Source organism: Micropterus salmoides, unplaced genomic scaffold, assembly GCF_014851395.1.
Source record: "Micropterus salmoides isolate LMB-PRFRI ecotype aquatic unplaced genomic scaffold, ASM1485139v1 Ms_hic_scaffold_9, whole genome shotgun sequence".
Lineage (NCBI taxonomy): Eukaryota > Metazoa > Chordata > Actinopteri > Centrarchiformes > Centrarchidae > Micropterus > Micropterus salmoides.
In genome coordinates, this window is record NW_024044681.1 from 33,615,070 (window position 1) to 33,670,346 (window position 55,277).

Below are 55,277 nucleotides of genomic sequence, written 5' to 3' on the forward strand. Positions count from 1 at the left end.
TGTGGTGGTTGATTAACCTAATCATTTACATCCCGCTGGCTGCCATCACATTAGTTATTAACGTCGGCTGCGAACAGGTTACAGGTTTATTGTTGATCATGTAACGTTACAGTTTCATTTATTTATAACATTACACTGGTTTGAGAGTCTGGTGGTGTGTTGACGTACAGTACTTTATAAGATGTCATAAGTTGTAGACGCATTGTACATTAGGCTACATGGCTGTGCTCTCTAAGTGAAAAACAGGTTACAGTTACAGACTCCCTTATAGCAGTGTTCCAAGCAGCCTGGATTAAACGCAGCAGGTAATACAACATTCATTAATCACGAGTGACTTGAGACTTGACTTGGATTCTAGCTCAGAGACTTGTTGTGAGCATCTCTGGTAGGGGTGATCCAAATATTTCAGTTACTGTCAAGGCTAAGAGGCTAATATCAATCATGTATGTTTCAGATTATTAATATTTGTTTAAATGTGATAGGAACCGTTCATTAGTGACTACACTAGTCACCACTACAGGTTCATGTAGAGTACAGTTGTTAGCTCAATTATTTGCTAACAGTTTTCAAAAGATGGTCTAGAGATATGGACCAAGAAAGGAGGGGGGCCCACAGAGACTGCTTATGTATAGGGCCAAGAATTTTGTGCTACGCCTCTGTACAAAACGTCAGACAATTGTCCCAGAGTGGTCCAAAATCCTAAAGATATTCATTTTATTATCATTTTAGAAAACAAAAAGAAGCAAATCCTTACATTTTAAGATTTCTTGATTCAAATGTGGAGATTCATTTTCACTCGAGTAACTGATTGATCGACAAATTGTTTCCGCTCTATTTCACAGTACAAAAGTTTAGATTAAACTGACATTTCTTATGTGACATTCACTCTAAATCTGTAATGGAGTCAACTTTTGAGGATCAGTTGTTTTTGTATTGTTCTTGTGTTTAGCAATTTTGTTAGCAAATCCACGCTGTTCACTGTGAAAATAGCATCAAATCTTTTCAATCCTCCCATTCTGTTGGCAACATTTCTTTTGTAACGACACAAAGAGCCAGGCTTTTCGCACTCTTATTCACCTGATGTGGAATCGGATTTAAGATAAATAAGAGACAGAACTACAAAAAAATGTGTTCTCTGGAGAATTGCGTGGTACGAGTCCAGCTTTCACTCATGAGTCTCTTGAGGAGCCAGACGAGTAGATAAACTGGCACTGCAGTGAGTGGAGATCTGTTTTTGTGCCAGAAAGGGAGGAGGAAGAGACATGCCGTCACTGAGTGCTGTCAGCCACACTCGTCTCTCACTGGTGAGTCAAGGCTTTCTACTGATTCACGTCTGTGAAGAAGCTGAACAAGGGGCTCAAAGTGTAGTCACTCTCCTCCTTTTTCTCACCACAGATATCCTCCTCTTCCTATTATTTTACTCCTCCTCTCCATTCATCTCTTTGTCCGTATTCCCTTTCCTTCCTGCCTGCTAATTGTTGTTGTACCTCACAATTTATTTCTCCACTGAGCCTGCAGTAGTTCTCCCCGGGCCAGATCTTTTCAGCAGCGTCTCGAGGCCCTTGCTGGGAGACCTCCAGGATGTTCAAAAAACTCTCACACACCCTTTTTCACCTGCGGGCCAGTGCAGCCCGACAGGGGATTTCACCGCGCTGATGACGGGGCACAGTCTTCCTTCCTGAGCCCACATAAATCTGTCTGTGGGCTCCGTCCTATAGTCTAATATTAAAGCTGTTTTCCATGACACGCTGCTCAGCAGGGGAGGGAAAGCTGTTGTTGAATAACATGAACTAGTGGGGCTTGGAGAAAAAAAATGTGGATACTCTTCTTGATCTGCACAAAGACCAACTGACCTATAACTAATTAGTGATGATCTCACTTGCTTTTGTTGCAGAGCAGTAGTTTTAACTTCTGTGCAGAAAGTAAAAAGTCCGGAAAGCATATTGTGTAAAATGCAGTACATGCACTTTTCATGTTTCTGCATTGTTTATCGATTTTTAGATTCTCACAGCACAAACACTGTCAGTGCTGTCCTTCTCGCTGTCGGCCCATGCTTTTATTTTGCCGTGTGCAAAAAGCACCTTGACTTTTCTTCTCCAAGAAGAAAAATGACAAGAATGAACTTGTAAGGACATTTATCAACTGAGTGAAGGACCTCTGTCATCTCAGACTCAGAATAGTAGAGGCTACCGACCTTAGGCTATAATCAAACACACACACACCCACAGACATGCATGCACACACATTTGTAAAGCAAAGTGTTAATGCTATATGAAAGTCCTAAGAACCAAGTCTATTACAGCTAAAGATTTTGTAATGAAGAGGCATAACAGGAATCATATCATTTTCACATTTAATTTTGTCATGTACAAACTCTTTACCACTTTACAAACAGCCTTTTTATGTAATACAGAGAATAAATACATTAACAAATGTTGAACTTTGGGTCACATTTCCTTAAGATGCATTTCCTACAACTCAAAAGTGTAAGAACTAGTTACATAACAACGTAGCACATATGAAAGCTGTCCCATCTTTGTTGTTTGTCTACTAATTACTCCTTATATAAGTGTTTATGTTTCCTGTTACTCTCACAGTTTTAGTAATGTAACATTATTTCCAATAATTCAGCTTTTGCAGAAAGCCAAAAGATGACAATTAAACAACTGGAACACAAGTCTATAAGTGAATTAGCTACAGCAGACAGTGAAACATTCTTTAGATTTAACAATTTGAAATCTAAGATCAAAATATATTTCCCGATTTAAACAACATTCTGCAGTCTTGATCCATTGCACTTTTTTTTTTATATCTGTTAATTACATGACGGTGACTCTGCTCTGAAAGTGTTGCTGTCACTGAGTTAAAACGCAAAAACTGTTTTCTCCCTGAGGTCATTCAACAGTCCACTGGCGTCATCAGCTGCTTTCAGGGCTTACAGTGGTGGATGTGCCCTGCTACATTATGTCAGAGCACAGAGACAGGCTGTGCTCCGGCTCCTGCAGGTAGCTCACCTGCCACGGATGCCCCAGAGCTGGAGACGGCTCCACAAAAGTGTCCATGTATCTCTGAGTGCAGGAGGCCCACACCCCGGGCTGGTACCCCAACCCCTCACCCACCTGAGGATATCGCAGAGGACTGGGAGGATGGTCGTGGGGGCTGCCGCAGTGTCCATGTGAGGCATAAAGCTGTCCCTCAGTGGGATAACAAGGGTAGTGTGGCGACGGGGGACATGACGACATAGTGTTATCCATGTAGATGTGTGGCTCCGCGGGCAGCCTGTGCATGTGAGGCCCTTGTTGTGGCTGCATCTGGTGAGAAACAGATGTGTGCCAGGGGACGTAACTCTGATGCTCCGGACAAGGAACCGTTACCCTGGTGTGCTCGAGTCGAGATGCTCCCATCGCAGCTGGCCCCACAGATGACCTGTTGCACTCCCGATGGGTGCAGGACTTGCTGGGGGGGTTGGAGCTCAGGAACACTGAGAGAGCGGAGATGCGGTTGATGGCCCTCTGCAGTGTGGCAATCTTGGAGAGCCTTTTGCCGCTGAGGTCGTGGTTCAGAGCAACACGTAGGGCATTGAAGGCCTGGTTGTAGTCCATGATGCGTTTTCGCTCGCGGACATTGGCAGCCATTCTTCGAGCTTTTGAGCGGACGGGTCGATTGCGCTTCTTGGTCTGGCCTTCCTCTGGGTCACTTGGGCTGCTGCTTGAGCTCTCACTGTCTTGGAAAGATGCCTTGGGACTTCCCTCGTCCTCCTCCTGGCCCAGCATGCCAAGTTCCAGCTCTTCCTCAGAGAACTCTGATCCTGCAACACTGCTACAGCTCATTGTGTCAATAACATGGACACTAGACGAGTCTGAGTAAAATCTTCGTACTTGTTTTGTAGTAGTATTGAAGTATCTGAGTCATTTAAATGTGGTCTGCGTGGAACAGTATGTTTGCAGACTGCTACTGTTACTGGACTTGCTCCCTGAGTGCTCCTTGTCTTGTGGGGCTGCCGGTATTTGCTGCCGTGCCGACAGCCCAGGGATTCTCTTCCTCTGACTCCTCTTGTGCCTTGTGATTACTTGTACCTCAACAAGACAGGTTGGCCTGCTTTTTAAAGCTGTTGAAGTCACATGGTACAGTCACCTGTGAGGAATGGTACACTCTCTCTCCCTCTCCAGGTTTATGGGCGCCCTCGAGGCAAATGGCACTGTCGCCTCCTCCTCCTACTCTGACTCTCCCTCATAACCCTTACAGGATCTTAAAGAAGAGTTTCAACACTTCATGTCAGTGTAAAACATATTCGCAAAACATACTAATTATGTGGAAATAGCAATTAACTCCATACTTCCTTTAACAACTTTATAAGAAGATTCGATTCCATTTTTCACTCCTTACCATATTTGTGTGTTTTTATTTCAGACTTTCCATTATGCAGTAGAGTTATTAAAAGCTAGGTTACTGCTAGTCATTACAATTCCTTTATTTACAAAGAACAACAGTGTACCATGCCTCTCAGACTGAATGTCCAACAAAATGAATATTTCTTTCCGTGCACAGCAACACATGTCCCTCTTACTTCGTAACCTTTGTTAGCAATGAAGGAACATTCGTCTAAATAGATATTCCATGGATATTAGTCTCAGGGACAAAAATTTATGACAAATTGCACATTTATCCAAGTGGCCTAATCTGTTCTACACGTTTCCCCTTTTCTCAGGTCTGGGAAGAGAGGAACCTTCTTATCTACCATAGGTTAGATTTGTCCTTGCAATTAGCGTTCTCTAAATTGGCGATTCTTCCTCTCTCTGTCTCTCTTTCTCTGCTCAGGTTTAAGGGCCATGTAATTTAAAGTAGCCTCCCTGCAACCCATCCCCATAAATCAGGCCAGGGCAGCACCTGAGGACAAGAGCAGAGCGAGCCATAGACTTCAAAGAGAGGGAAAAAACAAGGGCAAATATTTTGCAATTAGAACCTGCAATTGCTGCTGGTTAGGCTATCGATCTTTCAGACATCAGTGAAGAAGTGGTTCCATTTTGATCAAATATAGACTGTTGCAAATCTTAAAAATGTTTTTTTATTTATAACCTTTGATTTGGATGTGATTACATGTCATTTTCTAATCAAAGGAATAGGAGCAGACTCTTTTATTTACACCTCTTCCTCCTCTTGACACAAAACGGCCGTGGACAATAGGACAGACCTGCATCCACATGAAAGATCTATGTGCCTGATATTGTGGTGGACAGTGAAAGGTGATTGCACTGACCTTTTAGCTAGGCTTCTGGACAAGTGCAACGGGTCAGGTAACTAAAGGGAGCCCTCAGACACTGAACTGGGGGTCGTTGAAATGCATTGCTTCCTTCCTGCCCTCTTCTTTTTATTGTATGTGTTGCAGCTCTGAGACACCAACCTTTAAACCAATTACAGCCCAGATTTTCAGCTCTAAAAGCACAACTATAATTGATTTGGAGTGGGAAACTTTAGTCTAGCCTTTTTACTGTCCAGGAGATAATTCACTCATATAAAGTTTTTTTCTATGTATATACCCCTACTTATATAGAAACTGTATGGATACCTCCTGAGGTTTTGCACAATTTTTTATGCTCAATGAACATATTTGAATTATTTCTGGGATCTGTAGGTATGTTCTATTATATTTACAATAAACCAAGGGATTTTTCATTCACAAAGGAGAGCTTGATCTTTTATTTTTTCTGTAAAAATTGAAGACCCTGCCCTAAAGTTTTCTCATTTCAAACCTACACAGTTAGATCCAGATCTCAACAGTCCAAGATGCAATTTTGTGTATCAAATATTTCTCTCTGACAAAATAAAGCCCTGATGACACAAGGTGTGTTCGTACTTCAGTAGTTTCATATGAAAAAAATGAATTATCTTCTTACTTAAATGTATTAGAAAACAGTATGTAGATTGCAGAGAAGATCTTAAAACCAACACAACAAATTGGGAAAAAGATTTAGATATAGTGGTTAAAGCGTCACAGTGCACAAACACTTAAAATACAATGTTCATTCTCTTGTTTTGCATTTAACCGATCCATTCCTGTTTAACCACTTACAATTCAATAAAAATAAATAAATAAACAAACCACTATTCTTACCACGCCTTTTAAATAACCCTGCTGATCTTCTGCGTACTTTTATAGCTAAAACTGTTTAAAATGTTCAGGCAACGCCACTCTGCTCCAAGTGCGTAGGCTTTATCACAAGCTGTGATTTATAGCTTCACAAACATGTCAGATTTACTGCTGTGGTGTCAAGAGCATGAAGACTACAGCCTCGGACTCTCCCCGTCCATTCATTTTTGACAGGTGACAAGACACCAGTAATTATCAGCCGCCGGGAATAAATCACAAGATTTTATCACGCAGCTCGCCATGCCCTTGATGGAATAACCATTTTTAAAGCAAAGGGAACCTGTCCAATGCCGCTGAACCTAAGATTTGTAAATCTACTGCTCAAGCCCCCCGTAATGACTGGTTGTTAGGCGTTTGTTATTAGAGGTCTGTGTGCCAAGCGTTATAGATGTATATTTCCAAAGGGGTAGTTAGGGGTAATAAGCGAGTATGGTCCGGGTTCCCTAACCTTGGCTTTGCAGTGGTATGTTAATGTATGTTTTTGGTGTCTGCCATGGAATTTTCTCACCTCATTAAAAAGCCTCCAGTCCAAAAAATGGTTTGCGGTTATCTCTGCCCCTCCGCTATTTGTCACACCACAACCCTATAGGACAGTTGATGTCTGTAAAAATCAATGTTATCAACTATACACTGCCAATCTGTGGTCATTTCATGACAGTTATTTTATTTACCATACTCTTATCTCTTTTATTGCAAAAACACTGTATTGCTTCCATAGTAAAAGAAGGAATTTACCTTTTGGGGAAGAAAAAAAGAAACGTGATTCCATCAAAACATGATTTTATTTTGAGTGAAAATTATGTATTAATGTACCAGAGATTTCCAATTCTTTGTGAATCATATCCTACTCATGTTTACATGATAAAATATAACGATCGATTTTTGGTGCAAAGTTAATTCATCAACTGCAGTGGCGGAAGAAGTATTTTATATAAATGTAGCAATATCACTCTGTAACAAGTAAAGGTCCTGAATTCAAATGTTTACTTCAGTAATAGTAGAATGTGTTATTGGGAAAAATTAAGTAAAAGTACTTGTTGAGCAGATTGGCCATTTCAGTGTTGTATTATAATGAATATTATATAGAATATTATTACCGATACACTAACATGTACATAGCATTTTAATGTTACAGCTCGTTGAGGTGCAGCTAATTTTAATTAATTAATTTTAACTAAATATTTTCTACACTGTTGGGTACTTAAATTTACAACATGTTTCTTATTTTACAAGTGGATTATATGTTTTGCAAAAAAAGGAAATATTAAATAAGGTACAACCACCTAAAACCACCAAAATTGAACGTAAGTACAATACTTGATTAATTGTACTTAATTTCACTGATGAAATATCAAAATAATCATGTATTCTCCATACAAATGTGTTTTCTGAGGACTGTAGAAATCCAGAATCTAGGATCTGGCTTGGGTGCTTATGGGACAGTGAGCTGTCCAGCAGATCTCTGTCCATCTATCAGTTTTGATCTTTGCTGTCAGCACCGAATGCTGCCTGTCATGGCCTGTTGTGTCAGAGACCCACCAGTGAAGGAGATGATCAGACCTCTCTGAGTCACACTTTCCTCTGTGGTGAGTGAACAGAGTAAGTCTGAAGTCTTTAAGAACCATTTCAACGTTTGCAAAAACTAACCAACAAAAGAACAACATGCCCCCTTGATCTAAGGTAGTCAGTCTCAGTATTAGCTGATATCATCTGTCAGCATGTGGCGCAGAGACATACTTAAGTGAAACATGCTTTGGTGACATGGTGAGAGAGTGTCTCACAGATCTAGTCCAACATGTTAAAAACAAAACGTGAAGAGAGCAAGCCGACTGACACAACAATGGTGAATCATTCTGTCTGAAATTACTGGCAATTACGTGTAGTTGGCTGCTGAAAAATCAGCATGCATGCCAGCTATAAAATCTCAGTTGTCGGGTTGAAACAGTGCCCCGGGTATTTCAGCACGCACAGCTCAACATTGAAAGTGTTATTCACAGAATATCTGTCACAGTGTTAGCTATTAATCATAGAGGTGTGTTGAAGTTTATTCTGCAACATTAGAGATGTTTCCAGTGGTTTACCACTCTGAGAACTTGAAAGTGTTGTGATTTATGGGGGGAAAACTAGTAAAGTAAAATAGTTGTTTGCTTATAAAGCATGTTGTGATCAAGGATAATAAATGTTGTCATCCTTTTTCATCAAGCAGTTAATCATACCAGGGTCAAGTTCACCGGAAAAGACACCACTGAACATCTTTCCTATTTCTTAAGTTAATATTTACTGCCATGTATCCACGCCAAGTATATATCTTATTTAGTTTTAAGTCTTGATGTTGTTGAATGTTAACCCTTTATAGCAACAGTAACCACTTGATCAATGAGACATTTTTGTTTCAGTCAGGTCATAAGGACAAGCTGGTTGCCATGTAGAGAAAAACAGCACAATTTGTGTTTGGGTCACAAAAAATCCTGCACTCTCTAATTTAGCCATAAGCAGAACATTACCATAACCTCCCGTCTTAGTGATTTATACCTTGTAACAAAACCATGCAAATCTGTCAGTACTGATGTCATGACATGTCTAACAGTTTCCTCCACATAGGAATGTCAGTATACATCCTCCCCTGCCCTAAATACTTGAATCATTATATGACGACTTGTTTTTAGAGGATAGTATTTATGGTAGGATCATCAAGTGCAAACTAAAGGTATTGCTAAAAAAGAAGTATTTTGTTTGCACAGGGCAATGGGCAGGCATTAAGCTGTTCACATAAACCATATTTCATTTTGTGCCATTTTCTGCTGCTTTCTGCACATGACAAAAATTGTGCAGCGTAAAAGAAAACCCAAAAGGCAGCGGTGTATCTTTATAGTGCATTCCTTCCAAAGAGAAGTCAGTCATTACGCTGGGTTATCATTACAGGGTCCATTTGGAGTGTTGGAACATGTGGTCAAGGTTAATTGTCTGTAGGCTAGTTCCCACACAACACACAGCAGTTAAAGTGATGCCCTCTGACCGCAGAAGTGGTAACAAGGCATCACAGCAATAATAAGGTTAAATTAGTCTAATAAGTTTACAACACTCTCTTAGATTGGATGTGTGTGAAATGTCTGCTCCCAGAGATACCGGTTGATTGACAGTTGTTAGTGGTTTGTAAGAATGAATAAATGGCTGGCAGAATAAATTACATAGATATCTAAACGAAAATACTTGAACGCTGGCTGGTTGATAATGAACCTATCTGTTAAGGAACAACGGAAAGTTACAATACAACTTTTTGTTTTGTCATTACATGGTCATTGGGAATCGTAGCTTCAGGTCAGTCCTGTGGAGGTCATAACCTGGACTTGCCTCCTGACATTAACTGCTCACTCAGTGGAAAAAGATATCCTATGCAATATAAGTCTAGAGATGAAATCTTAATAGATTTGCTCTTTTTCTAAAAGACAGAAATTTGACTTTGATCTCATGTACACAATAGTCAGGTGCCCATTTGAACACTGAAACAGGTTTTGCTTGCTGTAATCATTCCTCCTGTTCACACTGTACATCAAATGATGATTAGGAAGGGGCTTTTTACATCCAACTGAAATATTTCATCTGCTACAGCATACATATCTTCTAAATCACTTGTTCTGTGTTCTCCTTTGAGAATAAAAATCTGAAACCACATTCAAAATATTTTATTTTATATGTTTGGTTTCATGCTGGCGCCCCCTAGTTTTGCATTAGTTCAACAGAATACCGTTCCATCTGTCTACACAGTCAAATCAAATCTTGCAGAAAGCAGTGACATCAGCAATCTATCACAGGCAGAGCAGACGGACACACCAGCCACACAGCAGGCGGCTACACAAGAGCCACAGACTTTGAACAACAACCAGCTATCCTGCTAAAACCACCTTCTTATCTAACCTGCGAACATGTACATGTCTTGTCCTGCACCTTAGCTTTTTGAATGAGCGACCAAACAAACTCACCAAGGAAAAGTGCTCTGCTAACATCAGCAAGCTACATAGCTAACTCACTGCTCAAATGCAGCACATTAAAGGGTAACTTAAGTATTTTTCAAGATATCTCCTCCTGTTGTGTCTATGTGACTAATTGGGACAACATTTTTTGAAATTGCGTGCTGCAGTCAGAGCAGCAAGACAGACTGCAACGTAATCCTTGAGGGCTACTCTGTGGACAGTATGGATGTTCACAACAACAGTTTGGCCTTCCTGGACTGCGCTGTACACATTGAAGAGGACAGGAGCCTGCAGATTGGTGTTTACAGAAAACCCACGCACACAGACCAATACCTACTGTTCGATTCACACCACCCATTGGAGCACAAGCTAGGGGTCATGAGAACACTGCAACACAGAGCGGAAAACATACCAAAGCGCCCAAGCCAGAGAGAAGGAACAGAACCACCTGAAGGGGGCACTTACAGCCTGTGGATACCCTAAATGGACCTTTGTGATAACAGCCACAAGATCCAAGAAGAACAAAACTACAGGGGAGGAGGAAAAGAAGGTCAAACGCAACAACATTGTGATTCCATACGTGTCTGGAGTATCAGAGAAACTCAGGAGGATTTTCAACAAACACAACATCCCTGTGTTTTTTAAACCCAAGAAGACACTAAAACAGATGCTGGTCCACCCCAAAGACCGCACACCCAAACACAAGAAAAGCAATCTAGTGTATGCGGTCTAATGCAGTGAGGAATGCACAGACCTGTATATTGGGGAGACTAAACAACCACTACACAAACGCATGACTCAACACAGAAGGGCCAACTCCTCAGGTCAAGACTCTGCAGTCTACTTACATCTGAAGGACAGAGGACACTCGTTTGAGGACCACCAGGTGCACATTTTAGACAGAGGATGGTTTGAAAGAGGTGTCAAGGAAGCCATCTACACCCGGGTTGAGAAGCCGTCATTGAACAGGGGAGGGGGTCTACGCCACCACTTATCCCCCACTTACAATGCTGTCCTTTCATCACTTCCCAGGAAACTCAACAAACGTAACCTATTGGCCTCAGGTGAAGATACCAACGATGGTCGTTCAGTCTTGGCCACAGGTAGTCTTAACGACTGTAACGACTGTCGTCACAGCAACAAGGAACACTAACGAATGACCCGGGCCAACGACCCCACTGAGGTTAAATAGCTGAGTTTCCCTGCCAGTCAGTCAGAACTGAAGTAGTCCCTTGGATGAGGGACGAAACGTCTTCCAGTATCTTCAACCAAGTCCAGTTGCCCTTGACTTTAACCTTTGTTGGATAACTATGACCTGGATGACTGAGAATCTTCACAGACATGTGTCCCATCAAGTACTTGTAGTTAAGCGATTGCTTTTGCCACAGACAGGCTCAGATAGCACAATAACACAAACTAAACAATCGAAGAAAGCTGTAGACCAGAGAGGGAGTCTGGTGAGAGTGAAACAGCGACTGTTTCTGGTTAAACAAAAAGATATCTTACCGTATTCTTTAAATAAAGGTAGGTAGGTAGGGATAATTTCCAGAATGTTGTCAGACACCTATAATAACAATCTGAGCCTGTCAGTGGCAAAAAATAACACTTTGCAGCCTTGTCTCACTGCCGCAGACTGTGGCACACTTGCTCAATACTGGACCAGTTTCAAAAAATGTCCCAATTAGTCACATAGAGACAAAACATGGGAAAATAAGGTCCAGGTTGAAAAATACCAAAGGTACCATTAAAACAGCATGTAAACATACCTGCAAATGTCACTTGGGTCCTGATGGATGCTGAGGTGGTCCATACTCTTCAACACCACTAACAACACGCTGTCTGCCCATGACATTTAGGCTTTTTTGTTTACTCAATCCTTCCAGGACAGACTTGAAAAATAATGAACCCTAATACGCTATCATAGAATTCATCTACATTCATCTAAATTCATCTAAATAAAAGATCATCTCAAATGTCTACATGCAGTGAGGAGCAGAAATCTTCATCACTGCAAACTCTCCATCTGGCCTGCAGAGGTGCTCATTTATATTTGATAGAGATTTAGCTGGCAAAGAAAGAAAACCATTGTAAAATGGTTGCCCTCTAGTGGCACAAAGCACACACAACTACTGTGCTCTGTCTTTTACTTTTGGCAAATTATATAGCCTAAATGCAGCTAATTTTTTAGAAAATGAACAAAATGTGGTAATGTCATTTGTATAGGACAGAAACCATACAATTCTTATTTACTGAGCCACAGGTTATTGTGTGAATTTGAAGCATTAATATAGCACCAGCCATGGCTGCTTTTGAAAGAGGTTGTCATCCTTCTTACAACTCCTATTAATTATTATATTTTAGAAAAATAATACTTTTACAATCTGAAAATCAAACAAAGCTGCTTACATTGGTGGCAGTTGCAGACAAGAGGACAGAAAAACTGGCAGCCATATTTCAATAGTGGTCCACTAAACAGTAAGCACTGATAGACAGAATGAAAGAGTTACAAAAGAACGAGCAATATGTGCATTGAAATAAGGTGAGGCTTTGAGACAACTCAGAACATTTGTTTAGCATTGTGTATTAAATTTACATTTATTCATTCACAATTACTATACATGTCAGAGGTCGCACGCCTCTGGAGCAACTAGGGGTTAAGTCTCTTGTCTTGCTCAGGGACACAATGGTGGATGTCTCACAGTGGGAATCGAAGCCAGGTCTCCCACACCAAAGGCAAGCATCTTATCTACGCGCCATCACCACCCCTTATACTTATGCACCCCTGTATAATGTGTGATTTGTTGAGGTAGACCATAATGTTATTCAACATAAATAAATATAATTTTACCAACCAAAATCTGTTGTGTTCAGGCATTTAAAGCAAAAATGTAGTCTTTTAATTCACCTTTGTTCTCCATAAAGGTGTCTAAGATACATCCCAGATGTTGTACAGTTGTTTAGCAAAACACAGTTATTAAGCTATTGAATAGCAGTTATCATCACACATCCCTCTCATATGTAGGGGGCCATTTAAATATATTGTTATATAAGTTGGTCCACCCATCCCAGCTTTTCACCTCAGAACAGCTATAATACTTTTGATGGTCATGGTCAAATAACACATGGGACAAACTAGTTCATTTTCAGCATAACCCCTGCGATAGCATTTGGTTAGCAAAAAATAATATATTTGTGAATCATTATCAGGGTGATTATCATTGCCATTACTTACTGTAATTTGACCCTGTGGTTTGTGTTTTTATTTTTTTGTACTGGTTTTCTGCTCAGCAGTTAGCAGTCTGCTATTGCTTTGAAGTTATCTCACAGTTAGTATTATGTATTAGGATATGCTATAGAGCAGCATTTCTATCCGGGCCATTCTAAGAGAAAGTTAAGTTGAGGTATATGGTTAGAAAGATTTGTTGAGCCTTAGGTGTAGGAGTAATGTCATTGCTTTAAAGTACCATTCATTATGACGTTGGTTCTTTGTAAGAATATACATAACAGAAAAAATGATTTTTTTTAGATATTAGGTTGTTATTAGTGTTGGAGTGGTTGTCCTTAATGTTACAGGGAGGATGTGGAAGAGTGAAAGCAATTATCAGGTTAGGGCTTTGTTGGTTGAAACAGAAACAGTTAACCTGAGGATGTAGTCCATATCCGACCTATTGTTATGCTGACAGGTTTGAAAGACTGATATATTAAGATTATATTACTTTTATACATTTTCAACAGAAATTAAAAATAGAAAATTGACAGAAATTGAAAATTGTTCCCATATGAAACCATTTGGAATTCCATAAATGCAGCTGAAAACCCATGGCAATTATAAGGAACTGTGTAACTAGTGACAAACAGAAAAGGTTGAAAAATCCTGTCCTAGTGCGTGGCCAACTGGTATTGTAAATGTTGACTCTCCCCTGTAGGTGGTGTGAGTAGGCTGCATTTGCTTTCTATTAAGGCGCTAAAACAGATTATTTTAGATTCTCCAGCTGCATGAAGCTGGAATTCATAAATACACTGAAGTTTTTTCTGTTACACGATGGAGGACAACAAATCAGTGGCAGAGCTTACAGCAGCAAATGGTATAGCTAGTGGAATTTAGAGAAAAAAGGATAAGATGCAAAGTAAATAAGCCATGATCAAACAATCCCATGTGCAGAAAGTGTGGTATTATTGTAGATGTGTTTCTGGTTAGTTGAAAATGTGTAAATACATAGTTTTTTGTAGCTGGCAATCAGGAATATTTTGCCCTACTATTTGTGAACCCCAACAGTGGCGCGACTGCTGAGTCCATCTGTCAGTCCTTCCAACATTTTGGTTCCAGAGTATGACACTCAGCAACTACTAACCAGAATCCCATTATATTTGCTACAGAAGTCTGTGGTCTATACAGGATAGATTTTTCATGAATCCCTAACATTTCGTCTGGTGTAACTGTCAGGTCAAACCAACACTTGTCCTTGAAAGCAATTAATTAAACTATAAATGTTTTATATTCATGATTCTCAAAGAATTAATTCATATGTATTTGTGCCCACATCGCGACAAACATGCATCAGTATGTTTGTTGTGTCTGTACTGGCTGCTAATGGGAATTATACTTGTAGGGTAGTTTTTTTTTTAAAATCACTTATAGAAAGTAAAAATTAAATTATAGATTTTAGGACCATACTTTGAGGAAGAGAGATGACCAAGCACTGAGCAACACAGATACACACATCTTCTGAAGAAGAAGCAGGAAAACTAGTGGTGGGGCTGCATTACCGTGTATTTTTGATTTTGCCTTTATCTTTATCTATAATAATCAAGTTCACCACGTGCATGCCTTTGTATATCAACTGGAAATCAAACTGTAGGATTTATGAATGATTTTTTGTGAGTAAGCAGAAAACTGCTCTCAACGCTCTCATCCCACACTGTATCATCATTAGGCTGGTCTCTCACACAGACTCTGCCGGAGTTCCGGTTTAAATTTCTCACAAGCTACATAGTTTCCTTCGTTTGTACCAAAACGCCATTGAATGTAAAAGGTAATAGGGTCATAAATGGAATGAACAGTAAGGGGTTAAGAATATGTTAAGATACGTGAACATGTGCAGAAGTGTTATTAGGCAAAAATCCCCATGGTGTAGATTTGAGAAAGGTGACAGCTGAAAAAGAGAAGCTGTTCCTGAGCCTGCTGGTCCTGGCAAGAGTGTCTAGCTGCAGACCTCTACTGTGGAGTCGCTTCCGGTGCAGGCTCCAGTCTCAGGTCGGCTCCACTGTCAGCACAGGAAGCACACGTAAAAAATACAAAATGAGTCATTCGACAGGAAACGGGAAGCACACACCAAAATGGACACTTGTAGGGGAAGTGATTTTGTAGTCAATTTATATTTAATTGATTATTCAACATTGTAACGTTAAAACACAAATGTTATATATGTAGAGATTTTAGCCTGTTCTGTTTACATAGCACGTAACGTGGGTATCTATGCAAGTTTAGCAACAATGCCTAACATTATTATCGATTCAATAATTCTACTAATATCTTTTTTATACTTGTCAAATAAATAAACTCCGTCCATACAGCCTAGCGACATCAATTCACAGAAAAACATAAAGTTTGTTGATTGAACATGGGGAACATAAGCCTCTCTTCTCGTCTTTTTCAAAAAAACACACACACACACTTTTTTTTGGCATTTACTGCAGTCAGCTAAAATTATATATATATAAAAACTGACAACTGTGGGAACTAGACCACATGGACTATAGCCAGTGGACTACAAAACTGTAAAATCTGTATAAATGAATACACATGTAATACAACCTGTATATCTGTATTCTGTAAATATTACTGTAATAGTTCTTTTACTTTATCCACTGTGTACACACACATTACACAGATAGAAAAGAAGTTGGCCAAAATAGCTACGATAGCTAAGATAGCTACTGCTGTAAGTATTTGTAAATCTAAATTAATGTTTTTAATTGAGTTCTTTCTTGCATGTTGTTTGTTGGATGGTGTGCTTTTTTATGCTGCATGTTCATTGGGGTTTAGTGTTGCTTTGGACTGTTTTGATTTTTGTCTTTGAGTATCTGCCGCAGTTACAAATACAGGTGTGGAAAACTGACAATAACTGGGCAGTGGCGGAGAGCGGGCAGAGAGGATTCTGTGTCTCTGCTACAGGAAACGAATGGATGGTGAAAAACAGTTTTGGAGGACCCCGCTGGGCGACATACAGATTGACCAAATTGACGCTGATACCTACAGGCCAGATTCTACCACACTGGGCCAGGGCTTAGACTCGCTCAGGACTGAATCAGTCTTCCTGCTTTAGAATCAAGTTACAGACAGTCAGGTGGCTGCAATTCCAGAACAGCATGAAGTCAGTGGAGGTTGTTAATAATAATAGGCCACAAGCCCACCTACAGTATACTCGTGCACAATGAAACTGTATGGACTCGCCCTCCTAGACAGCATCTGGCTCCCTGGGATGTTAGTTTAATGGAACTATTAGCAGATAGTACTCGTTTAGACTCATCTTGGCCACACTCGCGCACTCTCGCAATGGTGCAGCAGTGGACAATCACCAGATTCTGAGGAGACAGATTTCTTCAGTTTGTCATGTTTGATGGACCAGGGTCGAAGTGTTGAGAGTCTAAGAAAGGTCCTCCTAGATGTGGACTCCCAGAATCTTAAACCCGGCGACACGTCCCGTTAATACAGTTGGGGATGTGTGTGCCAGAGATGCTCACAAGTCTTTGAGCTAGAGTCCAAGTCAAGTCTCAAGTCTCTCGTGATTATTACCTGCTGCGTTCAATCCAGGTTGCTAATAAAACTGCATAGCTATAGGGAATACTGTAACTGTAACCTGTTTTTCATTTACAGAACACAGCCATGTAATGTGCAATGCAATTATTGACGGCTTATTAAATACTGTAAGTCAACACACTCCCCAGTCTCTTAAATTCAGTGTAATGTTAACTAAATAAAACTGTGACGTTGCTTAATCAACAATAAACCTGTAACCTGTTTTTAACTTACAGAGCACAACCATGCAGCCCAATGTACAATGTATCTACAATTATTGACAGCTTATTAAATACTGTAAGTCAACACACCACCACACTCTCAAACCAGTGTAACGTTATACCTAAATAAAACTGTAAGGTTACATGATCAACAATAAACCTGTAACCTCTTTCTAGCCAGTAATAATTAACGTGATGGCAGCCAGCGGGACGTAATGATTACCTTAATCGACCACCACAAGTTTGGCAAGTAAACAAACGCTCGTTCATCTTTTCATAACGAATGACAGTCGTAGTAAACCTCCCGTAGGTCGTAGCTGAAGCAAGAAGCAAGCTAACGTTAGATGACCAATGCTGAGCTAAACATGTTTACTCACCACAGGTTACTAACCTATTTGCGTTCAGCGCTTCTTTGTTTGGGTCTTGTTGTATGAAGTTTTAAAGCCAAAGTTTATGATGAATGACGCAGCAGCTGCCGGTGTTTGTTGTCCTCTCTCTTAGTGCGTATGGAGGACTGATCCTGACACAGGCAGAAATAAATACAGAAATAAATAAATGCTCAATAAATAAATAAGCATCCAATTAAATACACAAAAAAATAAAGTAAATAAATAAATGTAGGTAGTAATTAAATTATACAAGGAGACATAAATGTATATATTTTAATTAGTGCCTTTACTTATTCACCTTTGTTATAATTACCTTATTTATTTATTCTCCGTTATAATCTTCAACTTTATTTATTAATTACTTATTTTTTAAATGTATTTATTTATGTGTGTTTTATTCTTCCTTTGTATTTTTTTACCTTATTTATTTTCACCCATGGTATTTATTTCTGCCTGTCCTTTTTACATTTCTGTATGCATTTCTGCCTCATTATGCAAAAGAGGAGGTGCTGTGTCTCAAGGGGTCAACTTCGGCCCATTGGTGGACCAGTCACACGGGAGAGCTCTAGGCCTTCTCTGCTTGCACACATCAACGAGCTGCTCTTCACACAGTCAGATGGCTTCCTTCAATGCGCTGAGGTGTTTAGCAACTCTGTTTGAAGACACTACCAGCCATGTCTTCCTTCTCTTTCATGTGGACAATCTGAACTACAGAGTTTTCAATTAGCGACTTATACGTACACAGAACTGCAGGAAAGTGAGCTGTTGTTTCTGAGAGCCACATCAGTTAGCCGCAGCTAAATCTGGAGTGCACTCCTATTCGAGTATTTACGGTAAATGCTCCCACACGGAGCAGCTCCTTGCTCTGCTGTTTTCAGCTGCTGTTTCAACAAAAACGCCATTCAGAACATAACCATATTCTTCAGAGGAAAAGAAGAAGGAGGAGAAGGAGAGCAACAAATAAAGCCCCCAAACAATAAAATAAATTCCTTTTATATTTCCCTGCCTTGTTTATGTGTACATACAGAGGGAGAATGTGAGAACAGCACACATTTCATCGTTACTGTGTGTTAGAGCATGGGAGAACAGTGGATACTTTTAATACAGCCCACACCCCTAATACTGTGTAACTATAACAAGTAGAGAACAGAAGAAAAAGATGTTCTTTCTTTACAACTGTCTGCATAGCTTATTCATATTGTGTAATGAATGAAAATAAATAGGCCTACTAGGCTCCTCTCTACTTTGACATTTAAGATTAGCTTGTTTGATCCACCTTCATACACATGTGACATTACTGTACAACTTGAGAAAGGTGAGTTGTTTTCTGCTCCAGCCTGCCTAAAAGAAAAGCGTTTTGGGGATTAAATGGACTTTATTAGCTGCTGCAGTGCAGGATGAACTCAGAACAGACTCATTTCTCACCTTATTATTCTAAATCATGCAAAGAAGAAGAAGAAATGCATAATAAATCCTGGGGAAAAAATCTGTCCACAAATACTGTACAGCATGTAGTCTAATGAACAAGACTTGTGTTATAGCTGACTTTAATTTTTTTAATTCATGTGGTCATAGTTGTCCACAACTCAAATCAGAATATAAGAAGAAATGTTTTATACCACCTCAAGAAGGCTTCCTATCAGAAAGGTAGGAAGGTATTTCAAATGTACAACTGCAGTACTTAAATCTAAGTAAAGTAATTTCCCTGACATTTTTGTGTTACTTTACTTTTAATAGACGCATGTAACAGGTTTTATACTTCCTGTGAGTATAATCCAATCAATCTTATTTTCATACTGTATATCCGTTGTGTAATTTGATAAATTGTGTTGTATGTCGTGCTCGCATCGTGTACTACTGAGACTTCATTGCCCTCTTCAGAGAAGACTCTGACTGCAACATGCGTCAGCTCGCTCTGCTCTGTTAAAACTGAATTTACCGTACAGAATGGAATACGAGTGCACTCCAGATTTAGCTGCAGCTAGCTGACCGTGTGCTTCTCTCTATACCGCAGTTCTGTGTCCATGCATGCGAACGAACAACGAGACTGGCTGTGTTACCAATGACTTTATCATTTGTGCCCTCATCTTGAAAACATTCATGACTTGCTAACCTTCCCGTTTTTCACTGACCTCCCCCGGGCTCCTCCCGGGTCACAGCAGGGTGTTTAATGTTGGCAAACTGTGATTGTAGATTTGTTTCTGAAACAGTTCTAGCAAACAGTTCTCTCCTTTCTCCTGATTGTAGATTTGTTTCTGAAACAGTTCTAGCAAACAGTTCTCTCCTTTCTCCCTAGTTCATCACTAAATATTCTCTAACATCACTTACAGTAGCAACTTTCTCAGTTGGTCGCACCAGCACATGATTGGTTGCACCCCTTTTTTTTGGTACAGCTATTAATCAATGTCCCCTGTTAAGAAGCGTGGCGGGGCTCAGTGTTTCAGGTGATACAACGACCCCTGCAAGTTTAATATACTGTTAGTATAATATTAATATAATAATTATATAATGTTACTATATTGATTTTAATTTCATATACTAGCCTACTAGCTTACCACTAGTATAATATTAATTCCAGTTACAGCAGTTTCATTTTTGTGGGTAGTTTTTATTAATTTATTCCTTGTGCAAGAAAAATGCTCTATACATGGTCAGAACCATTTACGCAGAAAGAGTTCAACATTTGAAAGTTTGCTGTAGCACGTCAATTTTTTTTAACCGCAGAGCGAACCGCCTACCGGGATTTCTCCCGGGGCTCACGGCGGCCAGTCAGACTATGTTATGAACAATTAGCGGCAGGGAGGGGGGTTACACTAAGTTGCAGTATTAACCAGCACAGTGTGCTCGCACTTTAGGGGATTTTGTGAGTGAAACAGTCGCGATGTAGAGCTGCAAAAGATCACCTTGCACTCGCACGAATGCAACCATGTGAAATTTTAACTCACACACTGAACAAATGGTCACATATGCGACCAAAATGGTCACAGCCTGGAGCACTGATAAGTGATTAATTTCATTAAGAAATACATAAAGCCCCTTTAAAGAGAGGGGTTTTCTGTAGGGGGCTAACCCCAAAAGCTCCAAGTCAGGGACCTGTGGAGACTTTGGTGATCAAGTAATTTACTTTTCATAGCTAGTGACAAAAAACATTTTGTAATTGCTGTCTGTATTTTAGTATAGGGGTGGGAATCTCTAGGCCCCTTAGGATTCGATGCAGTTTAAAAACGATTATCGATGCATCTTGATGCTTCATTTTTTTCTATACGGGAACTAGTTTGCATTCCTAATTTACTTCATTTACCTCAGCTCCATGGTCACCACAACAACCAGTTGTCAGAATCCTCTGAAAACTGAAATAGCCCCTCAAAAAGTAGACTAAGACAAGTAATCTAAATTATTCATATTTTATAATATTGTAAATGTTAACTTCAGTAATGTTCAACACAGGCCTGTATTTTCAATTATGAACAGATGAGATAAAAATTATTTGTAGTCAAACTGGGTCTGATGGTGTGATTAATGATTGGATGATGAAATTCACATTGATAATTTGGTGTTTATGGTAATGTTATATTGATATATTGTATAGTATAATGTCAGCAATTTTAATTATAAATCAAATATGTCGGACATGTTGGTTCAAGAAAATGCAGACAATGAGTTAAATTCTGAACCAAAGACGATAAGAAAAAGAAAATATGCAACCAGCTTGAACAACAAAACTTGGTGGTTTAGGATAGTGCACTTCAGCCTCTACTCATGAAATTTTAATGACCTCTGGATGCTGTGATGATTCAATTTGATAAAAATTGGTATTTTTTAAGAACAGTATATAAATAAAAAACATTCCATGCTGCAGCACCAACGCAGACTAAAAATTAGAACTGAACTAATTTATTGATAAAATAAAACTGTCTTCTTTATCTATAATTCAGATCTGAGGGAGCGGTATTAGCCAGTAAAATGTGTGCACCCCTCTGTACCCAAAGGACATATTTGCAGCAGGAGAATCACATGCAGGTCCCCTTAAAGAGGAAGCGTGAACAGTGATCCGAATCAGTCAGCTGCACTGAGGACCATGTGTGCATGCGTCCTCCTTCCCTCTCATTCAGCTGTTTTAAAATGACACCTCCCCCCTCCATCCCAAATCCTGCTCCCGCTCTGAGTGCAGTCATTTCTAGTGCAGAGAAATGTCCCTGGTGACACTGAGGGATGACGCAGGCTCTCTCTTCTTTTCTCTGTCCCCCCACCACCACCACCACCACCACCACCACCACCAGCTCCACCATATTTTCCCTCTTTTGACTTGCTCTCCCCTTCTTTTTTTGCTCTGGCACTCCCCCTTTCTCCATTTCCTCTTCTTGTCTCCCGCTCTTCTTGCTTTCTCCCCCCTCTCTTCCCTCCTTCTCTCTCTCTCTCTCTCTCTCTCTCTGCTCGGGCACTGCAGTGCTGATTGTGATTGCACACACACTCACATGCAAGCACACGTACACACACACACACACACACACACACACACACAGGAGCGTAGCTGAGAGGCAAGGACTGCAGCAGCATGCACCAACCGCGGCTGAGCTGCTCGGGCACACGAGGAAGGAGAACGGAGGAGAGAAAATAGTGTGCTGTCTCACACCAGCCTGCGTGTGCATCTTTGCAGCGGGGGGAACGATGCATTTCAAGAGCAGATAGCTTATGTTATCCGGACTCCTCTGCACTGCCTCTGCATCCCATTCACCCTGCTCCTCCCACTCCAACTCTTCCTCCTCCTCCCGTCTACAGCATCATTAGACAGGACTACAGATTGACCGGGACTGGCAAGCGGTGGATGGTCAGGTTTGCCCCAGCTGAAACATTTGTCTGTGGCTATGCTACATTTACACCTTCAGTGATGGCTGGATTGTAATCGACATTTGGAGCTAGAAGATAACCGGCAAGGAATCTTGGATGTGTGTGTCATTCTTTACCAGTGTTGTCATTGGCGCATTTCCTCTATTTCGCTGGTTGTTTTTGCTTTCTCTGAGACTGGCTAGCAGGCACTGCAGCATCAGGACCGCAAGACCCATGAAGCGGTAGGGCATGAGGACCCAGGGGCAACCCAAAGGAAGGGCTTGAGTGCTTCCATTGCTACCACTGCTGCTGAGGTGCTTATCTTGATTTTTTTTTTCTCCAGAAAAGGGTGTCTGGTGGGGGTTGGGGTGGGTGGTGACAGCACAGGTACCCAGGCCCCTGCAGAGCAGAGCGGGTGGCTCTTGCGTCGAGGCAGGCAGGACGTCCTGTGGGAAAGGGGGGGAGAAGGGCTGGCTCGAGCGTTGGGCTCCTGATGGTGGCTATTTTTGTCTTCCCTAGCTGAGTGATTGGGACAGCGGGTGGAAGAGAAGATGCTTATGGCCCGAGACACAGCGCGGGATGAGGCTCAAAAGCTACACAGGAAGTGGCTAAAGCACCAGGCCTTTATGGCCGAACTGGCCCGCAATAAAGAATGGCTGGCCAAGATAGAACAGGTGAGTGTTGAAGGGAGGGAGGGCTGGATGGGGAGGTCAGATAGGCAGAGCAGGTGAGCTGGGGAGAGGTTACCATGCCAAAGAGAGCACATGACGTGAAACAGGGTTGATGGTGGGTGTGGTGGCGGTAAAACTGAATAGGTGAAAGTGGGAGAGATGTCATCACACAGCTTTCATTTCATCTCTTGGATTGGGGACATCCTGAATTACATTCTCAAGGTTATATTGTTATAGTGGCTGTATTATTTTCAGGTTCACAGGTGGTATAGTTCCTGTGGTTCTTTGGTGTTTTTGCACAGAGGTTAGACCATCTGAATTTCATTGCTCAGTTATGGAGGTTACAGTGAAACATATAGAGGACACGTGAACCTTTGAAGGCCACACATACAGAGAACATAATGCTTTCATTTTTGTACATTCACAAATGGCCTCTCACACACAGATGATATAAGGTCAGTTCCACTTCATGAAAACATTCACAGCTTCGCTTTTGTGCCCCGCATTCCCATGATGCTTTGCCACCCTGACAGAGCAACATCCCATACACACAGAATGTTCTCCATGCCCTCTGCCTCAGTGATGCTCAGGTGGGCTCTTGAGATGTAAATTAGTCAGTGAGACTCCATTTCTGCTAATGGCACATTGCATTTGGCCAGTTTAAAGTAAGAAATATATTGCTGCTCTCGATGAGCTTAGTTAAGTGAAATTTGCATAAACCATAAATTTTGCTTATAACGTAGAATGTGGATTGTGTACAAATGTGTATGTGTCAGTATCTGTTATCTGTTCAGCGCATCCTTTGATACTTAGGCTATTACTATTTAAACAACTGATTCAGGTATGCACTGTAAATGTGTAATGATGTGTAATAGTAGATTCAGATTGATGAGGGGGATGTGGTTAAACTAGGAAGTGTTATTTTGCATTCACCCCAAGCATCATATGAACATTAGCAAAATGTCAGACTGATACAATTTTTGCAGCTGGAATCCTATAATTCCCCCATTTTTTCTAAATATTTTAATCATTATTTTCTCATTAGGAAATTAAGGCAGGTTAAAGAGCAGATAACCAATTTCCTTCCATTTCAGTGGCTAAATGCTGCACCAAGGCAGACTCTATCAATGCACAATGATTTACTGTGCAAAGTTTGTTCTGTCACCAATAATTTTGATTATTTGATACAAAGCTTTCTTACTTCAACTTGAAACATAGAACCAAATGAATGATTCCAATCAGTCCTGTAGGCAAAGTGTGTGACTAAAATACTTTACAAGTAGCTCTTAGACTCATAAAAATAGAAGCTGAATAATGTAGTTGCAGTGTTGGTGAGGTTTATCAGACGTTGACCTTGCTAAAAATGTATTTACATATCTGACAATACCCTGAGAGGTGTTGTTGACATTTCCAAGCGTTTTAATTATTAATCTTTTATTGAATACATTAAGAAATTCATTAGACTGTATAGATTTTTACACATTATTTTTTGTAGTCTATACAGTACTATTAAATATTCATAAGACAGCAGTGTAACTTATTATAACCATGGCACTTGAAGACAAGCCCTACTACTGAATAGTACCTAATGAGGAAATCCTCATTAGCCGTCTTGGTTGTTCATGTGTGATATGTATTTTAAGGTTTACCATGCTACAGTCTAGAACCCCCCTCCCCTCCCCCATTAAGCCAGCAGACACCTCGACTTAGTTCAGTCACGATGCAAAAGAGCTAAAAGATGATTTCCGCATACCAATCAATGTGTACTTTTAACAGATGACATGTCAATCCTGAAATGATGAGTCAGTTTAAGGATTGGTCTATTGACAGAAAATGTGTGATTAGTGATTAATCATTTTGGTCTAAGTCATTTTTTTTAAGCAAACACAAACCATTCTCTAGTTCCAGCAGTTTTTAAAGTGATCAGCTAGGTTTGTGCATCTCAGTTTATGAATGCTCTGGGTTTAGTTGATGTTGAGAGGTTAAAGGCATTTGAGGAGTAGAAGAATGATATAGCTCTACAGCCAAAAAAAAAAAAGAAAATCAGATGGTGGAACATTGTTTCTATGTTTAAAGAAAACTTGGAAGGTTTGTTGTCCTGATCATATGCGTGTTATCATATTCAACACTGGTAAAACAAAATGAAATGCCTTGGATGGAGAATCGCTCAACAGAAGCTGGACACGAAGAGTGAAAAGCAACATATCTTAGTTGGAGTGTCTGGTCAGCACACATGAGTTTATGATCACAGTTAACTGAGCTTTACACTAGTTAGAATGTGTGGGAATATTTAAAAGCCTTTCACCATCTTCACCATTGCATTATTAAACATAATTTACAACTATATTCAGTGTTATAGTAAATTGATTTGTCAGCTGCACTTTAGGTGCCACAGTAAATAGAAAATACATTTCTTAAGACAAATGTAAATGTATTATTACCTGTTCAGGATGTTCATTAGTGAGGTGTAGCCCATAGTTCTTTTTTGGTATTTTGCCTGTATGGGATAGTTTACAGTAGAGATACAGACAGGAAGCATAGGGAAAGGCAGAGGGTACAAGGGTCCTGGACCAGAATTGAACCACTGACATTGTAGTTATATGGTATGTGTCTTCGACCACTCGGTCCCCATGATACCGACTAACCCATAACCAGATGCCTTTCATGTATGTGCACAATTAAGTTTTAATATTTCAAGTTTAAAAGAATACAGTTAATGTTCTGCCTATCATTTGACTCTACTCAGAAAGACATGGAAAGGTCCTCTGCCTAGAATGACATCTCAGCTTGAAATGAAAACAGACTGAAACAGGATACTGCTTTACTTCTGAATTATCAGCGTATTTGCATAACCTTTCATGCCAAATACCAGATAAATCATCTGAAAGGATTGACACTGAGTGCAGAAGATGGCTGCTCCACTGAGGCTCTCTCGTGCTGACTGGCATGAGTTCCTGTGTACGTAGCCCAGTATGGATGGTTACAGACCCACATGTCTCCATACAGTAGTCCTGCAAACAACACTTAATCTACCCCCATCGCGCTCTGTCGTTACCTGAGAGACAGAAAGAAAAGATGACGGCGCGTCCTGCCATGATCGGAGAACTCTGCGTCCTTTTGGAAGGGTTCCCGTCTCAGCTCCTCACCTCTGTTCTCTCTCAGTACTTACTCAGCACATGAAACCAGGCGCACAGCTTCGGTCCTGCTTGTGTAGGTGGAGGATCTGTCGGTGCATCTCTGTTACAGTGAGATTCACAGCTGACCTTGATCCAAGCCTTACCATTGGCTCAGGGGTCAATGCTTTGTAAACACTAGGCTGAGTGCACCATTATCTGTATCTGTTAAAACAGCTAAGTTATCTGTATCCATATCTGTCCCCAGAATGGGCAGGGTTTTAACCCGACATGGGCAGGACTAACTGGAAGTTGACCTCAGGCCTGAAATTGACGTGGTTTGATCAGAAGTTGCAATATTCATTAGAAAAATATTAACAGAACAGCTTCAGAGCTGAGCTTCAGAGTAATGTTTTTGATCACAATAGTAAGAAGACTAATTACCCAAGTTTTTATTTTCTTAAGTTTTTTTAAAAGTAAAGTATATTTGTTTATTAGAAAACGGATATTGACACACTTTACCTTGATGATACTTGGAAAAAGTACATTCTCTGTACCGGATACTCATTCCAGCAGAGTACTCGCTCCACGGTAGTAAACACACTGACAAACCATGATCCTGTCTAGCTGGAGAATGTAGGCAAGTTTGTAGCCTCTTCATAGGGTCTGGTACCCAATACATTTTAACAGTGATTAGTTAAGAGTTCATGTCCACATACACTGTATATCTGAAATATTAGCTGCATCTTGATATTTAGCTGCTGCCCCATTTGAACAGTCACAAATCTTAAAAATTCTACAATTAATTAATATCATCTTCCTTCTTTGCATGTGATTGGTTGCACATTAGTAAAGGAAATTGACAAAGGATGGTGTCTTTACTCCAACACATACATTCAGCGTATTTGTTTCAATAAATTTCATGATATTGATAACACAGGTTTAGATGATAAAATGAATGATGGCCAAATTCCATTTAGCTACTTCAGTTTCAGGGTGCAGGCTTTGTGCATCACTGTCACACTGTCGTGACTTCCTGGGACACAGAGCCTAACTAACATACTTACATTAACCCACATCCTTATTCTCTTCATAAACCTAACCGAGCAGTTTTGTTGCCTAAACCTAACCAAATTGTGACCGTTTCACAAGGTTATCCACGTGTTTATTATTGCTACCATGATGGTGAAGGTCCAGTATGCCGGTCACTCCCCAACAGTCATATGTTGTTTAGGTATGAGGACATGTTGGTTTTTCCTATGATGACGAGTCAAACTGTCTGCTTTGTAAAACGCCCATATTTTCCAACTGCACTACCCTAAAGCCATTTTTATAAAATTTCTGGGAACTGTAGGTTAAGCAGATATTACTCATACAGGTGTAAATTGTTGTTGTGCATTTGTTTGGGTCTATTTTCAGCAATAACCTACATTTGGTGCTGGTACTGATGTTCACATTAATGAAGGGACATGTCACCAGGGTATGGTGTGGCTCATTAATGTGTTTAATTGAACTACAGTTGAACTAGAAAGAATCTAACATCCCCCCTCTCTGCTTTTTAGATTTTTGATACTGTAATTGTATTTACAGTTAGTATTTTAAGGTCATGTTGTTTGTTGATGCTACATCTTGATGTCTGACATCAATAATCCTATTGTTTTTTATGACCAACTTGGCTCTGGCTTGTAACAAAGGGGTTCACACACAACGGTTCTAAAAGCCCAATAACTGCATTTAATACATAAGAAAATGAGGTGGAGTGTGGAGATATGAATGTAGGCAGTAGTGTGAGACATGTATGGATGCATCTGTAACAAATGCAAGCCCAATCCAAAATAAAGGCTGTTGAGAGCATTCCCTAGAGAGCAACCCTTTTGTGCCTTTGGCCCCTCCCTCCTCTCAGATGCTCAGTTGTTCTGATGACCCACCCAGGCTCCAGCCCTGTCGTTTATATATACATAACAAAACACCCAATGATTTGCAATGAATTGTCACAATACCAATCCAGGGTATTCTGCTTAATCGATCATTTCCCAACTCAGCAACTTTGAGGAAGCAGTTTAAGAGAGGGGAAAGGAGAAAAGGCCAATAGAGTAAACCAGACAGAAAACAGACAAACCTTCAGTAGGGCAGTATTCTGGTCAACACATCAACAAAGACCTTTTATGCACTGTTTATATGGTAGGTGTCTAAGCAAACATAATATAGGTTTACCCTCCCCTGTAGAGCTTGACACAAAAGAAGCAGACTTACATGACAAAATTGCGATTTTCCCATGTGATTGGGAATAGAAATAATTCTGGTCAGAAACCTGCCAAAGAACGGCCCTGTAAATTCTTTGTTAAAAGGAGAGTCCCCCAGAGGCAGAAGTGCCAATACATGATCACCAGGACAAAAGACACACTACTCTACTGTCAAACTGTTTCCTCTGAGATTTGTTTTCACTAATTGACCCCCTTCATGCGCGGCTGTGGCTCAGCAGGTAGAGTGGGTTGCCCTTTAATCGGAAGGTCTGCGTTTCAATCCCCGGCTCCTCCAGGTCGAAGTGTCCTTGGGCAAGATACTGAACTCCAAATTGCCCCTGGCGGCTATTCACCCAGTGTATGAATGTGTGTGAATGTTAGTTTCTATTTGCGCGCTTAGGTTCAGTGTGTGAATGTGATGTAGTGTAAAAGCGCTTTGAGGGGTCGCAAAGACTAGAAAGGCGCTATACAAATACAGAACATTTACATTCATGCAATCTTCTTCTGAAACCATGTACCCATTTTTCTGAATGAGAATCAGCACTGCTTTGAGCCAGTGTGACCACACGTGATGGAGACACTGGTGACATGGTCTGCTTCCCAGTGCAGCAATCAACAGCAGAAGGCATGAAAGCAACCACAGGGGAAGGAGATGAGTCACCCCACACATGAGCACCAGCCAAATCATTTCCTAAAACAACTTGTATACCCCCACCACTGGCAAATGAGGATACACACCAAGGCAAACTTCACCATAACTAGGTTTGAAGACAGAGAGATGTTATGTAGAGCAGGGGTTTTCAGAGTCTGAGACTGCGGGCCTCCCCTCAGACAAAGCTTGGGAAACTGCACCCCCCCACCACATCTTTAATTTACTTGGTAAGTTTCGCTCAATTCCTGGATGCCTTGATCCCATAGACACTCAACATTTGAGCCAAGAGAACCTTATATTGCTGTATGACATAACTTCTGATCCCAAATCCCAAATTATTGCTCCCAAAGATTGTGCCACTGGTGTGTGAATGATTAGTTTCTTTCTGATGAGTAGTTGGCACCTCACATGAGCCGCTTTTCAACCAAAGGTACCGGGGACTTTTAAGTCCCCAGATCCCTTTTCAAGGAACTAAAAGGTTCCTTCAGCCCATTGTTGTGTACATTTCCACTGTGGTCTAAAGACCTGCGAAGATTAGGCAAATTAACCAGCGGACGTAGGCTGTAGCCATACAAAGCATCATTATTTGCAACCACTATCCACGAGCAACATTTATAAATGAACATAAGATTTGACTGGAATATAATGAAAAACTACAGGCTTGCTTGACCATTAAAGCAGCTTTTTTGTGTGGGAGTATAATGAGGAGACACGCGATAAAGTTCGTTACACATTTAATGACAAACTGGAAAGCCATAAAGTTCTGAAAATGACTCCAGCACAGAGAAAGCAACACAAAAATAAAATCGCGTCAGTTTGGAAGTTTATTAAAACATTTCCAGCCGACAAAAGCTGCAGATCAGCTGCAGGACTCACGTCTGTGCCCACCTGCGTTGGAAGAACGGGATGTTTAACAAGCTTTAATTACCTGCTGTAATCAGCTGCTCCGCTTGTTTTGGAGAGAGACCGACTTTGGCTCTGTGTGAAAACCTTAACTTAAAATAACAACTTAGGACCCAGTAGGCCTATTAAGCTGCACGCTTGCTGCTATTTCCATATATATTTAATGCCAACACACGATCTCAGGCAGACATCGGCGAGACTTGTGTGGCTATTTGACTGTTGATTGTGATTTATTGGTTTGCAAACAAAGGTAGAAAAGAGACGAGCATTAGTAAAGTGATATGTATGTATGTGATGTAAAGCGCTGAGTGGTCTGAAGACTAGAAAAGTGCTAGTACAGTCCATTCACTATCTGCTTACCCAGAAACCACAGTGGCTGAATGGACTTAGTATGCAACTGAAACACAGTTATAGCCTCAGATTTTCCCACTGTGCAGACTGAGACAGCAAGGGCAACAGGCTTCACAGGACGGGTACCTGGAGCATACATTTTTCCATTGACCTTGTTCTAAACAATTGGTCCTAAACAGTAGTTAGACGTTTTGGTTTTGTCTTGCTTACTGCAACCATGGCTGCTCGACAAAGTCCCTCAGTGACTCCAGACGCCAACAGTCAGGGAATATTCATCTGCTAGTACTGAAGCCTCAGTACCTTGCACTCAGTGAGGTAAGTAGCTATGTGTTCAGGAAGAGTAGACTTGAACTGCTCTAACAACAGAAGCTCCCACAATTGTAGGAAGGTCAACATCAGATGCAACTTGCTAGCGATTAAAAAGAGAATTGAGCTCTCTGACAAACTTCTTCGTCTTCCTAGAATTTCTTGCTTTTAAAATGGTAGTTTTGACTTTTGTCTGTCATACTTAAAGCAGAAAAAACTTCCTGGGCTTTTCCAGTGAGGTTTGTTCAGAGTCAGTCCACTTCCTAGTTGTAGCTAACCTTTCAAATAAGAAAAGTTTCACACAACTGGACTTTTAGTCTTCGCCTCTCAAATTCATAAGTGTGCTCCATGGCACATACCTCACTTACTAATGCCTGCTGATTCTGTAACATTAACAGTTCTTTCTGCTGCTCAAATGTTGAAATGGGTCTAAAGCCACCAAAAGAAGGAGCCATTTTAGCTGGTTCTGGAGCGCTAGTTACAACAGAGGGCATTTTATCAGTGTTGCACTCTTCTAGATTTGGCAGCACCTTCTGCTCAACAAGGTCTACCTTTAATATACACAAAATAGTATCTTTTAACAATTGCTTCAGGCACTCAAAGCTGGTCGCAAAGTTTACAACGGACGACAAGGTTCTTTGCATCTTGGACTGTGAGACAATAATAGTACACAGCTTAGCAGCTTACAGCTATCAAAAGAGCACCTCTCATTCTCCATTCTTCCTTTAGCTTCTCCTATGCCATTGACCTGCCTCGCTCATTCACGTCCAGGATGGTGTGTACAGTAAAGCAGCGTTACTTGGATTAGTAACTGTAATAATATTACTGTCGAAATAGTAATCTGTCACACTACTAGTTACTGGGAAATGCATTACAGCCCAACACTGCTGGTGACCCACATGGACAGTCATGGAATGTCTAAGAGCACATGCTTTAGCCACACCAATGCACAAAAATTAAATAACCTAATATAATAATAATAATAATAATAATAATAATAATAACCCAACCAACAACATCTCCAGTCTCCCAGAACACGCTTACTATGCATATCGGGAAAGTTAGCGTCAACCAAAAGTATTGTTTGCTCTGAAACACACCAGCCTATCACTTTATTACTTAGGTCTGTAGCGTAGATAAGACACTAGACCTCTCTAACTGGGCAAGCTCTAATGAAAATGACTGTGTGGGGAAGTTCCTTTAACATTAGTGCTTACAAATGGTAGATAATAACCACCAATGCTGACAGTTGCCAGTGAGACATTTATTTTTTTGCCACAGTGCATAATAACTATTTACTTATGAAGGAAAACACCCAACGGCTGGAAAAGCACTAACAACTTTGTAGGCTGTAGGAGTGCTTTTTGGACTTTTGCATTATAGGCCTATGCCTAGTTTACTTAGCCTACTTTCATTGTTGTAGCAAGTTGAGCTAACGTGTGTGTGTGTCTGTGTGTGTGTGTGTGTGTGTGTGTGTGTGTGTTTGATGTTTTTTGATACTTTTGACATGACTGATTGTTTTTTGTGCCTAGCCCTGTACATTTGTTCGTGCTATGATTGGTGTTGCTGGCCTAGGCAATTTCTCGGGAGGTTTTGAGGGTGCACCCATAGCCATAAAATAGGCTACCTTGAAAACGCTACTTGAACTACTTTAATGGCCACTCCAAAATGTATGTATTTTGTAATGTGGACTACTTTCTTCCCAGATAAGCATAGTGTCTAAATCTATACCTAGTTTAGTACCCGTTACATCAAAGAGGGTTAGTCTACAAAAATAGCAGTCTGGTGGTTTGCATGAACAGGGTGGCATAGGATGGAATCAAATTCACAGCCTGAATAATTGTACTAGTCCACCCTTGGTGTAGAGATACGCATATAGTCAAGTCACATGAGACAGGCATGGATGATTAAAAGTATGTGAGTAAGTGTTGTAACAAATGCAAACCCAAACCAAACTGGAAGCCAGACAGGTGGACAGTCACATTATGATGTGTGGCGAAGCAAAAGACATGGACATGTGGAAGGTAACATTTCTAACTAATTAACCATTGCACAGAGGAACAAGATGGAGAGGTACCGTATCTTAAGCTTTTTGGATACTGAACATCAGCCTTTGGCTACATGCTAGGATCAAGTTAATGTTGGTTTTGGTGTTTTAATGGAACAATAATACAAAGCATGTAGTGTCATGTTTTGAATACAAATATATTTAAAAAGAAAGGGTGTTACCTGTAGGAGGTTGCAGGCCCATTGCAGGTCAGGTCCCCTCTGGATCAGGCCTCAGCTCGTTGGGAGGGAGCCTGTTCAATTGAGTCGGAGTAGGAACTTTTTCCTTGGCAGAGGACTTAGCAGCGATCAAGCCCTCTTTCACTATGCTGTCCCTTACTAGTTCTTGGCTATGGTGTGTGAGATTTGAAATTTGAAACACTCAGTAACTTGCGTCATGATGTACAAACCTGGTCAGTGAAGTGAAATAATGGACAAAAGACAATGCATCTGAGGTTTCTTTTTCCTCCAATGATGTGTTGGCTAGAGTGAAATGTTTAAAATATGGTAAAAGCAAACAGCGCTTGTTTTTAATTGGGACATTCCTGTTACACATATACAGCACTATTATTTGTGTGTTGCACCTTTTTTTCTTCACTTAAACACTATTGATAAACCCAGTGCAGTCATGCCCTGCTTCTGCTCTAAAACAGCATTGTGAAAACACTACAGCTTGCAATATAGCTGCAATATAAAGGAACAACGATGCAGCAGCAGGTAACCATCTTCTTCAGGCTTTTTTTGACTTGGTGACTCCAAACTGTAGACTAGAATAGAAGAGCTCACACACACACTTACCTGTACGTTGTGAGTTACAGCAGGTCTTTGGCCAGTTATGACAAAATGGGAGACACTACACAGCTACCCTCATGGCCTACATACTCAGAACTCCTTGCAGCCTAAAGAAGTTCTTTGAAAGGTGTTGGAATGAAACTAATTCCAAACTGTTTAATTCAATTTAAAACTTTTAATATTCAATTTCAATCTGTGACATACATTTTCAAATTTAGCATACAATACTCAAAGTGAACATTTCAGATTCAAACTATTAAATTTAGATTGAACTTGTCGGGCACTAACATAACTCACCTGATGTTACATCTATTATTAATAAATTACCTTGATATCTAGCACTCCTATGTGTTTTTTGGTAAGCATATTGTCTTAATGGTCTTGAAAAGTTTTGTATCTCCAAAAACCCTCTTGTGAATAAATTATATATATAACATGTTTTTTTTAAATATATGACTAATAACAGCATGTTGCAGTATTAAAAATGCTTTAATGGATGTGACATTTTTGTCTTGATGGCAATGGCACTTTCAGAAAAGAACATGCTACTAGCGACTTCCATTGTATCCTACTCATTTTTATACATCAAACCCACCTCAAAAAACTAGATATGACCAGAGAAGGTAATGACATTGTCTAAATCAGTAGTGACATTTACCCGATTTAGCATATGCCTTTAAGAAATAGTGGAATCCATTTCTTCATATAGCTACTAATTCAAAACACATGGAAATGTGAAAAACATCACTTAAGTAATTAGAACTCACAAGGACATAGTCATGAAGTGTTCAGCATTAGTTTGTTTGGGGGGGGGTTGTTTGATTCTCCATTGGTGTAAGTGTTGTACAGATAATAGCATAAGTTGCATTGTGTTACATTTATGCATACAGTAGGTGTGAATACATTGTTGTTTGTGCGAGTAGTATAAAACAAGCCCTTAATCCCACCTACTATTTCACTATGCTGCATCAGCATTACAAGGAAGCCTGCAGAATCTGGCAACACAATGCTCCCCTAATAGCAGAATTCATATGTGGTAGCCATTAAAATATCGCACTATGTCAGCCATGACTGGCTTGAAAATTCACTTCACAGATGCCCTTTGGATCCAACTGAGCCCAGGCTGTGTCACAGCCCGGCACACCCGCAGCCTCATTCCTGTTCCATAAACCTTTAATTCTTCCTCTTTTGCTTCCCTTCTTCCTTTACTCTACCTTTCTCCTGTTCTCTCTCCGCCCCCTCTCTGATTTCTTCTCCCTCTGCTTCACTCTGTGTGTGTCAGTAAAGCCAATAGAGAGAGAGAGAGAGAGAGAGAGAGAGAGAGAGAGAGAGAGAGAGAGACCTGCTTTCTGCTGGCTCTGCATTATGAGAGGGAGAGTGAGGCTGAGGAAAGATAGGAGCAATAGAGAGAGATGTGAGAGAGAGAGCAGTAGCAGCAGTTAAGCAGAGAGCCTGTGCCAAGAGGAGGAATGCAGCACTGCATTATGAAAGCCATAGGATATAGGTCCAGCTCTCTGTGAAAGAAAAAGGAGAGAAGCAGAATTTCAATAGATGAAATGAGATAAAGACCAGACAAATTCCATCATATGCGCGGTTGTAATTATTATACACTCTTAAGTATATAACTATCACATATAAAGAAGAATGTAGAGCATAAATGCTTGTTTCTTAAAATATGAAAATAATGTGCAACATTATGAGGGGCTTTTATGTCGTCTATGCTATAAATGAGCTTTTCTGAGACAGATACAAAAATACCCAAAATCTTGTCATAGAAGGAAAACACCTCCTACTCCTCTAAGTCTAGGTATGAGAGGAGACTGGTAATAATCTGTTTCAGGGAAGAGCTTCATTGACACAAAGGACAAGCTTTGATCACCGCATCTCCTCATCCACATCACGTCACGAACAAAGCCCAAGATTTAGGGGAGGGAAGAGGAGCAGAAGAGCACAGGCAACGGACAGAACAGGGGTTTATTAGACTTGCCATGCATGATTTTTAGGTCAGCCTGAGGCCAAACTTTGCTCCATACACCTGCCTCTCTGCAAGCAGTGGGCTCCAGCCTTGGCAATGAGCTGTGTTTTCCCATGCTATTTTGAGGACAAAACTCAATTTAGCCACTCAGTATGAATGGTATTCTTAAAGTGCCTTCCAGAAATAATGCAATACATATATTATATCAAAAAAACCTTTATGGTTTAGAATAGCATGATGTGTTCCAGTATACCTGTGGAAATTTGCAATAGGGCTGTTTAGTACGTAATATAGTAATATAATTTATATATATAATTTTCTTTGAATGGTAATTCCATTTGGGGAAGAAAATTGCTAAAAGGTTAGCAGTTATCTAAAGATCTTTGTTATGGAAAAGAAAATGGATTTAGAATAAATACATTTAGATTTAGTCTAGAAATAGATTTTCTTTGAGCTTGAACTCTAAAATGGTGGACAGTTTTGTGCAGCAATTGAGCAGCACATAAGAGCCATCCCTTGAAGCAAAAGCTGACATTAAAAGAGTGTACGAGTGAGAAGTAAAAAGTCACTCAGCCAAGAAATGACAGTCCAACACATAATGTAGTTTTTAAAAAACACAGTGACTTAAATTGATGTTGTGATTTGGATCCATCTGAACTGAACGGTGTTATGCAGAGCTTTTACCAGTTAACATCTGGTTCTTAACAGTTACCACTTTCTATCTCCAGGAGGGTCAGGAGCTGATCCAGGAGAAGCCGGAGCTGCGTTCAGTTGTTCAGCAGAAGCTGGAGGAGATCAGAGAGTGCTGGTCCGACCTGGAGAGCACCACCAAGGCCAAGGCCCGCCAGCTCTTTGAAAACAACAAGCCTGAGCCGGCAATGAAGAGCTACTCAGACCTCGACAACCAGCTCTCCCACCTGGAGCAGCAGCCTCCCCAGCTGGAACAGGCACACCATCTGCCCACCTTCAATGAGCAGCTCCAGAAATTCCAGGCAAGTCCCAGGTCTCTCCAGGGTCTCAGAGAAGTTGTTGGTACAAAATCTTGTAATAAGCTACTGTAACTTAAACACAAATTATACTTTCATATGTGAAACACTTTCCTGCGCCTATATATATTTTCTAATTCTTCGTTTTACTCTTAATTCTCATTGTTATTCTTCGTTGCACTCCAGTCTTTGAGCAAACCCTCTAAATCTTGAATCTTAAACCTGTTTAATGGTGAATAACAAGCCCAGATTAAAATTGTGGAGCTAACTTGATTACCTAAGTGTTTATTGCCCAGAAGGATTACTGTGAATATGGAAAGTCAGTCAGACTTGGTATCATTTTTAGTCACTATTATTGTTTTTATCTTTTTTACTTTGCTTCAGTAGTGGTGGAGGACGAATTAAGATATTTTACTTAAGTAAAGCTAACAATAACACAGTATGAAATCAGACATTCAAAATTTTACTTGAGTAGAAGTACATAAGTCATATGTATTATATTCACATTCATATCACAAATACATATCACATTTTAAGAGTTAAAATATTCTTTATGATGCAACAAAATCATATATATTATTTTATTATTGTGATACATTAACAAATAAGAAACATTTTATTCCTGTCAATGTGGAGCCAGTTTTAACAACTTTATTTACTTTTGGCAGTTTAATTTAACTGCATCGTACTTAAATTGGACTATTTAAATTCCACCAGTGGGTTTCAGTTTTGCCTAAACAAAACAATAATTCCTGGTTCTTTGACTCCAACCTGGGACACTGAACTCTGCCAAAAAGATTGTTTCTACTTCCACAGCACCTTTGCCCATGAGAAATGTTCGTATAACTAAACCTCTCTCTGCCTTGATGTAATGCTTTTGACAGACTGCATACTTCAGCTCAATGTTGTTTATGTAATTTTCCCCAGCTCTGACATGTGTCTACAGATGCCGCTGCGTGTTCTTAAACGCGACGTCCAGTGGCATTAAAAAATGCAGCATTAACTTTTTTTCCCCCTTAAAGTGAGGCAACCCATTACATAATCCTGCATGTTCTGATGTTCTGAAAACAGCTGATGTGCTGTGTTCGTCCATCTTTCATATGGCTGAAACATGACCTTCCCCTTCCCTCCGGTGCAGGCTATGGAGTCTCAGATAGGGGACTTTTACAAGGATGTGGGAGAGCTGGGAAGCTTGCAGGGGGTCTGCCTACCCCAGCGAGGGCTGATGGCAGGTGACAGGGAGGGTGCAGAGCAGTCAGGCGTGGTAGAGACCCGCATCGTCCGCCTCATTGAGCCCCTGAAGGAAAGACGCCGCATCCTGCTGGCCTCAAAAGAGATGCACCAAGTCGCTCAGGACCTGGAGGACGAGATGGTGAGTGCACACTTCTTTTCTCTGAATTCCCCATCCTTTCACTTCATGTACTGTATTTCCTCTTCCATATAGGCTACAATGATTTTAATTCCTTTTTGTCTATCCATCAGAGATAATATACTGAGGTATATGGTGTTATGCTACATATAATGAATAAGAATTTAAATGCGTCTTCCCCATGGATTTCATATTTAATACTGTACATCGATCCTTACATACGCAATCTTAAAAAATTTAATGACCTGACTGTGGTTACTTGATAGCTGTGGATTCAGGAGAGGCTTCCCTTGGCCTCCTGTAAGGATTATGGGAATAACCTCCAAAGTGTACAGCAACATGTAAAAAAGAACCAGGTACGTGTCAAAGATGACGTTTGGCCATGGTCAGCTGAAATGTGACCTAACCCCGCTCAGTCTGGGAACTTACCTCTGATTGGTCCTTCAGACCCTCCAGAGGGAGCTGACAGGGCGGCGGGCTCGTGTTGAGGAGGTTCTGGACCGGGCGGGGATAATCGCTTCACTGAGGACTCCTGAGGTGGAGTTTGTGCGTGAAGGGGCAGGGCATGTGCGCCAGCTCTGGGAGGTTTTACAGCTGGAGACGGAAAGGAGGTCTGTGATGCTGGACGCCACATTGCAGTCTCAACAGTACTACAATGAGGCGGCCAAAGTGGAGTCCTGGCTGTCAGGTCAGAAGCTCAATCTGGTCAATGAAGAAAAAGGCACGGTACGGACAGTCCTGACAGTTATACAGGTATTTATAGGTGTTGTGAAACCTATATCTTGACATTATTCTGATATTTTTCAGGATGAGGCGAGCACCCTGCAGCTGCTGAAGGCCCACCTGGCTCTAGAGCAAACAGTGGAAACATATGCAGAGACAGTAGGCATGCTATCCCAGCAATGCCAGCATCTACTGGAACTTGGACACCCAGAAAGGTGTGGCATGACCCACTGTCACACGCGCACTCACAAAGCAGCTCATATAATCCAAGAAAAGAGGAAAGTTTGATTTTTGCATGCTCTTTCTACTGTGTAGGATTATGGCGTAACATTGTCAATGCTCATTTGGTTGGTAGCTGTAACATTCTGTTTTCTCTCAATTTTCAACAGTGAGCAAATCACCAAGCAGCAGTCTCACATAGACCGGCTGTATGTGTCTCTGAAGGACATGGTGGAGCACAGGAAGACCAAGCTGGAACAGCAGTACTGGCTCTATCAGCTCAACAAGGAGGTGGAGGAGTTAGAGAAGTGGATCACTGAGAGGGAGGCGGTGGCCAGTTCCACTGACCTGGGTCAGGACCTTGAGGATGTCACGGTCAGTCCATCAACACGGTTTTAGTTATTACACTACTCTAATCACTGGAAATATTAAACTTTTACATTTGGAGTAATTTATGAGAAAACACTATGAAGCATGATCATATAACTATGTGTAAAATAAAAAAATTAAAAGTGAATGTCTAAAAGAACCGGCATGTAGCAATAATTTTACCACTGCAGACTGCAACTTTAAAATGTTTTATTTCGTTTTTATGCCCTGTGATCTTCTGGTCAAATCATGACCTGATCATTTTTTCAGCCTCATACAACCTGACATTCAACATCCATAGCAAGCATGCCATGGGCCACGAAGCAAAAATGCAAGATGATAAAGTAAATAGGCCTATTTGTAATTATGTCTGTGCAACAGAGTGGTTGCCGTTGGGCCCTGTACATGCCAAATATGACTTTATGCTTTGTTTCGATGCTTTGCTTGAGTTAGGAATGAAATGAAGTCCTAATATTTAAAAAACAGAGCAATACTATTTTAATGAAAAACTCTGGAATTATGGGAAAATGAAGTCTATCTAAAAGAAACTGAAAAATGATTTACAATATCATATTCAACACCATTCAGGAATGGGTGCTTTCCATTTGGCTAAGGTGGCTCCTCGCTTCCCTCACTCGCATCTCCTTCTCACCTCTTAGCTCCTCCCAACATGGATGCAAGGAAGAGACACATGGATGAATGAATTTTGTTTCTAAAACGCAAGATATTGTCATTCCAGTGTCATTTTGAGGAGATGGCAATTAGTCATGACGCGCAGCATCTTAACTGTCTAAATGTGTTTAAAAAACAAACACCTGATGTTTGATGAAAGCTTTCCAATTCTACCAACTACATCACAGAATGTTACTCATATAAATTAAACCAATATGCAATTTAAAATGTGTTTTTACTGAAAGAACAGAAAAAACATAAGACAATAAAACAGCTATACATACCCTGAATGAAATCTATAATTTGTACGAAAGGCTAAAGGTTCAGGCTGATGTTACAGGACAAGATAACAACTGTGCGTTTGCAGCTGTATATTTTTCCTAAATGGACCAAGATGAATGTGTAATGAAAACTATGAAAACGGGGAGAAAAGATATGCATTTTGGCTTGAACTCTTTTCACCTGTGTGTACAGCCATGTGTTTTGTCATCATATTGTTTTGACTGAACTTCCTCCTGCATGCTGTGCAGCTGTGGGGTTTCTCTCCTGTACGGATTGTCACATCTACGTTCAAGTTGCCCACATAGCAGAAAACCAAAGATAAAGTAGACACAGTAGCAAATACTGTTTTTATATTTTATTCATGATTTGTATCGCGCACACATGCAATACATTTTATGTTATGAAGAAACTATAGGGCTGGAATAGGTTTAGATTATTTTCACTACTGATTAATCCACCAATTTTCTTGATTAATCAGTTAATCATTTTGTCTGTGCTGTTTGTTTGTTTTGACCAAACCCCCTGAAACTCAAACTTATGCCATTCACAATGATATAAAAAAGAAAATGTGACTTAAACGATTAATTTATTACCAACACAGTTGACAATAAATCATTGTTTGACACATTTATTAATCAATTCGCCATTTCAGCTCTGTTTAGTGCTCTGTAGTTTTCCAAATATTTACAATTTTACAACAATATTCCTGGTCACTGAGAGTGAGGATGGGAGAAAGCATGATTAGCAGAATGGAAAGCACTCACTATCACAAAAAAATAGCTAATATTATGAGCCTGACAAAGGCAGTGTTTATTGCATCCGTTGCTTGTATCAGAATAAATTAGTTCATGTTATTGTGTCCAGTCCCTGTAGTGTTGTGTGGTTTGTGTGTTCCAGGTGCTTCAGGAGAGATTCACCAAGTTTGCCTCAGAAACCAACAGCATTGGCCAGCAGCGCATGGAGCAGGTGAACAAAATGGTGAACGAGATGATTGACTGTGGCCACTCGGACGCAGCCACAATCGCTGAGTGGAAGGACGGACTGAACGAGTCGTGGGCCGACCTCCTAGAGCTGATGGAGACCCGCCGACAGATGCTGGCAGCATCGCACCAGTTGCACAAGTTCTTCACTGACTGCAAAGAGGTAGAGTCAAAACAAACATCATCCTGTGATTCAGGTGTACCGTGTTCTTCATTGTCGTTTCAAAGGTAAACAGTCTGGCCGTGACATGCGGCTTCTATTTATAAAGCACTCGTGATAACGCCGCTGTCCCGCGTTGTAGGTCTTGGCTCAGATTGCAGGGAAGATGAAGCAGCTGCCAGAGGTGAGGGCATGCCAAGCCAACATCACCAATCCAGCCACCCTGCAGAGACTCATGCACTCCTTTGAGCATGCCCTTCAACTCCTAGTAGCACAGGTGAGTGATATGATTTCTTTCTGAACCCATCAGTCAGTGTTTTTGCTGCTCATCAGCACAATGATGAGTGCCTATAAATTTCACCAAACTTATTTTGACTGTATCGTTTATTTGTTTATTTGTTAGCTGTTGTAGCTTGTTATAGCTCGTTTTGTTTAACCAACAGACAGAAGCCCTAATTAAAATCAGTTCAGTTCAATTTATTTTCTACAAACACAGCCATTCTTCCACACCGGCTTCATTCTACTTTGATGAGGCTACTCACACCCTTTTTCCTGTCTGGGCACAGGTGAGGCAGCTGCAGGAGAACGCTGCCCAGTTGAGGACCATCTATGCTGGTGAGAAGGCTGAGGCCATTATGGTCAAAGAGCAGGAAGTGATGGAGGCGTGGAAGGAGCTGCTGAGCTCTTGTGAGGCCAGTCGCGTCCAGGTCACTTCAGTAACCGACAAGGTTCAGTTCTTCTCAGTTGTGCGTGAAAACCTGATGTGGATGGAAGGCATCATGGGCCAGATTGGATGGGATGAGCCCCGGTAAGAGATCTGCCATATCCTTGTCTTTATTATTTGGTGTTGAGATGTGCATAAAACCTGTTGTATGCAGCATATGGTCCAGGTTTAGTAGCTGCATTTTGTGGTTCAGTGTTCAGTTTAACTGAAAGTCTCTGTGGTCTCGTGCAGTCCCTGTAGACAGAGTTTCATTACAGTGTAGTGTCAGATTAGTCTGCTGTGCCACCTTGACCTAATTTCACATGACATCTGTTATTCAATTTTTTTATGGTGTAATTGAAGTTTATATATTTTACGCTGTAATCACGACCATTATTTGTCATTTCACCCAAACACTACCACTATGCAATAACCTCGTAGCACTTTAACACAAATCTTGATATCTTTTAGCAGCTGTCAATATATCAACATATGCATGGACAAATCAAGATGGCAAAACATATGCACATGTCCTGTATAGGGCTGCAACTAGAGGTTACATTTAGAGTTAAAATGTTTAGTTGAGTAATTGATTAGTTGATCAACAGAAAAGGCAATCATGTTGATAATTCAGTCATTTTTCAAGCAAAATTCTCTGGTTCCAGTTCCTCAGTTGTGGAGATTTTCCACGCCACGCCACAAAATCACCAAAGTCACCATTTTATAGACTAAACGATTAAATGAGACAATATTCGACAGAGTCATCAAAAACTTAAGTAATCATTTTAACTTATTTTATGGTCAGTCAATTGTTTAGTCTTGAAATTGCTTCTTATGTCCAATCAACATTGCAAAACCCAAAGATGTTTGATTTACAATGGAAAAAAAGAGAAGAGAGAAAAGCAGCACATACCAAGGGTCTAAACATCTAAGCATAGAGGGTGTTGTATGCTGTGCAGATTGTTAAACCTGTTCTAATTTACTTGACTTGACAGATGTTAACATTTGTAATCCTGGAACCAGTGAATGTTTGACATTTTTGCTTAATAAATGACTTAAGTATTTGATTGAATATCAAAATTCCTAAGATCTAAGATGCATACCATGTGACTAAAGTCTCCAGTTCAAATCTAGCCTTTTTTGCATGTCCTCCCCATCTCTCTCTCTCCACACATTTCCTGTCCATATCTCTAATGGATCAGAGATAACGGTGAAATGCCCCAAGAATTATCTTTTAAAAAAGGACTAAGAGTAAGGGTAGGCATGCATAGTGACGCCAGCGGCTGTGTGAGGCTGTGATGCTCATTGTACAGAAATGTGTGTTTGATCATTAGCAGTTGTGGTGAAGTGAATATAATAATTGGCCAGAGGGTGCTGTCAACATGAACGTCTCTGGTAACCTTTCAGAAGGGTTTATCACGCTGTGTGCATGGAGGTATTGCATAGTCTATTTGTGTGAGGATGGTGTAAGCTGGTTCAACTGCTGGCACTAGAGAAAAAGCCAGGGGATCCCCAAAGTCATTATTATTCATCCTCTGGACACCATGGATATCTGTACCAAATTTCAAAGCAATCCAAAAAAACAAACGTTTGGACTGTAGTGGTGGTCCGGGCTGACCGAGTGACATTGCCATCCCTAGAGCCACGCAACTAATCTGAATCCAGAAATCAAGGTCATTTATTTGTCATTTTACTATACAGGGTTGCACAATGAAATGTAGGTTGTAGCTCCTTCATTCTACACACATAGAATATATATTTAGAATACAATAAATAAAAAAAGTTAAACAGTATATACAGTTATTTACATCTATACATGTACACACCCAGAAAGTTATAATTCTGTAGTGTATTTTTGAACTTGCATCTGTGGGAATGTAAAAAGCAACAACAACATAGTGTTGGTAATATGGCCAGCATATTAACATAAAAAAAACTTGACATCTGGGAAAAACCATCAACCATCTTAACTTATCCAACTTTGACTATGTTTGCACCAAGCATCATTGATGTAAATGCAGAGTCTGCCTCATCTCTTCTTGTGTTCTGTCGGCACGGAACTTGGCCATTCAAGCGCAATAGCTTGGTCTGGGATGCTGTGATGAAGCCAGGTCTCTGTAAAAATGTTGGCACAACATTCTCTTATTTCCCGTTGCTAGGTTAGCCCCATTTCATCCATCAATTTAAAATTCTGATAATCCTCTAATAAACTGGTATGCTTGTGAAGCATACAGCTAACATTTTACACTCTGCAGGTAGAAGGATTTTCTAATAATCTGAATAATCTGCTCCTCCTCAGAGATTTGACGGCTCTGGAGGTGATGATGAAACAACATCAGGAGCTGAAAGCCAAAATAGACGGCCGCAGCAAGGCTATACAGCAGTGTGCAGATCTTGGCAAGATCCTGATAGCTGCAGGCAACCCTGCATCTGAGGAGGTCAGGCTTACAAACAGAGTCCAGCACATTAGAATGACTATCAGAAACGCCACTAAAGAATACATAAAAACCATACAATTACTTGATTACGATGTAACAATATGTTGTTGTGCTCATAACTGCATTCTGTCTATCACTACAGATTAAAGAGAAGTTGGACAGTCTTCTGGCTAAGCAGAAGGATCTTGTTGAAAAATGGGACAAATACCAGGAAAAGTTACAGCGCAGTGAGTAACTCACAAGACGACTACACCAGAGCCAGAGCAGCTCTTAACACAACACTGTTAAATGTCAAATGGAGTCTATAAACTATAAACGTTTTTTCCGTATTGCCCTGCTATTATGAATCATGCATGAATCTTATTGTTCGTCATGTTTGAACTAACGTTACACTCTCACTCTGAACCATAATATACACACAATCATAAAACTAAAGATTTCCACTGGAGTGTGCATCAAAAGTGGTGTGATAGTAACTGTGCTGTTGGTCTGCTGTCACCTCCAGAGCAGGAAAAGTTCCAGTTTGCCCAAGAGACAGTAAAGGCGGAAGCCTGGCTGAAGGCCAAGGAGCCGCTGATCACGTCCAAGGAGCCAGAGGGAGGAGAGGCCCGGGCCCAAACAGACGAGGTTGAGCAGCTCATCCTTCGCCACGAGGCCTTCCGCAAGGCTGCGGTAACCTGGAAAGAACGCTTCAGCTCTCTCCGCCAGCTTTCCGCAGTAAGCATGACTGTAGATAAATGTTTAATCAGTTTGGTGGAGTCACAATTTAATGCTGCTACGAAAAAAAAAAGTGACCTTGGGATGCTGTGTTTGCTTAGCAGGCATTGGTGCATGCCATGTGTTTGCATTGTTAAATCTGTCTCATGATGTTTACTGCATGTGGTGTACCCTCACTCACTGCACCCCATCTAGCTTTCATGCTACATTGTTTCGTAGCCAATCAAACAGACTGTTTTGAGCAAATCACTCCCAATAATGTTTTGTATTTCTATTTTATTGGACCATCCTGCCTTTGTTTTCTGGTTTTAATTGGGCTTATCTATTAGTTATTTAGTTCACTCTCTCTTTAGGCTGAGAAGAAAAAAGAGGAGGAGAAAAAGACAACCCCGCTCTCCAGCCGAAGGATGTTCCCATTATCTTGTCTGACTCCCTGTGTTCCCTCAACCAGTGCTACCTCATCTTTCTTGAGGCATACGGTACAGGCACACATAGAACCCAAACCCTTACAGACCAGTCTGGATTTGGGTGCCACCCCTGCAACCCAGAGATTGTCCTCAACCCTCTCCAGCTACAACCCAGTTTTAAATGGATCAGGCTACCATGGACTGGAGCAGCAGTGCAGCGGGAAGTTGGTGAGCTCCTCATACCTTGGGATGAACCACCAGGTGGCCGGGGCTGGAAGTGACTCTGGTTTCTCTGCGCTGACCTCCCACAGTGTTGGAGCAGACACTTCTACTTACCTTGGGATAAGCCATCAAACTGCTGGCAGTGCAGAGAGCTCTGGTTACTTTGGACTGACTACTGGATGTGTGGGCGGTATGCAGAACAATCTAGGCAGTGGCAGGTTAGGAAGTTCAGGTAACATAGCTCAGCAACCAAGCAGTGGAGGTATGGGAAGTCCTGGCTTTCTGTCTCAACAGAATATGGGCAGTTCTGGATACTTGGGACAGCAGCTTAATTTGGGGAGTTCAGGATATTTGGCACAACAGCCTAACTTGGGGAGTTCTGGTTATTTGGCACAACAGCCTAACTTGGGAAGTTCTGGGTATTTGGCACAGCAGCCTAATATGGGGAGTTCTGGGTATTTGGCACAGCAGCCTAATATTGTGAGTTCTGGATATCTAGCGCAGAATTATCAGAGCAGTGGGGGATTGGGTAGCTCAGGCTTTCTGGCACAAAATCATTACAGCAGTGGAAGTCTGGGTAGTTCTGGTTACCTGGCACAGAGTGGTGGTATCATGGACCCTAAAATGGCGTATGCATGGCAGCACCTGAAAGCTGACTTCATTCAGCCCAGGATCAACCACATTCACAAGGCTGTAAACCCACTCCTAGAAGCCAGCAGAGTGCAGCGGGAACAGTTTGGGGACATCCCAATGGCAGACATGGTGGGCCCAGAGTCAGGGCTGGAGCTGCTCCACGGCCGTCTCCAGAGGGATCCCCGTGGCAGCCGCTCTGATCCTCAGATGGATCATCTGAGGCGAGAGAGGGAGTACAAGCTGGGTAGACAGACTTCCAGCGAACAGGAGATCCAGGCCAGGCTGAACGAGCTGCCGCTGATTGTGCGTCAGGAGCGTTACCGGAGGCGCCTGGAGAGACAGTCGTCCAGTGAACAGGAGGGAAGCAGCAAGCAGAGGCTGCAGAGGCAGGACTCAAGCGACCTGGAGGGCTCTGTTAAGGAGGGCTCTGACAAACGCTCGGGGTATGTGAATGAGTCGTCCTGGTGACAGTGAAATTCAAATGATATTTACAGAATTTGGTTTTACAGTTTGCCTAGTCAGAACTGTCCAGTGTGACACTAAGGTCACATAAGGATTGTGTTCACTGTTTGGATGACTTTCTGTTGTCACTGCAGGGACAAGAGATCTACCATGGCAGAGATTGTAGAACAGGTCCAGGAGAGAGAAGCAGCACAGGTGAGTTAGCTTGCATACAGTATCTCATGGTGTTGCGTGTCATTTTTCTTTGTGTCTTGGTGTCAAATTATCTTTTTTCCATGCATTTCTAGGCGCGAGGAGAGCCTTATCGTCCTCCTAGCAGCCTCTCAGCACCTGTCACTCGTTTTGATGGACGTCCTCGTGCCCGAGACCGCCCCAAACCGAGGAGGAGGCCCCGTCCAAAAGAGCCCGAGGAGACACGACGTTCTCGCTCAGCTCCAGCTACTGGTGCCCCAACGACACCTCAGCCACCTTCACACACTGCCCATAATGAAGGCTTCCTCTACCGCAAAACGGCCACCACCTCTGACCTTGAAGCTCAGCAGAGAAGCCCTAACAGGTACAACCACTATTGATAAATTGTTCAACAGACATAGCTTACACATGACCGCTCACTCAAACAGTGACTCTCCAATTGTTGCATCCTTAACAAAGCACAACAGGCTACCAAGCTTGGATTTCCACATGTTGAAGTGCATGGGGCTTTAACAGGAGCGATACTCTCCACAGATTGTTTTGAGAGTGGTGTCTTTTTTTTAAAGCCTTTTCAAAACAAAAAACAACAAGAGCGAAGCTGTGAGGAATGGACTGAATAATGTGTTTATCTGCTCCAACATAAGATGCAAATGTTAGCATGTCTAACAAAGTAGCTTACAAACTACAGTAGTAACCAGTCCTTACTTCCAAGGCCAACTAGTGCATCATGAACTACCTAATGTCATTTGTGGGATTATATCAGATTAAAGAAATCCCTGGACACAACTAGCACATCCACTGTGTTGTATTTTCCCACTGTGTGGAAGTTGATCCTGGAAGTCAGAGTTTAGGAGCTACTCCCCTAGATCTACATTAGCAACAGCAGGTTTAACTCCAGCAACCCCAGATAGCCAAACACGTCGGCTAGTCGTCATAAAAGTCTTTTCGTCTAAAGTGAAAACAAACAGTTTGAAAATACACAGAAGTTGCAGCTGCAGTGTATTTTCGCAGTGTGCTGCGCAGCGGCGAGCGCAGCTAAAATCGCAATGTGTCTTCAAGGGAACAGTCTGATTGCACTTTTCCATATCATAACTGTAAGACTAGAACTAACTAGCTCTACACTAATACTAAGAGCCTTGCTGTTTCTTTATTTCCATGTCCTCTACATGGATCACCAGCCAGCGAGGATGCTGACCGCTTTTCTATAACATGTAGCTTCTAGCATATCATGTATGTAGCAATCAACTGCATATTTAAGATGACTATTTTAAACGATTCAGCTGGAAACATTAAAAAATCCGACAGAGACAGTGTTTCTAACCAACTCATGGAGTTCATGCTATTCTGTCAACAACAGTTGACAATTTTAACTGCCAAAATCATTGTTGGTCTGCTCGAGATGAGAAGATAGCTTTTGTCTATCTGTCTGAAATCAAGTCCCCCATTGTTTCTAAAGTTTTGAAGAATTTTGATGGTAAATCTGCCACCAGTGTCATTGTAAACTGAATATGTGTGTGTGACAACATTACAGTCATAGTAACAGTAACTAAGGGGGGCGGGGCTTGGCATAAAATCAGTTCAATCAAATTAGCTTCAAATACATTGTAAAATATTTAGTTTGTTTTTGTACCCTTGTAATGACGGTATCATATGGTCTTTTTTTAAGACATAATTGCCTTGTTATTGTTAGGTATCGTGTTCATCTTTACCTGTATTGAAAGAAGCAAATACGCTAAATGTGCCATTTTGATTTTACAGCAAGTCCTGGGTGAACGTTTATTGTGTGCTGAAAGAGGGAAAGCTGACCTTCTACAAGGATGCTAGGAACCACAACACGACGTACAATGAAGAGCCTCCCGTTGACCTTAGTAACTGCTCATTTGATCCTTCGATGGGATACAAGAAGAAGAAAAATGTTTTCATTCTTCAGTAAGAGCTCTTCATTGTTTTTTTTAATTTTAACGGCAGAAATTGTGAGTTAATTTGTGATTCTACTGAGTGATTTTCAAATTTTTTCCAATTTTAATAAGAAGTTATAGCATTTAGCCTATTTCTCCAGATTTAAGAAAGAAATATAACACAGAATATTAAATAAGTGCAATGTCATTTTCATTCATTGGACATATGGTTATAAAAGGCATTGCAGTGTATGAGAAACTGACAATCCCTGTTGATTTTCTCTGCAACAGAATAAATGATGGAAACAACTTTGCATTCCATGCAAAAGATGAGGTAAGAACATTTATATTTAAATCATGTTTAAGAGGAGCAGACATTAGGACATAATCCACTTTCCTTTATTTTAGACTTTCTTTGTGCCACATACTGAAAGAGGTCCATGATAGACTCTAAGAGAGCAGATAAGAGATTTCTACACATTATGGGTATAATACATATCTATAATATAATAATGTATACCTATAATTTAGGTTTGAAGCAGGCATCTGCATTCCGTAATGTTAAAGGATACGTCTGGTGATCTTCTGTATTTTTCTTATTGTCAACAAATCCAATGAAAAGACCAAGCCAAGTATGAACCTGTCATACTAACAAGTAGTGTAGGATCAGTCTGTTCAGTCTGTATATCCAAAGCCTGAAATATCTTATGCCTCTGTGCCATAGAGCTCCATTGTCTGGGAAAATAGTCCCCAACAAATGCACTTTTAATTTCCTCCTAAGTTTTGCTAAAACCTACAGTGGCCAGCTTTTCTAGGAAATTACAGTAGGAATCAATGGGCATGGGAGCCACAGGCAGGCTGGGGAAGTCAGAAAGCTTTGAGAGACAGGCTAACACATCATTTGCTGACAATAACAAAAATATAGCATATGGCAAGCCTAATCCTTCACAGAATAATAACCAGACAAGAACCTGTATGCTGAGAAAAATGAATTTAGAACATTTTGTTCAGTTTTCACACCTTTTGATCATCGCCACGTCCAAATAGATGTCAGACATTGCACCAGTTTGTCTATTTTTAATTTCCTTTCTTTTTGTTTTCCTCTTTTGGATTATTAAAATAACACAAGATATATACTGTCAGTATCTTCAGATATCAGGACAACTGTAGGGGGGTTGTTTTTTTCTTCTCTTCTTTGTGGAATTATCTCAATTTAATCCAGATATTGAACCTGTACTGTATGAAAGACTTTGATTCACTGTAAAAAATTAACTTAATTGGAAGGACCTAGTCCCAGTTTTTTAAAGTTGTGCCAAGCAACTGGGAAATCACTCATAGAATTCTTAAAGTCCAACTGAAATGATGGTTTCATGATGGCACTTGTTTTGCATTAATTTGACAGAATACCGTTTCATTATCTGTCTAAGTAGATAGAGACCTTATTTCAACACAGCCAGTCAAATCTTGCAAAAAGCACTGACATCAGCATTCTATCATAGGCAGAGCAGACGGTCACACTGAGCTAGACAACAGGCATTTTGAAAAACCACTTTAGCTTCCCGGCTAAAGTCACCTTCTTATCTAACTTAAAAACATGAACATGTCTTGTCCTGCACCCTTAAGCTTATTGAACAAGCTACCAAACAAACATTTACCAGGAAAAGATGCATTGCTAATGTCAGTTTGCAGGCTACATAGCTAGTTCACTGCAGCACATTAAACACCATGTAAAGATACATGCAAACGTCACTTGGGCCCAGTTGAATGCTGGTGTGGTCTGCCCGTGCAAGTTTGTTAACTTGGTCTCTCGCTCTCTACGGTGTCAGTCAAACACAGAAACAGACACACACATCTCCCTAGCAAGCTAAGATGAAAAAAAGCATTTCTGATCTTTCCCTAAATATCAGATATATTTAAATTGTTTTCTACCATTGTTTTCTACCTTTTACTAAAAAAAACTATTAAACCCACTAAATTATTAATTAAAAAAAGGAGTGAATGCTGATATTATTTTTGTCTACAAAGGATGACTAAATGTGGTTTCAGTTGAACTTTAAATGTTTCCTGCACTTTATTTACCAGAAAAAAAGTCAAGTGACGACCAGTGGTGGAAAGAAACCAAGGATATTTTCTGTAACTGAATATTTCTATTTTATGCTACTTTATACTTCTGCTCCACTAGATTTGTGAAATTTTTTACAACATTACATTAAATTACTAGTGACTTCTCAGATTAAGATTTTATAGGGAAAAAAAGCATATTATTAACTTTTAGAATACAACACAAGGTCAGCTTCAAATCAATTGTCATTTTGTGTGTACTGGAAACATGTCCCACTTCTATCCACCCACCATTTTGAGCTGACACCTGAAATCAAAGAAGTTGATCTACAGTTTGGATTGGATTACCTTCTCTGTTGCAGGCTCAAATTTTGATATGAAATGGTGTTAATTCCGTGTGTCTTTGCTGGTCTCTGTAGGAGGACCTGAAGGCTTGGACTTCAAATATCACCACCTGTATAGCTGAGCATGAAGCCATGGCCAAGTGGGACAAGCCAGGGACATCGTCCATGGACCCCGACGGTTCGGAGAGGAAGGAGAAGTCGGAGGGCGACGCAGATGCCAGGTCAGAGAGGTCCGAGCTCGCCGAAGGGGAGGAGAGGTCTGAGAAGGAGAGGTCAGAGAAAGGGGATGGCTCTGAGAAGTTAGACACGTCAGAAATTGCAGACAAATTGGATGGCGGGGCAGGGGGCTCCAGCACATCTGGAAAGAGCAAATGAGGAGCCCCTTTAGCATTACTCACTGACAAAAGGTGTAGGAGGTGGTGGGTGGGAGGGATGGATGGAGAGCATGTGCAGCTAGGTTTGAAGATCCTCAGTCACAGAGCTGGAACACACTGAGGCCATGGTCCTTGGACTGACTATTGTTACTGTGACAGACTAAACTCTCAGCCCCTCCCCTCCTTCACCCAGCCAATACATCAGTGCTTGCATTGTGCCACCTACTGGTAGACAGGAGGTCGGCACAGACAGACAGACAGACAGACAGACTCCAACAAGTGGTCCCAGATTAGCCACTGTCACGTCCCATTGATGATCGTTTAATCTCTTGGACTCACAGCATCTTTCTGTATGTATCTTTGACTGATAATGTAATGCTCTGTCTAGCTAGACAAACCTGAGAAGAGGTGAATGAAATGTTTCACAATATTAAAAAGGAAAAAAAAAACATTTTTGAAGCAATATACTTTTTTATTTCCTCTCTTTGTTAAAGAGAGAAAAAGGGAAAAGGAAACAAGAAATAATTGCAAATGTGAACTCTATGATTTGTCACATCCATGTAAACTCCAGGCAGTTGTGCACCTTAGACACTTGACACATCTGTATACTAATCATAAAGACATTTAATCCCATCACATGGCTAGCTTTGACTCATCTTAATATAATGGAATGCTGGTGTTGCCCACCTGACTTCATTGTGTCAATGAATACACATTTCTACAGTTTATTTTCAGTTATTATTATTATTATTATTATTATCATTATTATTTGTATACAATGATCCATGTCAAGAAAAGAGCTTTCCATCAAATTCTAATCCATTATCCCAAGGTGTTTTCAAAGTGGTAATGTTCAAAGTGACACTCAGCCTGTGTGACACAATGCCTTTGTATACATGACAAAAATCAGAACATTGCATGAAATAGTCTATTAGTGCACCTGTTAAACTTGCCTTTATTTTTATGTTTTTGAAAGCAGTTTTGGAATTGCAATAACTTAAGTGGGGGAAATGAATCTGCTATCGTGGTCCACTTCTCAAAATTCAGAGGTAAGTTTGACAAAGTAGGGTTGTATTCTATCCATCACAGTAAGCATGAGAAGAAAGGGGTGTTGTTGTTTTGGGGGGTGGGGGGTGGGGGGTGGGGGGGGGGTGACTACTCCTTGATCTGTGACATGAATTAAGAAGCCGAATGGCTGTTTGTACTGTATTACTGCAATTTATTTTCCACAGAATGTACTGATTTCAGCTATGAAATGTTCAATCACGTTTGTGGAGCCCAAAATTGTAAAACCCTGAAGCAGTTCACTGAGAGTTAAACCTCTCTGTACCCTGTGTCCCTCATCTGAAGTTGAAACTGATTGGAATATCTCCATCAAAGGCAAGTTAAATGTAACTGTCATGATTCAAGTCATGAATTGTATATACCTATCTTTGTATGTATACCAATAAACCCTCTAATAAAACAATACTCTGAAGTGAAATGGGTAAAATTAAAACATTTGTATTAATCCACAAATTAAAACAATCATCCCTCAAATATATTAATGTTTATTACATTTAAATTTAAAATATGCAAATTAGGAGTCACTATTAAATATCATAGTGTATATACGTACACCAGTATCTAGATGTATGAAACACCTTTTACCAGGGAAGAGCAGCAGGACATACTGTGGGTATGCTTGTTGTATTTTTATATGCCTATATTTATTCATATCAGATTCAGGAGTTGCCCCGCAGCCCCAATAAGAACTTGTAAGAATAGCTGAGTGTGTATTCAGTGTGTCTGTAACAGGTGTGCTAAATTTATATATTACAAACAAACAAAAAAATCAACAAGCCCGGGCAGTTCAGTACATGCTGCTCTGGATATTCAAATTATTGGTGACTAAACTAAAATGCAGTATGCTGTGATCACAGACAACAGCCATTAGTCCATGTATTGTTTGTCATGTATGTCAGTTGTTTTTACATATATAAGTACAATTTAAGTTTCCTTAATGTAAGTAAAGTGTAACCATTTTGACACATTGTACTCACATTAAAAACAGAGGAGGAAATAAACATGCAGTGTGCAGTAAAACACAGACAGCAGCAGAGACTTTGTTCAAATGTTTTTCCATTTTCCATCCTATCACATTTCACCTCAAATATGTAAAAAACAAAAAAAGCTTTCCATAGAAACACCAGAAGTATATCTCAGATGCAGCAGTATTTGAATTCACTGACTGAGGATTGTCGTGACAGTGTGCTGTGTCTGTCTGTATTACTGCAGCCTTCGAGGTGAATGAGAATGGATAAGCTATGCTATGATGTGGATGTTGTTGTCATTTGACAGTCACTGTTTTTACATAAGTGCCATGTCATGCAGTTTGCTGGAAAAGAGAAAACAATTGGTTATTGCAACATGAACATTTAATTTAACCTGACACTCAGAGTCTGTCATTGCAATACACATTTTTATCATTGCAATAGGTGATACAGTATTTTCATGTGGCTGTAATTGTTCTAAATTCATTGCTCATGGAAGATATTTATCCCCCATCACAATGTGTGTTTGCTTCCCATCACTTTTATGAAACACACGATGGATTTTTTTCAGCTATGGTATAACAGTAACAGTCGAAATCAAATAGGCAGAGTAAACTGTGACTGAAGAAAAAAAATGTGCAAACTTTGTTTCCTTCATTGATGGTCTTAAACGTGTGTATGTCTTTGTTACTTTACATTACAACTTGCTGCTATGACATTAAATAAACCTCCAAACCTGCTGATGCAAACTTGACGTGGAATTGATGTGGACACACATACTGGTCACAGACACACCTAATGGAAGCGGTTTGTTCCTCACATTGATTTCAGCTTCAAGCTGAGTGGTTCTCTACGCAATTGCATATTCTTGACCCTAACAATCTACTTTTACTACAGTTCTCTCTATCCATGAATTTAAAGTGGAAGACTCAAGCTGAAAAGATACAACATTAGCATCATGTGGTAGCAGCAGCACTGGTTAGCAGTGTAGGCTACTCTACATGATCAGCTCCATGTGCTCTATGCTGATGGCTTGGTGCTACCAACCTTATGGAACAAATTTTGAGGTCATGCAGAACATATTGTGAAGTGTGTAGGTGTGGCATATGCAAGCACACTCAACTGATACACTTATCTTTTCGAAACATCAGACTGTTTGTGTCCTTCACTTTAAGTGTTTAGCGCCCTCTGCAGTTAGAACTGGACTAGACTTCATACTGACTGGTGCAGGAAGGAATCATTGGTGGAACTTAACTGAAGGCCTTGTATTTTCCAAACTGTGTCCATGTCAAGGGGTTATCTAAATGCTTTTGATCCATCCACCATTGCTTCTGTACATACAGTAACTGGTACAACGCAAATGCTGTATTTATGGCTTTCTGATAGCAGCCGATGAAAATGCTGAATCTCATCCGAGCTACGTACGTGCAGTTTTAAAATAAAATGTGAGTGGACGTGTGAATCATTTATGTGAGTAAAAATAAAGGTTCATGCAACGTTTGTTTTGCATTTAAGTACAGGCCCTTTCACAGTGTAAGACAGTAGTGGTGATGCAGGGTCTATTCTATAATAAAACACAAAAACAAACATACATGTATGTACAGTACTGCACAAATTCTGCACAAA

General features: G+C 40.6%; 2 protein-coding genes across 2 annotated transcripts; one reads left to right on the top strand and one right to left on the bottom strand.

The window, feature by feature from the left end:
- Window positions 1-2,491: 2,491 nt before the first annotated feature.
- bhlha9 (basic helix-loop-helix family, member a9) lies at window positions 2,492-3,830 on the bottom strand. The gene has a single exon (XM_038707623.1). The coding sequence runs from the start codon at window positions 3,828-3,830 to the stop codon at window positions 2,958-2,960; it is 873 nt and encodes a 290-aa protein (XP_038563551.1). The 3' UTR covers window positions 2,492-2,957.
- Window positions 3,831-21,914: 18,084 nt separating this feature from the next.
- On the top strand, window positions 21,915-52,723 carry sptbn4a (spectrin, beta, non-erythrocytic 4a). The gene is made up of 19 exons (XM_038707421.1): window positions 21,915-23,029; window positions 36,136-36,399; window positions 37,532-37,765; window positions 38,029-38,118; window positions 38,210-38,488; window positions 38,570-38,700; window positions 38,875-39,079; window positions 40,925-41,170; window positions 41,310-41,444; window positions 41,734-41,975; window positions 44,170-44,308; window positions 44,451-44,535; window positions 44,814-45,025; window positions 45,379-46,730; window positions 46,884-46,944; window positions 47,037-47,305; window positions 48,700-48,870; window positions 49,131-49,173; window positions 51,320-52,723. The coding sequence occupies exons 1-19, from the start codon at window positions 22,907-22,909 to the stop codon at window positions 51,617-51,619; spliced, it is 4,581 nt and encodes a 1,526-aa protein (XP_038563349.1). The 5' UTR covers window positions 21,915-22,906; the 3' UTR covers window positions 51,620-52,723.
- The last annotated feature ends 2,554 nt before the right edge of the window (window positions 52,724-55,277 follow it).

What these genes read in the sequence shown, in the direction of transcription:
- sptbn4a (XM_038707421.1), top strand. Translation starts at nt 22,907, where the DNA reads ATGCTTATGGCCCGAGACACAGCGCGGGATGAGGCTCAAAAGCTACAC. An exon ending in CAGCAGAGAAGCCCTAACAG is followed by an intron (nt 47,306 to 48,699) that starts GTACAACCACTA and finishes TTGATTTTACAG; the next exon opens with CAAGTCCTGGGTGAACGTTT. An exon ending in AAAAATGTTTTCATTCTTCA is followed by an intron (nt 48,871 to 49,130) that starts GTAAGAGCTCTT and finishes TCTCTGCAACAG; the next exon opens with AATAAATGATGGAAACAACT.
- bhlha9 (XM_038707623.1), bottom strand. Translation starts at nt 3,830, where the DNA reads ATGAGCTGTAGCAGTGTTGCAGGATCAGAGTTCTCTGAGGAAGAGCTG.